The sequence below is a fragment of the Triticum dicoccoides genome, chromosome 3A (genome assembly GCF_002162155.2).
Source record: "Triticum dicoccoides isolate Atlit2015 ecotype Zavitan chromosome 3A, WEW_v2.0, whole genome shotgun sequence".
NCBI classification, from domain to species: Eukaryota; Viridiplantae; Streptophyta; class Magnoliopsida; order Poales; family Poaceae; genus Triticum; species Triticum dicoccoides.
Window position 1 is genome coordinate 370013782 of NC_041384.1, and position 72089 is coordinate 370085870.

At 49.0% G+C, this 72089-nt stretch overlaps 1 pseudogene; it reads right to left on the bottom strand.

Moving 5' to 3' along the window:
- Nucleotides 1-16180: 16180 nt before the first annotated feature.
- LOC119272308 lies at nucleotides 16181-28277 on the bottom strand (annotated as a pseudogene).
- Nucleotides 28278-72089: the final 43812 nt, after the last annotated feature.

Below are 72089 nucleotides of genomic sequence, written 5' to 3' on the forward strand. Positions count from 1 at the left end.
AAACCAGCCAACCACACCAACAGAGAATGCTGGGTATTCAAACAGGCCGGCAAGTTGAATGCCGAAAACAAGGAAAAGGGGCTGCATAGCGACAATGAGGAGGAGCCCCGGCCATCGAACACAGGAGGACAGAAGAAATTTCCTCCACAAGTGAAAACGGTGAACATGATATACACAACCCATATTCCCAAGCGGGAATGGAAGCGTGCACTAAGGGACATCTATGTGATAGAGCTAGTCGCCCCAAAGTTCAACCAATGGTCTTCTTGTCCGATCACTTTCGATCGCAAGGACCACCCTACCAGTATCCGTCATGGCGGTTCAGCCGCACTGGTCTTTGACCCCATCATCAACGGATTTCACCTCACTTGAGTCCTTATGGACGGTGGTAGCAGCCTGATCCTGCTCTATCAGGATACAGTGCGTAAAATGCATATCGACCCCTCGAGGATCAAACCCACAAAAACCACCTTTAAAGGTGTCATACCAGGTGTAGAGGCCTGTTGCACGGGCTCAATCACACTGGAAGTGGTCTTCGGATCCCCGGACAACTTCTGAAGTGAGGAGTTGATATTCGGTATCATCCCTTTCCGCAGTGGCTATCACGCACTGCTTGGACGAACCGCATTCGCCAGATTCAATGTGATACCGCATTATACATAGCTCAAGCTCAAAATGCCAGGACCTCGCGGGGTTATAACAGTTAATGGGAACACAGAACGCTCGCTCTGTACGGAGGAGCACACTGCGGCCCTCGCAGCAGAAGTACAAAGCAGCCTTTTGAGGCAAACCGCCAATTCGGCGATAAAGCCCCCGAACACCTTCAAGCGAGTCCAGAGTACCCTACTACAGGATCGCCCGACACGTTCTGAGCTTGCCTAGCAATTCAGCCTCCGTTCTAGTCCCAGTCAAGCGGTGAAATTTGTGTCGCGCATCCATAATTACACACTCAAGATACCATGGGCATAGGCGGAGGCACGGCTATGGCACGACCCACAATGCGGCTTAACCGCCTCAGGACCCATACATCTTTACCATTTTCTTCCTTCCAGGACCCTATTCTCTGAAGGCCCTCTCCGATACCCTGATTATCGGACCCATCACGGGAAGGAAACACCAAGGAAGCAAGAAGCTTTGACGTACAAGGGAATCCCCAGGTGGTCTCTGATAACGATCGCTATACCTGTTTTACATACCCACACGCATCCTGCCCTTGGATAGGACATGTCAAATAGTCCTATTTTTTCTTATTGCACTACTTGTATACATACGCTTTGACGTATCATTTAAATAACAATGCACAACGTTAGCTTATTATTGCATTTCTTCATCTTTTTTCCCTATCTGCTTATTTATGACAAATTGCACCCGTACATTCTGGTACGTCCAGTGAGCCAGGGGCTTCAGTGTACCCCATAACACGGCAAGAAAAGTCCGAACACTCTCGACAGTGCGGCACCCCGAACTTATAGCATTATATGCATTAGCTCCGAATCATGTCTTGGGTCAATAGTTGCGTTTGCCTGGCTCCCATGTTTTGGTACCTTACGTTACGCTATATCGGCTAAGGTAGCACTGGGAGAACTACTGCGATTGTGTCCCGATTATTCCGGACGAGCACCTCAGTAGAGAAAGCCGAAAACTGGCTGTCATGATGCGGCGAGAGCTGGTCACTGTTCGAGAGGTCTCAAATCCTTAAAGATTTTTTCCGCTTCGGGCGAGGAATTGGCCTTGTCCAATTTAGGCGTATATAGCGCCCCAAGTTCGGCCTTCCGAATACTAGGGGCTTCGCCAAAATTTAAAATTGTAGACTTCTATGGCTAAGTGAGAGTGATAAAGCTGTATAGTCCGTTTGCCTTGTTCGCTGCGCTAAACACCTCCTTAAAGGACCAATTTTTTTGGATAAAGAGTGTTTAAGATTTATCCCAAACACCTCAGTACTAGTTACATGGGGGCAGAAGCCGACGACTGGCCAACTCTTAGATTTTATAAACGGCCGCACAGAAGGCAATATTTTAAATCGATAAGCGTTATATAGCGCACATGAACTCGTTTTCATATTACAGGATCACATGAGTACATTCATTCAAATATTACATCTTTAGCACATTCCTCCGCCACAAGGCGAGCACCCTTCAGGATACTGTCATAATACTTTTTGGGGTGGCGATGCTCCTTGCCCTCCGGTGGCCCCTCCTTCACCAGCTTTTCGGCGTCCATCTTCGCCCAGTGCACTTTCGCACGGGCAAAGGCCCTGCACGCACCTTCAATGCAGACGAACCACTTTATGACTTCAAACCGTGGGTAGGCATTCACAAGCCTCTTTACTAGGCCGAAGTAGCTGCCAGGCAGGGGCTCGCCAGGCCACACCCGGACTATGAGACCCTTCATGGCCAGTTCAGCCGCCTTGTGAAGCTCGACCAGTTGCTTCAGCTGGTCGCTCAAGGGCATCGGATGTTCGGTCCCATTATATTGAGACCAGAACAACTTTTCCGTCGAGCTCCCTTCCTCGGCCCGGTAGAACTCCGCGGCATCCGATACGCTACTGGGTAGATCTGCAAACGCTCCTGGAGAGCTTCGAATTCGGGTAAGTAAAAGGTAAGTTTCCTTCACATGCTTGCTTTTCATAATGAATGCCTTACCCGCCGCTATCTTCTTGACCGCCTGAATCTCCTGGAGGTCCTTTTGAGCTTCGGCCTTGGCATTTTGTGCGTTCTCGAGGGCCTTCGCAAGCTCGGACCCCCGCGTCTTAGAGTCACGCTCCAAGGACTCGTATTTTTTGAGGAAATCCTAGAGCTCTTGCTGAACTTCGCCGACTTGGGCCTCTTGCTTCTCGCGCTCGATGCGCTCCTAGGCCACTCTGTCTTCGGCCTCGGACAGTGCCTTCTTTAGGGCCGCCACTTCGGTCGTGGCCCCTAGAAAAATTCATGATGATCCTATGATCTAATAACCACTTTTTTCTTTATCAATATACAGACGGGGTATCACTTACCTTTGTTCTCTTCGAGCTGCCTCGTGGTAAGGCCGAGCTCTTCCTCGGACCGCTCAAGGTCCCGCTTCAGTCCGAAGACCTCCGCAGTACGAGCGACAGCGGCCAGCAGCGAAGCCTGCTTATTCACATAGACATATTCTGATTAGCCTCCTGTGATCGTTATTTGATCCTCTGTTCGACCTTTCTTTGCGAACACCAAACAGAGCATCAGGGGCTACTGTCTATGCTGTGATATTTTCTCATAATTCGATTACTTACCTCAAAGCCTGTTAGGAGGCTGGCATAGGCTTCGGTCAATCCGCTTTTGGCGGACCGAACCTTCTCGACCACCGCACTCATGATAGTGCGGTGCTCTTCATCAATGGAAGCGCCGCGAAGCGCTTCCAACAAGTTGTCCGATGCCTCTGGATGGAAAAAGGCCATCTGCACAGACGGCTCGCCCCCCTTAGCGAGGGGTCGCCTGACAAAATTCAGAACCACTGGAGGGTCCAGCGCAGTGGCCAAACTTGCCGCGGCCCCCGTCATTAGAACCCATCGGAGTCTTACCCCCCATGCACCAGGCATCTGGGATGTCGCCTCGGTCCGATGCCCTTTGAGACAACACCTTAATGTCGTCCGTGGGCCGGGGGAGGTGGCTGTCGGGAGTGAATCGCTATTCATCACCGACTGGCCCAAAGACTCATCCGAACAAGATACGTCGATATGCGCTTTGGATGGACTGCATGATCATGTTTGACACGATAAGAAGCAATAAAACAAAACATACCAGAAATATTATAGTATACAGATACTTACGACTTTGCTAGGGGCATGTCCCTGGGCAACCACTCCTCGTCGCTGTAAGCGGCTGTTGTGGAGTGGTCCGGAAGGAGGGTCCTTCCCTTCTTGGGCCCTTCGGCCCCCCCAGATGGGGCGGCCTTCCTTTTCTTGTCCTTCCCGGTTGGGGGGGAGAGAACTTCCCTCTTCCTCCTCCTCGTTTTTGTGGGAGGAGTGCGCCTCGGTGTTCTCAGACGATGAGTCCGATACAACCTTGCACCGGAGACCTTTCCTGGTCCCCGCAGCCTTCTTCTTGGCCTTCTTCTCCAGCACCTCATAGGGCGCTGGAACCAGCATCTCTACAAAGAGAGCCCTTGCTGGATCTTCGGGCAATGGGGCCGGACAATCGATCCGCTCCGCTATCGCTACCCAGTCCTGTTAAAATGGCGTGGAGGCTCAGATCCCTCACATGATTATACTGGGGAAAGGAACATCTTATGATATAAAGAGCTTACCAGATTGGCAGGGCGCTTTGAGTTGAGTCCGTGATCCTTGGTAAGGGGAGGAGGTACCTCGGCGGCCTTGAACAGCACCTTCCAGACGTCTTTGTGCGTCATGTCGAAAAGCTCTCGCAGCGTCTGGTGCTTGGCCGGGTCGAACTCCCACATATTGAATGCCCATCTTTGACACGGAAGGATCCGGCAGAAGAGCATGACCTGGACCATGTTGACAAGCTTGATTCTCTTTCTTATCATATTTTTTACACAGTTCTGGAGTCCGGTCAGCTCCACCCATGAACCCCAGGATAGGCCCTTCTCTTTCCAGGAGGTGAGCCGCGTGGGGATGCCGGATCGAAATTCGGGGGCCGCCACCCAATTGGTGTCGCGCGGCTTGGTGATGTAGAACCACCCCGATTGCCACCCCTTCACGGTCTCCACATAGGAGCCTTCGAGCCAGGTAACGTTGGGCATTTTTCCCACCATGGCACCTCCGCACTCTGCTTGCTGGCCTACCACCACCTTCAGTTTCACGTTGAAGGTCTTCAGCCACGGGCCGAAGTGGGGCTTGATGCGGAGGAAGGCCTCGCACACGATGATAAACACCAAGATGTTGAGGATGAAATTGGGGGCCAGATCATGGAAGTCCAGCCTGTAGTAGAACATGAGCCCACGGACAAATGGGTGGAGGGGAAATCCCAGTCCACGGACAAAGTGGGTCAGGAATACAACCCTCTCATGGGGTTCTGGAGTAGGGACGATCTGCCCCGCGTCTGGGAGCCAGTGCGCGATGTCTGCGGCCAGGTATCCGGCTTCCTAGAGCTTTGTAATGTTATCCTCCATAACGGAGGAGACCATCCACTTCCCTGCTGCTCCGGACATGTTTGGAATGGCTTTGTGGAGAAGATGAGAACTTGGGCGCTGGAGCTCGAGTCCGCGAGAATGGATGGGCAGGGGAAGAAGAAGGCGTGGGTGAAAAAGAGGAATCCTTGTCCCTTTATAAAGGTGGTAGAAACTGTGCGCCTCCCTACTTGCCCCATAAAATCGCTTATTCCCCAAGCGCTGCGATTGATGGCGCGGTTGGGTTACCCATATCCGTATTGATGAGAATCCCATGATAAGGGGAACACGATCTCTGCTTCAACAAGACGTGCCAATAAAACCGCCTCGCAACACGTGCAGTGGCAGGCAAGGAAAAACAGTTTGTAATGACCGGGCCACGGGAGGATGTCACGTTATGAAAGGTTGTCAGCAGATTAGATTTATGGAATATTATACTCGCTACGGTGGTATGTGGAATTTGTTTTACAGAGCCGGGCACAATCTTTTCTTCAAAATCTTCTATGGAGTATTCGGAGAAGGAACCCGCCTTGCAATGCCGAAGACAATCTACTCGCCGGACTCATCGTTATTGAAGCCTGGTTCAGGGGCTACTGAGGGAGTCTTGGATTAGGGGGTACTCGAACAGCCGGACTGTATACTTTGGCCGGGCTGTTGGACTATGAAGATACAAGATTGAAGACTTCGTCCCGTGTCCAGGTGGGACTCTCCTTTGCGTGGAAGGCAAGCTTGGCAATTCGGATATGTAGATCTCCTTCTCTGTAACCGACTCTGTGTAACCCTAGCCCCCTCTAGTGTCTATATAAACCGGAGGGTTTAGTCCGTAGGAAAACAACAATCATAATCATAGGCTAGCTTCTAGGGTTTAGCCTCTACGATCTCGTGGTAGATCAACTCTTATAATACTCATATCATCAAGATCAATCAAGCAGGAATTAGGGTATTACCTCCATCGAGAGGGCCCGAACTTGGGTAAACATCATGTCCCCCGCCTCCTGTTACCATCAGCCTTAGGCGCACAGTTCGGGACCCCCTACCCGAGATTCGCCGGTTTTGACACCGATAGGGAGCAACATGGAGGATCCTGCCCTGAGCCTCGAGCCCAGCCCCCGGCCTGGCGGTGGGGAGCTGGTCCCCTCCACCATAGGTAAAAGAGATGAGATTCCTGTTCTCCCAACAGGAGGGAGCGGTGGGATGGCACAGGATGAGTCCCCATGGAGGGGCAGGTTCCCCCTGCTGACCCAGTCGACGAACCCCTGGCGAGGTCTTCCATGGATGAGACTGCATGGAGTGCTGCCGCAACTGCCGCGGCAGGAAGTGGAGACCATGGCCCGGCAACTGACATTGCCGAGGAAATTGAGGTCCCTGCCTGGCAGGTTTCTCCAGGTACTTATCTTCCGCTCTTATTTTTTCTTCTGTGTTCATATCTCTTGTCCTGGAAATTTGAACTTTCTGCTTTCTTTCTATCTATTTTCTTTTTTTTTGTCATTTGCTCGTCCTCTCTCCTGCAGTCCTCCAGGATGACGAGCCAGAACTATTGGAAGAGGTAGCCAGCATAGGGCGAGTGGCTGTGGATGAGGCCGCCAAGGTTGCCACTCGGAGGGGCAGAGCCCTATTGTCGAGAGCACCCAAGATTATTTGGTGGTGGTGGAGCATGGTTCGAAGAACGCCCCAGAGGTGGAACTGGTGTTGAGGGGAAAATTCCTCTCCAAACCATGGATCCTCTTCCCTCCTCAAGGACCATTATGGCGACCTCGCCACCCTCATCAAGTTAGCTGGTGCTGGCGTAGTCTAAGACTAGAGCCTCCGGCCTGTCAATGGTGATGGGCGCGGAGCTCGACGGAGAGCTTCGACGCATCCTGGCGCCGTTGCACTAAGGAATTGGAGAAGCGGACGATCCGGTTGCCGTTGCAATGGACTTGTCTTTCCTGGAGTCCATGGAAGCAGGGGTTAAGGAGATGCAAGCCCGAAATGACCAGAAGTGGCAGGTGCTCAAGGAGTGGCGCGAGACTAGTAGCAACATGGACCAGAAGCTGAAGGACAAGTGCCCGGAGTTGCGCGAATGGCATGGTAAGTAGTTCAAGGTGCTTATGAGGCAGCAAGAGGCAATCCCGATGACAAGGGAAGATGTCATGGCTCGCGAAGAATGCCTGGCGGACCATAAGGCGCTCCTAGACGCCAGAGAGCAAGAGATCTCCCTTCGGGAGGAGAAACTTGGAGCCACCCTACGCACCAAAGATGATGACCTGGAGGCCCTTGTGCAGCAACGCACCAAAGATTTGGAGGGAAAGCACAAAGCTGCCCTGGATGTCCTCACGACTGATTCTGTTGCTCAGTTGAAGAAGATCACTTACGATCTGGCTGCCGCATCTGCCGCCAGAACTGATCTTGACCAACAGGTGATCAAGCTGACCTAAGAGCTTGTCGGGATCACGAAGGAGGTGGAGGCCCTCAAGGAGGAAGCACGGAACACTAAGGCCATCCTGACCGACATGTTGTCGCAGCTCTCTTCCAGGACCCAAAGCCTTAACACCGCCAATGGTACCATCACGGATCTGAAAGCTAGGATCGGCACCTTGGAAAGCGCAGCAGAGTCCAGCGGAACCTGCCAGCACCAACTGTCCAAGGACCTGGACAATGCACATCGTCTCCGGAAGGAGGCAGAAGACCAGCGGGCAAACCAAACCGAGCAGGTCAACCTCTGGATCAGGAGCCTAATTGATATTGCCATGCGCCTTGCTGCTCAGGCTGTTGTGATGGGCATGGATGGGCCGGCTTTTTCAGTCAATAGGCATGAATTCCCTAGCGTCAAGCTGGGAATCTTCTTCAGTGAGTTGATCAACAAGTTGAAGGTGCACAAGGAAGGAATGGCCAAGCGCTTTGCGATCGAGTCCCGGAAGCTCGCCCACAACGCCCTCCTCATTGTCTTGAGCAATATCGCCTGCCGCCATCCAAATCTTGATCTTGACGATGGTTTCCGGAGGCCGCCGGCGGGCGCCGATGTCATAGCCACCCCCTTAGCCACCAAGGCCCTTTGTGTCCCCATGACTTCACACAGCCGCCAGACGAAGTGAAGGACCGTTGTTGCTCTCTTGCTACCCTGTAACAAAACATGACATATGTTTTGTGTTTAGGTACCGTACTATTTTATGTTTGCGTGGAACTAATGTCCTTTGCTTAACTTTAGATGTGTGTTTATCCCTCTGAGCTTGTATGCTTGTGTTTGTACTATTGTTCCTTATGTATGTTCTGGTTGCTTGCCAGTATAATATTGCCGCAATTGTCGTAAGGGGCTAGCCCTTAACATTCATCTTGGCGTGGATGCGTCCCGGCAAGTTTGTCCTTGGTAGCTCTCGAGGCAGCCACTCGTTCTGTGAGCAAGGCTCTAGACAGAACGGGAGTGCAGACAAAGAGCTAGCCAAGGTACCGTCACCCGAAGGATTTCATAGTATGAACACTTACTAAAGCCGAGGGATAAGCGGGTGCAAAAACTTAGAATTCATCAAGAGGAAATGATTGTGTGTACCTAGCTTTTTTCCTTGTTCCTTTCCGTCCCTTCTGGCCGTACACGCTTTGGCGTGCTTGCGATGTCCGGAAAGGTCGAGGTCATGCAAACAATGCTCCGGTTCCCGGCAGGGACCAATTCATATCATGCGTGCCTGGCGGGTGGTGAAATATGGTGTCGGGCTTTCCCGTTCCCTCTTCTTCTCCTCCACTCTTTTTGAACAGTCTGATAGCGGCTAGCACGGGAGTCACACCAGTGCGGATGGCCTTGCCGGAGCATACTTGCCGGGACACCAATCAATGGATTCATACTGGCGCGTCACTCAGGATTTCCCTAAGCAGGGTAAATGTAGAACCGAGTATCGCATGGTCCTTATCGACATTGACGATGCCATAGGAAGAGTAGCTCAATTGCCGAAGAGGGAGAGAGAAAAGAGTAACCTCGCCCCCGCGCACCTCGCCCCTTCTTTCCGACCAGCACACGAGCGGCGGTCGCGCCGCCCAGGCCACCTGGGAAAGGGCCTATCACCGCTAGCATCGATCTTTACCACGGCCGCGACCATGGTATGGTGAAATGTTTAACAAAGCAGATGCGGGATGGTCCCGCTCCCCTGCTCTGTCCCCACATTCTTCTGGATGCCACTGGCTCCAAAGGAACAACCTTGGTAGAGCCATAACGGATATGATGCGCTGCTCACGCCTTCGGGTTCGCACAAGTGATCCCCCTACCTGGCGCGCCAAAGATGTTGCGGGAAACCACGACCACCTGTGGGACCAAGAGCCCCTTTCTGGTTCGGCGGGGGGATGGCACATTGCACAAAGAGCGGAAAAACGTGAAACGGCACGACAAAGATCACAAGGGTCATTTTCCCCAGGTTTGGGCCGCCGTGAGGCGTAAAACCCTACTCCTGCTTTGGTGGATTGATGTGGAAAGAATGGTGGTGAACGCAACTCGCTTACCCGGCAGGGTTGCCTTAGGGCGAGAGCGGCTACGTACGTTTGAGGGTGTGGAGGTCTAAATCATCCAACTCCTTCTATGGTTGCCTTGGGCCTCCTTTTATAGATAGAAGGTGTTACCACAGTGGCAAATCAGTCATTATGTACTGATTAGGGATCAAACAATTCTACCATACCTAACTCTGCAGGCTAATAGAGCGCATTAAATGCGCCGCTCAACGTCACATCACAGCTTGCCCGATAGGGGCTGCCGGGCTGTTTTGCCAGCTTTGCGCTTGGTCGCTTGACACGTTGCAGGACGGGTGTCACTTGTAGGCGTTTTCCATAGGAAGTGGCTGCCAAGTGGTGGATAGCAGCCACTTAATCGCCTTGGAGGTCGACACCGCACTAATCAATGACCTGGGTCGTGATGAGGTGGTGCGGTGGGTTGGTTTTGTCTCCGTAAGTCCCGGCAGGCCTGCCGGGATGCCTCAAAAGCTTGCTTTCGGGGTAAACCCCGTCCTCGCCAGGCTCGCTTGCTCGGCAAGGGAGGCTTTTTCCTTGGCGTGTCTTGCTTCTCTGGTTCCTCTTGGTCTTCTTGATCCACATGTTGGATCCTCCAAAGGGCTAGTATTTTGTGCTTCAATCTGATCTTGGAGTTGTGGTCTTGTCCCCGTGCCCGTAAACTTATTCGTTCATGCACGAGTCAGGGGAAAATACACACTCATGTTTGTATTCCCCGACATGAGGGTTCTTTCTCATGGACAACAAGGTAACTAAGTTAAGGAGATGTTATCTCATCTCTTATCCCAATTCATCTGCCTCCTTTAATCACCCTGCCTAAATCGCCATGAATTCATTTTTATTCGAGCTCATTTGAGGGTTTTCTTTCGTTCATAGTGTGTACAGTGCGCGGACACATTAGGACCATGCGGCCTCCGCCAGACATTCCATCTCACCATACCAGATGACTTGAGGATGCGTGCGGTATGTTCAATCTGACCCTAAATCGGTTGGCATGGCCTACTTTCTTGAACATATACTAAATATTGCTACATTTGGATAAAAGGTGCCACATGCACCATATACGTCAAAGGGGATTTTCCCCCTGTTCTTTCTATATTAGGAAAATTAATGATGTATCGTTCATTCGATTACTCTCATAGTTCCATGACATCATGTTTCCCCTATCTATTTAATTATAGATTTTTGTCCTTCTATTTCAACTATTGTACAGTGCTTTCAATTTGGGCCCATATTTGCATGTTAACATGTTTTCTTTAACAATCCTACCATTTACTGCAGCGCGTCCCTTGCTATGCAACCGAATATGTAGTGCACAATCTTTCCCTTTACATAAATCAAGACTGCAAGGATGTCATACTGAACACAAACCATGGATTTACAATGGTTGCTATTGTAAGACTTGATGAACGTGGTGACTCCTATTTTGGCACTTGACTTCAGAAAGAAATTTCTATGTTTTATGTACTAAAAGTTGGCACTATAATTGCTGTAAGTGCAACTAGTTCCCCTTAGTGATTTGGGGGTATTGAAGACTTATAGGTTAAGGGACTAATGTGTTTGTGAGTGTACACGGGACTATAAGTCTATGAGGAGTTTGATATTTACAGAGAAAGTCGACCCCTAAAAATGAATGTCTTCAACTAAAGACCTTGGATTTCTGAAGACTTTCTGAAGACTTTGAAAGTGAAGAAATTGGTGTGACCGTGAAGACTTGATTTTCATGCGAGGAACATGAAGCATGAAGTTCGTTTTCGTAGTTTCAGTTTCTCTTTCTTGAGTCATAGGAAACACCATACTGTTAAAGGGGGTCGAGGTAAAACTAAGGAAAGGTTTCAAGGTGATGCTCAACTCAAAATCCTACACCTACCAATCCCTTCGAGTGAAGCCATTTGAAATCTCATACAGTTCAGTCAATTTCTTCAGTGACAGAGACGTAGTTCTTCTGGTCTCTGAGGAATTTACCTGACTAAGGAGTTAGGAAGTCGCTAGTGCGGATTGCCTACGAGTGAGGAACATGATAGCCCTGAGGAATTTGAACCTCAAATTTTTGACCGTTGCTGTGCTATGCGCTAGCTGTCCCAAAATATCTACTCACCTAACGGTCATATCATTGAAGGGAATTTATGTCTTATCATGTCGAGCTGCTCCCTAGGCTATAAATAGCCACCCCTTAAACCACTAGCTGGTTGGCTGCTCCGAGAGAAACTGACACTTGTCATTGAGAGCATCCCATCGTCCGAGGAATTTGAGCGAAAATCATCAAGAGAGGAAAAACCCGAAACCCGAAACCAAACACATACAAACCCAAAGTGATTGAGCATCACTGAAGAGATTGTTCCTGTGTGGAACCGACGCTTGTTACCTTTGAGGACTGTGCATCCTCCAGATGGTTAGGCATCATGGTCTAGAGCATCCAAGAGAAATTGTGGATCGCCAAGTGATCGAGTCTGTGAAGGTTTGGAAGTCACTTGAAGACTTACCACAAGTGATTGGACGAGGTCTGTGTGACCTTAGTTCAAGGAGAATATGGTGAGGACTGTGTGTCCGGGACTGTGTGTCCTTAGGTTTGAATACCTATCCGCTCCAACTAGATGTACGACTGTCACAGCAGTTGGAATTGTTCCACCAAATCAGTGTCTTCACCGAGCTAACTGAGTCTATTTCCTCAACCCTTTCATTTCCTCATTACTGTGTTGTGTGCTTGTTCATATCTGTTTGAAGACTTTGACTGAAGACATTCTCACTTTCCTCAGTCCAATTTCTTCAGTCTGTTTGTCTTCATTCTGTTTTATCCTGTGCTAACGCTTTTTGTACTCCGTGCTTGTTTTCTATTCATCATGATGTCCATACTTATGTTATGTCATGTCTGCATCTGAGTACTTATTCCGCTGCAAGTAGTTCTTCGCTTAGGAGTTTCCTCACCCTAAAATTCCTCAGTGAAGAATTCATAAAAATCACCTATTCACTCCCCCTCTAGTCGACTTAACACACTTTCAATTGGTATCAGAGCAATGTACTCCCTTATTCTGTGTGATTTTGGTTTAACCGCCTGGAGTTTCAGTTATGTCGACCACAGGATGAAGATAGTAACATGCCCCATCTTTGACGATCATCATTATCCCAAGTGGATGGCCATGATGAAGAATCGCCTCACGGCGATGAACAACTGTCGGTGTTTTAGGAAGGGGGGTCCCGAGGGTTGCCTCCTTGCGGCCCGCGGCGTGGCTCCTCCAATGGCCCCGTACAACCCATCTTCACAAGCAAACACCCAAGACCCTCCCGAGGAGCTAAGCGTCGCGAGGCGGACGACGCAAGACCTCCTCAGGGGCGGCCTAATGTCTACTACACAACCTTCTTCTTGTAGACATTGTTGGGCCTCCAAGTGCAGAGGTTTGTAGGACAGTAGCAAATTTACCTCAAGTGGATGACCTAAGGTTTATCAATCTGTGGGAGGCGTAGGATGAAGATGGTCTCTCTCAAGCAACCCTGTAACCAAATAACAAAGAGTCTCTTGTGTCCCCAACACACCCAATACAATGGTAAATTGCATAGGTGCACTAGTTTGGCGAAGAGATGGTGATACAAGTGCAATATGGATAGTAGATAATGGTTTTTCTAATCTGAAAATATGAAAACAGCAAGGGAGCAAGTGGTAAAAGTGAGCACAAACGGTATTGCAATGCTAGGAAACAAGGCCTAGGGTTCATACCTTCACTAGTGCAAGTTCTCTCAACAATAATAACATAATTGCATCATATAACTATCCCTCAACATGCAACAAAGAGTCACTCAAAGTCACTAATAGCGGAGAACAAACGAAGAGATTATTGTAGGGTACGAAACCACCTCAAAGTTATCCTTTCTAATCAATCTATCATAGAGTTCGTACTAGAATAACACCTTAAGACACAAATCAACCAAAACCCTAATGTCACCTAGATACTCCAATGTCACCTCAAGTATCCGTGGGTATGATTATATGATATGCATCACACAACCTCAGATTCATCTATTCAACCAACACAAAGAACTTCAAAGAGTGCCCCAAAGTTTCTACCGGAGAGTCAAGACAAAAACGTGTGCCAACCCATATGCATAAGTTCATGAGGTCACGGAACTCGCAAGTTGATCACCAAAACATACATCAAGTGGATCACGTGATATCCCATTGTCGCCACAGATAAGCACATGCAAGACATACATCAAGTGTTCTCAAAACCTTAAAGACTCAATCCGATAAGATAACTTCAAAGGGAAAACTCAATTCATCACAAGAGAGTAGAGGGGGAGAAACATCATAAGATCCAACTATAATAGCAACTTTCGTGGTACATCAAGATCGTTCCGAATCAAGAACACGAGAGAGAGAGAGATCAAACACATAGCTACCAGTACATACCCTCAGCCCCGAGGGTGAACTACCCCCTCCTCATCATGGAGAGCGCCGGGATGATGAAGATGGCCATCGGAGAGGGATTCCCCCCCCCCTCCGGTAGGGTGCCGGAACGGGTCTAGATTGGTTTTCGGTGGCTAAGGAGGCTTCTGGCGGCGGAACTCCCGATCTAGGTTATTTTCTGGAGGTTTCTGTAGGAATCTTTGGCGTCGGTCTCACGTCAAGGAGGTGCCCGAGTCGTCCACGAGGCAGGCCCACGCGCCTGGGGGGCGGCCCCATCCTCATGGACGGCCCGGGACTCTTCTGGCCCAACTCTTTCACTTTGGGGTCTTCTTTTGGTCCATAAAAAATCGTCAAAAATTGGCACGTCAATTGGACTCCGTTTGGTATTCCTTTTCTATAAAACTCAAAAACAAGGAAAAAACAGAAACTGGCACTGGGCTCTAGGTTAATAGGTTAGTCCCAAAAATCATATAAAATAGCATATAAATGCATATAAAACATCCTAGATGGATAATATAATAGCATGGAACAATCAAAAATTATAGATATGTTGGAGACGTATCAAGCATCCCCAAGCTTAATTCATGCTCGTCCTCGAGTAGGAAAATGATAAAAACAGAATTTTTTATGTGGAATGCTACCTAACATATTTATCAATGTAATTTTCTTTATTGTGGCAAGAATATTCAGATCCATAAGATTCAAGAAAAAAGTTTAATATTGACATAAAAATAATAATAATCCAAGCATACTAACCAAGCAATTATGTCTTATCAAAATAACATAGCCAAAGAAAGCTTATCCCTACAAAATCATATAGTTTGGCCATGCTTCATTTTCGTCACACAAAATGCTCCCATCATGCACAACCCCGATGACAAGCCGAGCAATTGGTTCATACTTTTTAACGCGCTTCAGCCTTTTCAACCCTTATGCAATACATGAGCGCAAGCCATGGACATAGCACTATGGGTGGAATAGAATATAATGATGGGGGTTGTGTGGAGAAGACAAAAAGGAGAAAGTCTCACATTGACGTGTCTAATCAACGGGCTATGGAGATGCCCATCAATTGATGTCAATGTGAGGAGTAGGGATTGCCATGCAACGGATGCACTAGAGCTATAAATGTATGAAAGCTCAGCAAAAGAAACTAAGTGGGTGTGCATCCAACTTGCTTGCTCACGAAGACCTAGGGCATTTGAGGAAGCCCATTGTTGGAATATACAAGCCAAGTTATATAATGAAAAATTCCCACTAGTATATGAAAGTGACAAAACAAAAGGCTCTCTACCATAAAGATCATGGTGCTACTTTGAAGCACAAATGTGGAAAAAAGGATAGTAGCATTTCCCCTTATTATTATTATTTTTGGGGCATTCCTTTTTTTATTTGGCCTTTCTCTTTTTTGGGGACAATGCTCTATTAATGATGATCATCAAACTTCTATTTATTTACAACTCAATGATTACAACTCGATACTAGAACAAAGTATGACTCTATGAATGCCTCTGGCGGTGTACCGGGCAGGGCAATGAATCAAGAGTGGCAAGTATGAAAAATTATGGATGGTGGCTTTGCCACAAATACGATGTCAACTACATGATCATGCAAGGCAATATGACAATGATGATGTGTGTCACGATAAATGGAACGGTGGAAAGTTGCATGGCAATATATCTCGGAATGACTATGGAAATGCCATTATAGGTAGGTATGGTGGATTTTTTGAGGAAGATATAAGGAGGTTTATGTGTGACAGTGTGTATCATACCACGGGGTTTGGATGCACTGGCGAAGTTTGCACCAACTCTCAAGGTGAGAAAGGGAAATGCACGGTACAGAAGAGGCTAGCAATTATGGAAGGGTGAGAGTGCGTATAATCCATGGACTCAACATTAGTCATAAAGAACTCACATACTTATTGAAAAATCTACAAGTCATCAAAAACCAAGCATTACGCGCATGCTCCTAGGGGGATAGATTGGTAGGAAAAGACCATCGCTCATCCCCGACCGCCACTCATAAGGAAGACAATCAAAAAAACACCTCATGTTTCAAATTTGTTACACAATGTTCACCATATGTGCATGCTACGGGACTTGCAAACTTTTTTTTGAACCTTGGACAGTAGGAACCTCCTATTGTTATGATTGTATTAATACGATGTTGTACAGGTTACATGGTATCTTTACATATGTCGACCCCGCATTTTGGGGGGTGGGAGAGTTGCTAGGCTACTGAGGAAAGAATGATAGGGATGAGATGTTTATGCTTTTCCTTGACCCTATAGGTAAGGAGAGAGAAATCCTTCTTACTTCTGTCCACCCAAGAATTTTTTGTTGGTACAATCCCTCTAAAATGTTTATTATTGTGTTCTTTCCATAAACTCCATGCTGCAAGTAAGAACATCTTCATAAAAAGAGGTCAATCCCAGTTTTGTTTGGCCAAGGTAACATTCTGTAGACGTGAATTTCCTTGTGGCCAGGAAAGACCAAGGCTGGTCCAGCAAGCAGTGCTGAAGTGACACTCGAAGAACAAGTGCTCCAAAGTTTCCTCAATTCGTAACCCACAAAGAATACAGTTGTGATCCTCACCAATGTTGCAATGTCGTCGTTTAAGCATATTCCTAGTGTTGAGGCGATCTGACAATAACAGCCAACCAAAAACCTTAATTTTCATGGTGGATCTTGATTTCCAAATCCATCCAAAGGCCTGATGCGTCCGAATATCCCTGAAGTAGAATGTGTAGTACTTGTGCGCCGTGAATTGTGCTGATCCCCATGCATATGACCAAACATCCTGCTCATCAGATAAGACAGTCGTGGCCAAGTCAGATTGAAGTTGACGAATTTCAGCGTGCACTTGTTCCGAGAGTGGTAGGTGGAACGCCTCGCGGAGTGTCGTAATGGATAAGAAATCATTGACAGAGATATCTTCATTGATGGTGTAAGAGAACGCTCGAGGGTATTTGTCAGCAATTATGTTGTCGGTCCACAAATCTTTCCAGAACAGAACATTCCTGCCATTTTCCACCTGGATTGTGGAGATCCACCTGTAAATGGGCATTAACTTTGCAACATCCCACCACCAAAAGGAGCCACACGTGTCCGAAGCCTGTGGTATGTGGTTCGAGTAATATGTTTCCCAAATGAGCTGAACCCAGGGCACATCCCAGCCATTATAGAATTTGTGTAGATATTTGAGTAAGAGGGCATCTCCTTGTGTTCTTAGATCAATCACACCTAGCCCTCCACAATCCTTAGGTTGGCATACCATGCTCCAGGAGGCTAGGGAATTGCATTTATCTCCCTGTTTAGTTTTTTTAGTCCACAAGCATTTCCATCTGATCTTATCCAGAAGTTCAATGATCTTGGTTGGCAATCTGAGTGTACAAAGAGCAAATATGATCAAAGAGGTAATTACCGAATTGAGTAGTGATAGCTTTTCGCCGTAGGATATCATATTAAGAGTGGATGATAATCTTCTTTCAATAGAGCAAACCAGCGGCATGAGCTCAATGACCGTTGGTCGGGTAGTGCCAAGTGGAGGGCCCAGATAGGTAAACGGTAACTTGCCTATGGTGCATCCAAATATATTGGCTATTTCCTGAGTCTTTGCCGGGTCACAGTTCATTGGGATTAGAGTTGATTTATGAAAGTTTATTTTCAACCCAATGGACGTTGCATAGACATTTAATATATCCCTAATAGTTGTAGCCTGTTGGGTGCATGCAGGCAGTACCAGGATGGTGTCGTCGGCGTATTGAATTACAGGATAATCATTTTGGCGCGAGGAGGGGAACGACAGCTGGATCAAATTGCGTGCAAAAGCATCATTTATAGCCGCTTGCAAGAGGTCAGCCGCTAGAACAAAAATGAGGGGGGGGGGAGAGGATCCCCCTGTCTCACCCCGCATTTGCAATGAAATTGACGGCCAGGAGTGCCATTAAGAAGGACCGAAGATTTGCCTGAGGAGAAGATGCACCGAATCCAGCCCACCCATTTATCATTGAATCCCATGCTTTTCATAATTTCAATCATTGCATCGTGCTCAATCGTATCAAAAGCTTTTTGCAAAATCTAATTTTAGAAGCATGATTTCTTTTTTGGATGATTGGCATTGATATATGTATTCGTAAGCCCATGCAAGACGATCTTGTATAGTCCGTCCTTTGAGAAATCCATATTGGTTCCTGTGCACGATTTTGAGGATGATTTTTTGGAGTCTATTAGCCAATACTTTTGTGACCACTTTGAGACAACAATTGAGAAGCGTGATTGGTCTATAGTCATTGATAGACTCTGGAGAGCCGAATTTGGGGATAAGCGTGATGAAACCATCATTAATACTTTGCAAATTAAGTTCCCCATTGTGGAATTGATTGCACAAGTTATAAAAGTCTTGCTTGATGATTGGCCAACAACATTTTAAGAATAAACCATTGAATCCGTCCGGACCTGGGGCTCTGTCAGCGGGCATTTCTCTAACAACTTTGTCGATCTCCTCATGCGTAAAGGGAACAGTTAGATTGTCAAGTCCCTCAAATTTCTTGATTAATACTTGAAAACTTCAACACAAGTATTTCTCAAATTCACAACTACTCAACTAGCACACTCTAATATTACCACCTTTATATCTCAAAACAATTATCAAGTATCAAACTTCTCCTAGTATTCAACGCACTTTATATGAAAGTTTTTATTATACCCCTCTTGGATGCCTATCATATTAGGACTAGCTTCATAACCAAAGAAAATTACCATGATGTTCTAAAGGACTCTCAAAATAATATAAGTGAAGCACTAGAGAAAATGACAAACTACTCCGAAAGATATAAGTGAAGATCAATGAGTAGTCGAATAATTATGCAACTATATGAAGACTATCTAACATTTAATTTCAGATCTTGGGATATTATTCAAACAGTAAGCAAAACAAAATAAAATGAAATGACGCTCCAAGCAAAACACATATCATGTGGTGAATAAAAATTTAGCTCCAAGTAAAGTTACTGATGAATGAAAACGAAAGAGGGGATGCCTTCTGGGGCACCCCCAAGCTTAGACTCTTGGTTTTCCTTGAATATTACCTTGGGGTGCGTTGGGCATCCCCAAGCTTAGGCTCTTGCCACTCCTTATTCCACAGTCCATCGAATCTTTACCCAAAACTTGAAAACTTCACAACGCAAAACTCAACAGAAAACTCGTAACCTCCGTTAGTATAAGAAAATAAATCACCACTTAGGTACTGTTGTGAACACATTATAAATTCATATTGGTGTAATATCTACTGTATTTCAACTCATCTATGGTTCATACCCTCCAATACTACTCATAGATTCATCAAAATAAGCAAACAACACATAGAAAACAGAATCTGTCAAAAACAGAACAGTCTGTAGTAATCTGTATCAAACGTATACTTCTGGAACTCAAAAAAATCGGAAATAAATTGGTGGACGTGAGGAATTTGTCTATTAATCATCTTCAAAAAGAATCAACCTAATCTCACTCTCCAGTAAAACATGTCAGCAAAACTTTTGAGTGCTAAAGTTTCTGTTTTTTACAGCAAGATTGCAAAGACTTTCCCCAAGTCTCCCCAAAGGTTCTACTTGGCACAAACACTAATTAAAACATAAAAACACATATAAATAGAGGCTAGATGAATTATTTATTACTAAACAGGAACAAAAGTCAATAACAAAAATAAAATTGGGTTGCCTCCCAACAAGCGCTATCGTTTAACGCCCCTAGCTAGGCATGATGATTTCAATGATGCTCACATAAAAGATAAGAATTGTAACATAAAGAGAGCATCATGAAGAATATTACTAGAACATTTAAGTCTAACCCACTTCCTATGCATATGGATTTTGTGAGCAAACAACTTATGAGAACAATAATCAACTACCATAGGAAGGCAAAACAAGCATAGCTTCAAGATTTTCAACATGTAGAGAGGAAACTTGATATTATTGAAATTCCTACAAGCATATATTCCTCCCTCATAATAATTTTCAGTAGCATCATGAATGAATTCAACAATATAACCATCACATAAAGCATTCTTTTCATGATCTACAAGTATGCAAAGTTGACACTCTTCCAAAATAGTGGGATTAACATTAACTAAAGTCATGACCTCTCCAAACCCAATTTCATAATTATCACAGTAAGATTCAACACCCTCCAAAATAGTGGGATCATTATTTCCTAAAGTTGACACTCTTCCAAACCCACTTTCATCAATATAATCATCATAAATAGGAGGCATGCCATCATCAAAATAAATTTGCTCATCAAAACTTGGGGGACAAAGAATATCATCTTCATCAAACATAGCATCCCCAAGCTTGTGGCTTTGCATATCATTAGCATCATGGATATTCAAAGAATTCATACTAACAACATTGCAATCATGCTCATCATCCAAAGATTTAGTGCCAAACATTTTAATACATTATTTTTCTAGCATTTTGGCACAATGATTGGAATCCTTATTTTCATGAAAGACATTAAAAAGATGAAGCATATGAGGTATCCTCAATTCCATTTTTTTAATTTCTTTTATAAACCAAACTAGTGATAAAACAACAAACTAAAAGATTCGATTGCAAGATCTAAAGATATACCTTCAAGCACTAACCTCCCCGGCAATGGCGCCAAAAAAGAGCTTGATGTCTACTACACAACCTTCTTGTTGTAGACGTTGTTGGGCCTCCAAGTGTAGAGGTTTGTAGGACAGTAGCAAATTTCCCTCAAGTGGATGACCTAAGGTTTATCAATCCGTGGGAGGCGTAGGATGAAGATGGTCTCTCTCAAGCAACCCTGCAACCAAATAACAAAGAGTCTCTTGTGTCCCCAACACACCCAATACAATGGTAAAATGTATAGGTGCACTAGTTCAGCGAAGAGATGGTGATACAAGTGCAATATGGATAGTAGATAATGGTTTTTGTAATCTCAAAATATAAAAACAGCAAGGTAGCAAGTGGTAAAAGTGAGCACAAACAGTATTGCAATGCTAGGAAACAAGGCCTAGGATTCATACTTTCACTAGTGCAAGTTCTCTCAACAATAATAACAAAATTGGATCATATAACTATCCCTCAACATGCAACAAAGAGTCACTCCAAAGTCACTAATAGCAGAGAACAAACGAAGAGATTATTGTAGGGTACGAAACCAACTCAAAGTTATCCTTTCTGATCGATCTATTATAGAGTTCGTACTAGAATAACACCTTAAGACACAAATCAACCAAAACCCTAATGTCACCTAGATACTCCAATGTCACCTCAAGTATCCGTGGGTATGATTATACGATATGCATCACACAATCTTAGATTCATCTATTCAACCAACACAAAGAACTTTAAAGAGTGCCTCAAAGTTTCTACCGAAGAGTCAAGACGAAAACGTGTGCCAACCCCTATGCATAAGTTCACGAGGTCACAGAACTCGCAAGTTGATCACCAAAACATACATCAAGTGGATCACGTGATATCCCATTGTCACCACAGATAAGTGCATGCGAGACATACATCTAGTGTTCTCAAATCCTTAAAGACTCAATCCGATAAGAGAACTTCAAAGGGAACACTCAATTCATCACAAGAGAGTACAGGGGGAGAAACATCATAAGATCCAACTATAATAGCAAAGCTCGTGATACATCAAGATCGTTCCGAATCAAGAACACGAGAGAGAGAGAGAGAGAGAGAGAGAGAGATCAAATAGATAGCTACTGGTACATACCCTCAGCCCCAAGGGTGAACTACTCCCTCCTCGTCAAGGAGAGTGCAGGAATGATGAAGATGGCCACCGGAGAGGGATTCCCCCCCTTCGGCAGGGTGTCGGAACGGTTCTAGATTGATTTTCGGTGTCTATGGAGGCTTCTGGCGGCAGAACTCCCGATCTAGGTTATTTTCTGGAGGTTTTTGTATTTATAGGAATTTTTGGCGTCGGTCTAACGTCAAGGAGGTGCCCGAGTCGTCCACGAGGCAGGCCCACGCGCCTGGGGGGTGGGCGCCACCACCCTCGTGGACGGCCTGGGACTCTTCTGGCCCCACTCTTTCACTCCGGGGTCTTCTTTTGGTCCATAAAAAATCGTCAAAAATTGGCATGTCAATTGGACTCCGTTTGGTATTCCTTTTCTGTAAAACTCAAAAACAAGGAAAAAACAGAAACTGACACTGGGCTCTAGGTTAATAGGTTAGTCCCAAAAATCATATAAAATAGCATATAAATGCATATAAAACATCCTAGATGGATAATATAATAGCATGGAACAATCCAAAATTATAGATATGTTGGAGACGTATCACGGCCTCACCAGGATGGCTCGCGAGGGGCGGAGAGATCAAGACAAGGCGAACCTCGCGAGGTTTCAATGACGTAAGGCATGACGATTGAGACCAGGCAGGCGCCAGCAGGCGCAGTGTCCTCGCTTCCTCTTTGGTGCCAAGGAGGCAAGCGCAGGCGAGGAGTTCCAAGGCATCAGGCAATGGTTTCCATATCGGTGCAACAAGACCAAGACGAGTAGAACGGCAGGACGGAGGTCACTGTGGAGCCCAAGACGGCGTCACCTCGAGAGCCTTTGGCAGGCGAAGACTACTTTTGTTAGGATAACTTGTACTAGTTGTCTCCCTTCGAATTTGGCCATTGTGGGACCCCTTCCCGCTCAATATTTGGTAAGAGGACCAATGCCACTATAAATAGTACTAGCCACCATAGCAAGATGGGAAGTGGGAGTATCTAGATCATCCTTAAACACACAAGCTCACCAAGCACAAGAACACCTCTCCTTAGGAGGCTATTCTTCCCTTGTAACTGTTCATCCACAGCCCAAGAGGCAATCCACCACACCACACTGGAGTAGGGTATTACACCACAACGGTGGCCCGAACCAGTATAAATCTTGTGTCTCGTGTTCTTTGGGTCCGCCGAAGCTAGGCCGTGAGATCATTGAGTGTGCGGTCTAGAGGGGGGGAGATCTTCGTGCGCACCCAAGTGTTCGAACCTCAAGGGTTTTGCCGGAATCTGAAATCCAACATTTGGCGCGCCAGGTAGGGGTGCGCCGAAGCCTTCTTATTCATCGATCCACGCTTCATCACTCCACCAACTTCATGGCTGACGCTCGCCGGGCTAGAGCGGAGCGCCGGGCCGCTCTCGCCGCCCGCGTCGCCCAGACAGCCCCAGTAGGCGGGCCTCCCCGCCATTCTCCCTCACCCGCCGCCAATGCCGTCATCGGTCCGGTAGCAAACGAGCAGCAAGCCTCTTTGCTGCATCCCTCCATGCGCCGAGACGGCCACACTGCCACCCCGTCGCTGACTCCGGCCGGCTCGTCATCTCATGCTCGTCGTGCACCCACGGATGCACAGGCCGCGCTGCTCATGGTGCGCGAGCTCCTGCGCTACCATCCGGTCGACGACCTCTACGAGGACTGGCTGGACCGCATTGCCGAGCTCGTCAGCGCCGCGGGAGGCTCTCCTACACCATCCCACTCGCTGCCTCGCCCGCCCCCAGCTGCGTGCGATGTGGCTCACGGAGCGCCTCCGCCTCCTCCGCAACAAGATGGCACCCTTGCGCCGAGGCGTGCGGCTCAGGGAGCACCTCAGCCTCCCCTGCGTCACAACGGCATCCTTGCTCCAAGATGCGCGGCCCAGCGGCGCGACCCATAGCACCACGTGCCCGCGCATGAAGAAAGAAGCTGCCAAGAGATTCCCCGTCCACAAGGAAACGCTCCACCACTCCCTGCTCCGCTGCGCCAGGATTGCTTGCTGCGACAGGGCCATGCGCCGCGTGCCGTGGCGGCGCAGGGGCACCACGACCAAGATTTGCCTCCACGACGGGCCTCGGTGGCCACGTCGGGCTGTCGTGCCTTCGCTCCTGAGTTGCACGACATCGTCTGGCCATGCAAGTTCAAGCCAGATCTGCCTCCTCGCTACGATGGCACCCCCGACCCTGCGGAGTTTCTGTAGCTCTACGAGCTGAGCATCGAAGTGGCCTACGGCGACAAAAAGGTTATGGCGAACTGGTTTCCCATGGCTCTCAAGGACGGTGCCCGCTCATGGCTCCTGAACCTGCCCCCAGGCTCGATTTCCTCCTGGGACGAAATGCGCGACCGCTTCATCGCCAACTTCCAGGGCACTCGCGACCGCCCCCCGGTCGCGGGTGACCTACGCCGCATCAAGGAACAACCAGGAGAAACCCTGCAGAAATACATCCAACGCTTCAATAGCGCGTGAATCAAGATCCCCAAGGTAACGGACGAGGCCATCATCTCGGCGTTCTCCCACGGTGTCTGCGACATCAAGATGAAGGAGGAGCTCGCCATCCATGAAGAGTTGTGCACGACCTTGGAGCTGTTTGACATCGCGACCAAGTGTGCAAGAGCTGAGGAGGGGTGCCTCTCCCTCCTCGAGCTCCCTACTGCGGACCCAGAGGAGAAGAAGGCCAAGGTCAAGGATATGAAGCGCAAGGGAGTGGTCGTGCTCTCGGCAGAACCAGACACCAAGCACATCCGAGATCTTCAGATCTTCCCGAGTCATCCAAGGGCAGCCGCATGTTCTGCGCCTTCCACAACATGCGCACGCACAACACTAATGACTGTCAAGAGCTCAGGGCCATTCGAGATGGACGCTTAGGTCGACGCCCCGAGCACAACGACCGGGGCTACGGCCGAGGAGGTGGACGCGGTGGAGGACGTTGGGACGACCATGGCCAACCTCGCGAGGATCGTTGGTAGGATCAGCCTCGTGAGGGCACCTGGAGGGACCAGCCTCGTGAGGACCATCCTCAGGGCAACCCTGGTCTCCCTCCACTGCCGCCGCCAAGAAGGAACGACGACCATCAACAGGACGAGGGGGCTGGGGGCTTCCAAGAGCCGCGAGCTATCGCCTGTATCCTAGGCGGAGCTCAAGCCCCAGCTTCTCAGTGAGTCTTCAAGCAGTTTGCTCGCGAGGTGAACGCAGTTCTCCCTATGCTCGAAGCCACGCGCCTGCTCAGATGGTCCAAGTATGCCCTCACCTTTAGCTCGGCAGACCAGCTCAAGTGCGCGGCAACGACCGGCATTCTCCCAATGCTCTCTTCGCCCGTCATCAGCAATGTCCAAGTCACCAAGACCCTCATCGACGGCAGCGCAGGGCTCAATGTCCTGTCCGTCGAGACTTTCGAGAGCCTTCAAGCGCCATACGATCAACTACAGCCTACCAAGCCTTTCTCAGGAGTGACTGACGGCTCTACCACCCCGATAGGGAAAGTTCGTCTCCCTGTCACCCTCGGTCAGCGCGACAACTACCACACCGATCTTATCAACTTCGACGTTGCCCACATCAGTCTGTCGTACAATGCCATCCTCGGGTACCCAGCGCTGGCCAAATTCATGGCAGTCACCCACCATGGCTACAATGTCCTCAAGATGCTCGGAAGCGGTGGAATCATCTCCATCCCCTGTGAAGAAAGAGACACGTTGTGCTCCCTCGAGCACGCCTTCCAAGCTGCATCACTCGAAGACCCCGACAGCAACGTAGCGCAATACCCTCCTGAGGCCAACCCCAAAAACAAGAAGCAGCTGCTCCACACTGGACCCCAAGGGAGCGGCACCTCCAGCGGCACCACTTTAGGATCTACACGTGCGCCTGGGGCGCCTCCCTCCCTTGCATAGGGAGGCGCGCCCGATGCTGTCCTCTGGCAGGGCTCGGGGGCTCTCTTTTGGAGGGCCTCAGACCTGGCCAGCATCACGAGGGAGGCGCTCGGACACCACGTGGAGGCGTGCTTTGCGGCACGCTTCCCTCGGGAGGGCGCCAGGCGAAGAGCACCTGGCACTCAGGACTTCATCGACGAGGCATCTCAGGAGCTTCAGGATGCAACAGCAATACATGGCGACCGCCACCCACCTGGCATTGCTCCCCACCCAGGCGAGGGTGGTGAGCTGCACGCCTGCATCGACATCCCTGGGCTCAACCGGGCCGCATCTCAGGAGCGCTTCTGGCCTTCGCGTGTTGGACGCTGCGAGGGTCCACCTCACAATTACGTTCGCATGTCGTTCGGCTTGCCGAGCGTGGCTGCTGCCTTCTAGCGCAACCTGCGGAGCATCATGGCGGGTCAGGAGGACAGGCATCACGTAGTCCTGGCAGAGATGGAGACGGTCCTTCGAAGGCCACCCGAGCCTCCAGAGCCTCCCGAGGCTTAGGGCCTCGACAGCTCATGAGGGGCGACTTCTTCGCTTTGCATCTTCAGCTACCCCAACACCCCTTCAGCAACCAAATCAGGTGACATCTTTCCAAGTTCATTTAGCTGGGAGCGCCCCTTGGGCTGCATCATTCCCAGGCCGCGTGGGTCTGCCCCTGCGGCATGTATCTACTTGCATCTTCAGTTCACTCTGCTGGGAGTGCCCCTCGGGCAGCATCATCCCCAGGCCGCTCAGGTCCAACCCAGTGGCATGTATTGTTCCTGCATTTACCTGAGCCAGTTTGCTTCTCATGCTTTATCTACCTATGGTTATCAACTGCTTGATTGTCACCCACCAAGGGAGCCGCACGCTGATTGTCTTTCTTCAGGATCCTTCGCATAAGCAGGCTAGGCACGATGTCTGTGCTCGGGCCTGTCCCTGCAGCGTCGATAAATCCAACGGCTGAGCTTTGTCTGGTGGGCCGCCCCATTCATGTCACCTCCTGGGGTCGTTGGTGCTTGGCCTTCTTGTGTGATAGCCTCAGGAAATCCACTCGGCGCGGGTTGTCTAACCATCTCGCAGGAACGCCACAGCCATCAAGAACCAAGACCAGGCGCAACCCGCCTTGAGGTAGGGCCTCGTGAGTCCTGCGCTGGCTCACGAGTGCCCAGATACACTTCCTCCAGCCCTGTCGTGCAAGCCACGTGTCAGGGCGGGGCTGTACATGCCCCGGGGGCTCCACTCAGAGGGGGGGCCCTCCCACGTACCAGTGGAAGCACCATGCTCCGCGCTGGCAGTCGACACTGCCGAGGAGCGGCTATGCCCGTGCATGTGCGGAAGCGCCATGGTCTGTCCTGGTGATAAACAACTAACGGCGGCCTCACGGCCGTACCAACCTCAGGGAGCCTCCGGGCTTGGTGTCTGGCCTCATCGCAACACCTCCCCTCGAGAGAGTCGCGCGAGGGGGCTGGGCACGGGGGCTGCGCTCGGGTCACGCCCAAGCGTATGCCACCCCGCCAGGTCCCTCGGACCTGGCCGTCACGCGCTCTCCCAAGCGGAGCTAAGGTACGAAGGTCGTTTGAACGTCAAGGGGGACTCCTGAGCATCGCGACTCAGGATCCTAACTGACCATGTAGCCCCTCACTCCTTGGTCTGTCCTGGTGATTCGGTCGGTCTAGTGGCGGCTGAGGTATGCGCGGGGTCGGGCCCTGCCGACGTAGAACACTAGACCTACCCTTGCATCTCCTTTCCACAAGTTGTTTGCACATCAAGGGGGACTCCTGAGCATCGCGACTCAGGAGCCTAACTGATCACGTAGCCCCTCACTCCTTGGTCCATCCTGGTGATCTGGTCGGCCCAATGGCGGCTGAGGTATGCGCGGGGTCGGGCTCTGCCGACATAGAAACTAAAGCAAATGGGAAGGAAATCACAAAATCTCAAAGCAAATATTACAAGACATATTGTTCTCCGAGTATCAAGCACAAGTTTAAACGCCTCCACGAGGCACGATACATGATGTAGGAGTTTAAACAGGAAAGGAGCCGCAAGCAAGTCATCCCTGGACACCGTCGGCGCCCGCAAGAGGCGCCCCCTCCTGGGTGGCGTCACCTTCACCTGTACCGCTGGTCAGAGGCGCGGGGCCGAAGGCGCAGAACCTCTGCATCAGGGCCTCCACCTGACCCTTCACAGCTGCGGCGGCAGCTGCATAGTGCTCGTCGGCCACAGGCTCCAGCAGCTCGTCAAGGCGGGCGGCAGGATCGCGAAGATGGAGGTGGCTGAAGATGCACGTCAGCACGGCTGAAGAAAGGACGCGAGCCTCTTCCTCTGCCATGGGGTCGATGCCGCTCACGACTTCCTCAAGCGCCTCGACCAAGTAGGGAAGCAACTGGGCAGGAACGTCCTCATCGGTGGCCAGCGGCTTCTCCAAGCCCTTCTCATAGAGTGTCTTCAGAGCCTTGTGAGACCTCTTCTCGAGGAGCGCGAAGGCCGCGCGGTCCACGGCCAGAACCTTTGCCTCGACATCAAGTTCGTCTTTCTCCGCCTGCACCTTTCGCTCCAGCTCCTCCAGCCGGCCGCGCTCAGCGGCATGCGCCTGCGCCAGCTGCTCTAGCTCGGCATCGCGACCCTTGATGGCGTCCTCCCTGGCCTTCATCCTCTCTTCCTCCGCCTTACAGCCACGAGCATCTCCAGCATGCTCTTCACGCAGGATCTTCAGCTCGGCCTCCAGCACCTGGCAGCGACCTTGGGCGGTCTCGACATCCTTCAGCCCCGCCTCGCGAGTAGCTGTTGCCTGAGCGGTGGCTCACTTCTACCCCTCGGAGGTCGCCGCGGCCTGTCTCAGTGCCGCCCGAATGGACATGTCAGAATGAAGCCGGCTAGAGACCAGCTCCAGGCGACCAGCCGCCAGGAGGGGTTCGGCGCCCTGAAGATCTTCTCGCAGTCGGGCCATCTCAGAAAGGGCCCGCTCCAGGACGTCAGCAAAAGCGGAGGAACCTGGGGTCAGCAGCACGGCAGAAGGAGGAGGAAGAGGCGTCGTCATCACCATGGCCTGGGAGGTAGGAGGCTCCTGAGCCCCTGGGACCCCAGCACCTGAGCCGGACGTCGGCACCTCCGGGACCAGCGGGGCCTCGGGGGCTGACTTCTCCCGAGGATGCTCCACCCAACCTCGCGAGAATGATCAGGCTGAAGAAGCACGAGCGCCGTCTCCACCTTCACTCATGGAGAAGGGTGTGGACGCAGGAGGCGACCTTGGCTCAAGCGGTACCACCTCGCCATCCCCTCCCCTCTTTGCCGCATGCCTAGTTGCATAACGAAGAAGAAGAGTCAGAAGCAAGCATCAGAAGAAAGAACAAGGCGGGATGAGAACGCTTACTGGTCCACCGCAGCATAGTCCCTCCGCTTCGGGAGCTTGAAGCCAGAGAGCTTCGCGACCCGAGGCACGGGCGCACCAGCTCCGAGAGCAGAAGCAGGGGCAGCAGCTGGGTCGGAGGCAGCTCCAGGCGACAGTGAGGCAGGAGCGTCGTCTCGAGAAAGCAGCGCTGACCTGCTCTTCGTCAGAACCACGGGCGGCTCCCCCTTCTCTAGGAGGATATCGTCCTCTCCATCGTCCTCGGGCAGGAAGCGGAGGATGTCAGCCTTGCGCAAGGGGGAGGTCTCCCCCATCTCCTCGGGGGCTACCTCTGGGTCGCGCTCCTCGTCGTCATCCTCCTCCTCCTCTCCTTCCTTGCGGGACTCACCAGAAGATACGTCCACCGTCGCCGCAGGAACCTCAGAAGGCGCTGGCGGCACTAGGCCGCGCCCGTCAAAGGTGGGCATGGCGCCCACGACCTGCGCCCCGTCCTTCCGGTGGAACAAGGGAGCGTGGGGATTCGGCGGATACTCTTGGTCATCTCCGACCAAGAGATGGAGGGCCGCGGCTAGCTCCTCGTCGGACAAGGCCTTCGGGCTCAAGCGGAGCTTGTCTTCCCCATCCACAAGCATCCACATGGGGCGCGTGCGTGCCTGGAGAGGAGCCACCCGCTGCGCCAAGAATTCCTTCAGGAGCATGGCCCCCGTCAGTTTCCCCGCCTTCGTGTTGCCCAGCCTCAGGTCGGTGTTCATCTTCTCTAGCACCAGCTTAGCCCCCTCGTCGGTAAGCTTGGTGCAGGACCACCCCTCATCAGGTCGGGGCATCCCCGACGGCAGCTTCAATAGTGGGTGGACACACTTGGCATACATCATAACCCACTTGCTCCTGAAGCCATCGGCCTTCTTCCCGGTCTTCGAAATCGCGTTGGCGTTGCCGGCTGCGATGAAGTTGGCGCACCCCGTGGTGTGGCCTTCATTGATCCGGAGGTAGAAGAAGTAGCACAGCAATGCCATGGACGACATCACCCTGATGTACGCCTCAAAGTAGAAGGCAAAGATGGACAAGAGAAGAATGGAGTTGGGATGGAGATGAAGAGCCTGTAACCCGTAGCACTGGAGGACCGCGTAGAAGAAGTCGGGGAAGGGGGGAACTAGGCCGGCGGCGATGCTGCCCATGAAGAAGGGGTAGAAGAAGCTCTTCGGGGCTTCGGGCACGGTAGAGCCTGCCCGGAGCACGGTCTCCCCCTTCTCGTTGTTCTCCCCTGCCGTCAGCAGCTGCGTGATGGAAAGGTTCTTCGCCACGTTGGGCGCCTCCAGGCCCGGCTCGTACTAGGCGGGCGATGAGTCAACCTTGGTCTTTTGGGGCGCCATTGGACGGAAGCTTGGAATGAGGTCAGAGCAGATCTGGAGGTTTTGGAAGCAGGGGCGAGAAAGGGGATCTGGAGCAAGGCGGAGGAAAGCAATGAAGACGAGAGTAGCCCTAGCCAGTCTTTTGTCAAGTCGGGCAGTTGCCGAGGCTGCATGGGGAAGTGGAGACACCCACATCCAATCAGTCACCACGCGTCAACCAAGGCCGCAGGCTGTTGGGGCCTGTGGCGCTCCGTACTTGCCCTTTGGCTTTGCCTCGAAGCCAAGCCCGAGCGCGCGTTGGGCCCGGGGGCTATTGTCAGCGTTCTGAGAATGGGGGTCCCCTGACTTGCCTGCTTGCGGCCCGCAATGTGGCTCCTCCAGCGGCCCCGTACGGCCCATCTTCACCAGCAAACACCCAAGACCCTCGTGAGGAGCTAAGCCTCGCGAGGCGGATGACGCAAGACCTCCTCAGGGGTGGCCTCACCAGGCTGGCTCGCGAGGGGCAGAGAGATCAAGGCAAGGCGAACCTTGCAACGTTCCAATGACGTAAGCCATGACGATCGAGACCAGGCGGGCGCCAGGTGGGCGCCAGCAGGTGCAGTGTCCTCGCTTCCTCTTTGGTGCTAAGGAGGCAAGCGCATGCAAGGAGTTCCAAGGCATCAGGCAAAGGTTTCCATATCGGTGCAACAAGACCAAGACTAGCAGAACGGTAGGATGGAGGTCATCGTGGAACCCAAGACGGCGTCACCACCAGAGCCTTTGGCAGGCGATGACTAATTTTGTCAGGATAACTTGTACTTGTTGTCTCCCTTCGAATTTGGCCGTTGTGGGATCCCTTCCCGCTCAATATTTGGGAAGAGGACCATGGCCAATATAAATAGGACTAGCCACCATAGGAAGACGGGAAGAGGGAGGATCCAGATCATCCTCAAACACACAAGCTCACCAAGCACAAGAACACCTCTCCTCATGAGGCTGTTCTTCCCTTGTAACTGTTCATCCATAGTCCAAGAGGCAATCCACCACACCACACTGGAGTAGGGTATTACACCCCAACGGTGGCCGGAACGAGTATAAATCTTTTGTCCTGTGTTCTTTGGGTCCGTCGAAGCTAGGCCGTGAGATCGTTGAGTGTGTGGTCTAGAGGCGGGGAGATCTTCGTGCGCGTCCCAGTGTTCAAACCTCAAGGGTTTTCCCGGAACCCGAAATTCGACAACAGCGAACTTTGGACCGTCACTGAGATTGGTCTTACTGACCTATGCAAGATGGCGGAGGCTGATGATATTCACAAGTACACTCTACTTAACCTCACGATGAAAGACATCATCCGCTCCGTCTTGTCGCAAAATCAGTTCAGGAACGTTATGCATCTCTGCCATGTGAAGCTCATCTGGGACCGTCTATCTGAGGTCTATGAAGGTCATCGAACTCATCATGATCCCTAGTCCGGGGAATTCATGGAATCGCGAAAGGCTATGACCTTCAATCCGGAATCATCATCCTCTTCACCATGTGTCGGTGTACTAAAGTAGGGGTACCTTAGTATCCCGAACTTGTGCACGGGCAGTCGCAGCATCCCGCGGCAAGGCTTGCCGGGTGACCGCCAAGGTCCTCCGTGGTTCCTTTGGAGCCATTCAAGGACAAAGTATCCAAGCCAAGGAGACAAAACCCCGGCAAGAGGAGCTTGCCGGGAAGGCCAACCAAGGCATCTCAAGGAACTTGCCGCGACGCGCCACGCGTCCCGGCAAGGCCCGGTGAGCGACAAGCTCCCGGACGCGACAAGACAACGACCGCGGCAAGGCGCTTGCCGCGGCAAGCCACCACTCTGTGCCCGCGCTCCAGCACATCCACCAACGTGTCGCTCTGGGACCCTTCCAGGCGTACGTGGCGGGAGGCTGTGCAGCCAGCGGTGCGCGGTGGCAAGCGGCACTGACAAGATTGCCATCGTGGCGAGCGGTGGCGTCCCTGGCGGTCCCTTTTGCACTATTTAGGCGACGCAGACGGGTATTTAATGCCCTGGTCCCCTGCCGTCAGGGTTAGGTATGATACACTGTAGCAAGTAGCTGTACCAACCGCAACACTTTTCCATTTTTGCCCTTGTCTACGTTGCCACCTGTCGGTGACCCCTTGAGCATATAAAAGGAGGCCCATGTGCAACGAAGGGGGAGGGGAGGAAGAGAACACTCACGCTCGGTCTCGTTAGCTGCTAGGGTGTACTGTAGCACTCGGCGCTCCCGAGCAAGAACTCAATAAAAACCACAAAGCAGGAGTAGGGTTTGACGCATCCGTGCGGCCCGAACCTGGATAAACTGCTCGTGTGCTTCGCCTCGATCCGCTCTTCGTGCGACGCTCGCCCCCGCCGAACCGAAAGGGACTCGGTCCGCCGGTCCCATAGGTGCTCGTGGATCAGTCCCCCAGCACCATGCCTTATGGCAAAAGGTGCCAAGGTAACTGAATGTTATCTATCTGAGTCTAGTGATGATGAATCTGGTGATGAATTTGGACCCAGCTATACCAAACTTGCTTCCCTTGCCACTAAACAACAAAGGATTTTGGAAAAATTTCAAAACATGCTGGATGAGAGCGATGATATGTTGGCTGAAGAAATGAATCAGTCGAAATCTTTCGCTGAAAGTCTTCAGAGACTTTAGACTAAGTTTGATAATCTTCAGAGTCATCATAACACTCTCTTATCTGATCATGAGAAGCTTTCTTATGAATTTCTTCAAAGAAAGAAATATCTTGAGAAGCTAAGGGGGAGTTATGAAGATCTTCAGAAGGAGCTGATTCATAACTTGCTCAACAAATCAGCGCTACTCAGGAAGAATTCAATCCTCCATGTTTCAAGTGCATTGAACATGAATCTGCTAATTCTTCACCTGAAAGTTCAAATGCTTATATTGCTGCAAATTCTTCAACTGTCTCTGCAATCATTAATTCCTCATCTGAGGATGCTGCTAGTATCACTGATCATGCAGGGCTGAAGGAATTGTATGTGACGGGCATGTACAAAAGCCTCAAAGGGCATCAGGCTCTTTGTGATGTTCTTAAGAAGCAGATCCTCAACAGGAACCCTAGAAAAGAGGGTATTGCCTTTGAGAGGAAACTCAATGCTGATGGGACCTACTCGAAGCCTGAGCAGTATCCCAAAACCTCATGGGTTGCTGCAAAGGGACCTTCAGTGGATCCATCTGCTTTATCTGGTTTTACATGTGAATCTTCATATTCTTCTGATGAGTCATTTGACTCCAATTATAAACTGTTTAGAAATCAGAATGGTGAAGTATTTGCTAGATATGTTGGCACTAACTAGGAACGGTTCTCATATGAAGAAAATCTGGGTTCCCAGAAGGTGCCTTGAAAATCTTCATGTGAATGTCATCATGACACCACCTGTGAAGAATAGGAACCCCAGATCAAATTCTTCATATGGACCAAAGTCCTCATATGGACCACATTCCTCATATGAATCAAAGTCCTCATATGAACATCATTGTGATAACACCTCTGGTTCTCAGGGAAAGGCTAAGGGTTATGGATATGTGCATTATTCTTCAAATCATTATGTTCATAAATCCTCGAAGAATTTCTCTCCTTACTCATTTGCTTACCCTAACCCCTATTATGTGAAATGAAGTGGATTGGCATCTATGTCACCTTTGTCTTATGGAACTCGCAGAATGATGAACTCTTTGCGACCCCTCCAGATGTAGGTGGTGAAGAAAAAGAACTAAATTCTTATGCAAGGTCAGGTCTCCAGACGAACCTAAACGTCTGAAGAATTTGCTGGAGACCTAAATATGCTTGAAAGTATGCAAGCTAAGCATGAAGAAATGAATTTTCATTTCTCATGTCCTCATACTACTTTACCTATTCTATCGCTTGATGAAATTGATCCGATAAAACTGATGTCATATTCTTCACTGATGAAGTATATGAGATCGTAAGATGCACCAATTCATCTGCAGGATGATCAACCCAAAGCCTTTGTGTGGGTCCTTGATAGTGGATGTACAAATAACATGACTGGTGACAGGAGCTTATTGATGGAAACTGCTTTATCTCCATCGTATCTGAAGCATATCACCTATGCTAACAAAGGCAAAAGCAAGGTATTGGGTCTAGGTAAGGTTGCAATCTCAAAGGATCGACACATGGACAAAGTCATGCTTGTCGAGTCCTTAGGGTTTAACCTCATGTCTGTCTCAATGCTTTGTGATCTTGATATGGTTGTTGTCTTTGGCAAGTATCGCTGTGTTGTGATCATGGAAGTTGATAGTTCCAAAGTCTTTGAAGGCTTTAGGAGAGGAGATTTGTAAATTGTTGATTTATCTACAGGAATACAACCTGCTACATGTCTACTTGCAAAAGCTTCAGAAGGCCGGCTATGGCATCGATGACTTGGTCATGCTGGCATGAGGAACTTGCACATGCTCGCAAAGAAGAAGCATGTGATCGACATCAAGGGTGTCAAATTCCTCAAGGACCATTTGTGTGGAGCTTGTGAAGCCAGAAAGATGACCAAGGTCAAGCATCCCTCAAAGACCATCATGCCTACCACCCGTCCATTTGAATTTCTTCACATGGATCTCTTTGGCCCTACTCATTATGCCACATTTACCAATGCTGCATCTCTGTATGGCTTTGTCATTGTTGATGATTATTCTCATTATACATGGGTGCATATCATCACTTACAAAACTGAAGTGCAGGAAGTCTTCAAACGATTTTCCTCGAGGGCTTCAACCAACTTTGGTGTGAAGATCAAGCACATCAGAAGAGACAATGGAACTGAGTTCAAGAACACTGGTCTTGATGACTATCTTGATGAACTTGGTATTACTCATGAGTTATCTTCTACCTATACTCCTCAGCAGAATGGCGTCGTGGAGTGCAAGAACAAGACTCTTGTTGAGATGGCTCGCACTATGCTTGATGAGTACAAGACGCCTTATCGCTTATGGCCCGAGGCAATTGATACTGCGTTCCACATCATCAATAGGGTATATCTTCACAAATTCTTCAGAAAGACCTCATATGAACTCCTCACGGACAAGAAACCCAATGTGAGTAATTTCAAAGTCTTCGGTGTTAAATGTTGGATTAGAGACCCGCATCACAATTCTAAATTTGCACCGAAAGCACATGAAGATTTCATGCTTGGTTATGGTAAGGACTCGCACACCTACAGAGTCTTGAACACCTATCACCACATGGTTGCTAAAACTATAGATGTGCGGTTCGATGAGACTAATGGCTTGCAAAGAGAGCACCTACCTCCTGTCATAGATTAAATACCACCTGAGGAATCCATTAAGCTCAAGGCTACTGAGGATGTCATTCCTACCGAAGAATCAGCTAAAGAAGTCATTCCAGAACATGAAGAACATCATGCTGGTGCACCTGAAGAAAATAGCTCTGAAGAAAAAGCTGAGCAAATTCCTCGTCGTCAACCAGCTCATCCTCGCGTTGCTAATGAAGTGCAGATTGAGAGAATCATCAACGACATCAAAGCACCAGGTCATCTCACAAGCTCAAAAGCTTCACATTTGTCTAACTTTTGTGGGCACTTTGCTTTTGTCTCTATCACAGAGCCCACTAAGGTAGATGAAGCATTTCTGGAGCCTGAGTGGATTCAAGCGATGCAAGAGGGATTACATCAGTTCGAGCTCAACAATGTGTGGGAACTTGTCAAGCGACCAGACCCTCGCAAGCACAATATCATCGGCACCAAATGGATCTACCGCAACAAGCAAGATGAAAATGGCCTTCTGGTGAGGAATAATGCACGGTTTGTAGCTCGAGGCTACACACAGGTTGAAGGAATTGATTTCGATGAAACTTTTGCACCTGTTGCTAGACTTGAAGCTATTCTCATATTACTTCCTTATGCTAACCATCATACTATCATCTTATATCAAATGGATGTGAAAAGTGCATTCCTCAATGGTAAGCTTGAGGAAGAAGTATATGTTGCTCAACCCCCCGGTTTTGAGGATCCAAAGCATCCTGACAAAGTCTTCAGACTCAATAAGGCCCTCTATGGCCTCAAGCAGGCCCCTCGGGTGTGGTATGACACTTTGAAGGAATTCCTCATGAAGAAAGGCTTCAAACCCGGTTCACTTAACCCAACTCTTTTCACTAAAGCTTATGACAATGAATTATTCGTGTGTCAAATATATGTTGATGATATCATTTTTGGCTGTACTGACCAACATTACAGTGATGAATTTTCCTATATGATGAGTGAATAATATCAAAAGTCTATGATGGGAGAACTGAAATTCTTCTTAGGTCTTAAGATTCGTCAACAACGAAATGGCATCTTCATATCTCAGGAGAAATACCTCAAGGATGTGTTGAGGAAATTCGGCATGCAAGATTGCAAAGGCGTCAAAATGCCTATGCCCACAAATGGCCATCTATGCAGTGATGGAAATGGTATTGACTTTGATCAAAAGGTATACCGCTCCATGATTGGCTCCTTATTGTATTTATGTGCATCTAGGCCAGATATTATGCTTAGTGTTTGCATGTGTGCCCGTTCTCAAGCTACACCGAAGGAATCACACCATAAGGCTGTGAAGCATATTCTTCGATATCTAGCTCACACTCCAACACTTGGATTATGGTATCCCAAGGGCTCGGCTTTTGATCTCATTGGATATTCAGATTCTGAATATGTTGGTGATCGTGTGGACCACAAGTCAACATCAGGCACATGCCATTTCGTCGGACGATCCTTGGTGTGTTGGTCTTCGAAGAAACATAACTATGTATCACTTTCTACTGCTGAAGCTGAGTACATTGATGTTGGTTCGTGCTGTGCTCAATTGCTATGGATGAAGCGAACTCTCAAGGACTACGACATCAACGTGAAGAATGTGCCACTCTATTGTGACAATGAGGGTGCCATCAAGATTGCTCATAACCCAGTTCAGCACTCGAAGACAAAGCACATTCAGATTCGTCATCATTTTCTTCGTGATCATGTGTTGAAGGGCGACATCTCCATTGAGCACGTGAAGACTGAAGAACAGATAGCCGATATCTTCACAAAGCCCTTAGATGAGAAGAGATTTAGCAAGTTATGGTGTGAGCTAAATATCTTAGAATCTTCGAATGTCCATTAAAAAGGACACACATGCTAACACTTATGCAAATTGATGACATAGATGTGCAACACACGAAGTAATGTTTTTATTCAATCAATGAAGGCTAGCCCTCTAAGTGTGAAGAAATTAATGAAGAATTTTATTCTCAGAGCCCTACGACAATTGTACGCGGTGTCTGAAATCAGCATTCTTATACGGTGGGTCACGCCACCAACAAAAGAATATCTTCAATTTGAGTTTTTCTTCAGTCTTGAAATACCTTAGCTGATTTCTTCAACTTTGCAATGTCTTCACTCTCTCTGTCGTTTTTCTTCATTGACTATACATATTATATATGAGTTTATGTCCTCTACAACCTTCACTTATAGCTATTTCTTCAAGTTGATCTTTCTTCTAAGTGAATGTGATCGGACCCTTCCCCCTCTATGGTATACTCAACCCAGTCTGTTCACAAATTCTTCATGAGTGTTCTATTTGAAACCCATTCAAAATCTTCACTGTGTCCTTGTCAGCTGAAGAATTTGCGAATGAAACTTTAAAATATTCTGATCTAATTTTTGGCTGTTGCCGCCTAAACCCTTCCACATCCCACAATAGTACTTATCTATTCACCCACGATCTCCACCTCTCTGTACATGGGTGACACATGTCACAAGGATGAGAAAGGTCAGGGGGCACGTTCGTCCATTTTCCTCGGGCGAGCAATTGTTCACTGTGGCTATAAATACCCCCTTCCCTTCCTCAGTCTGTTTTTACTCGGCTCAACCTCACTCCCTCGCTCGAGCTCTCAAACCCTAGCGCCGCCGCTACTTCCATCGTCGCCGGTGAGGAAGAGCTTTGCTGCCTCGACCTCGTCATCGTCGTACTCGCGCCGGCCGCGGATTTCTTCACTCCACCACCATCGTAGTTTTCTTCCTCTGCCAAGTTAGGGCGTGGAAGATCTGGACTGACGAACTTCCCATCTACATTCCTAGTTTGTCGTGTTCTTCATCAAGGGTAATTAAAAGCTACTTTTACTGCCCTTATTGATTCTAGTGATTTCTTCAAAATCTTCAAAAGGTGTTTATTCTTCAATCTTCACTCTAAACACCTCACACAAACATTTGTTCTTGATCTGTCTCCCTAAGCCATGTTTTTCTTCAAGATTCCTCAATTGTGTGGATTTTCAATCTATACAACTCTGGAACCTAAGACAAAGAACGCTTAGTGAAATTCCTCAAGACTCATCTGGTCAAATTCCTCAAACTTGTTCTTATTTGCAAAAACTTCTGAGAACGCATATGACCTCTCCAAATTCTTCGCACCTATACTCTGTTCACAGGTACTCATGTCCGCTTCTGAATCACTAGGTTCTCATCAACTTAACTCATTTGCGGCGTTCCTCGAAGAAAAACTGCATACCTCTTCAGAGAACTCAATAGTTCAAAATCCTCAGCTGAAGAAAATGGCAGATGGCAAGAAACCTCAGAAGGGAGGCAAGAAATTGGAAGTCAACACTACCTTTGAAATCCCTGATGACATCTATGCAGGGTATTGCACTCTAGATGAGGTAATTCATGGAAAGGAAACGAAGAATGAGCGCAAGGTGCGCATTCAAAAGATTGAAAGAAGATGTGCCAGAGAATGGAGGGAATATCGCTATGTCACTCCCATGTACATGAAGAAATTCAATGTACACCCTCCATGACCAAGACCCCCATTGGCACCAGGCCAAGTTGCTGATCCCTCTAGCATCAGACGAGGTGAGGAATTTCCCGCTGAATGGGCCAAGCGTCAAGCTAAACTGGCCAAAATGGCAAAAGAGGCATTGAAGAAATTAAATGAAGATACTGTTGCTGCCTCTACTGAGGCCTCTGCTAGCAAGCCCAAGAAGGCTATGCCTAAGAAGCCCGCACATAAGCCCAGTGCTTCTTCTTCAATGCCCTCATGGCCAAGCTCCTTAGCTATGCCCTCACGACCCAGTTCTGCAAAGCCCTCACGGCCAATTCCTCAAGCTGCCCCAGTTCCTCAAGCTTCAAAAGCCTCAGCTCCTCCGACAAAGTCCTCAGCACCTGTGCATATCGCCTCATGTCAAAGGACCACAGGAAAATCAATTGCCTCAGGAACCCCTGCAAGTTCTTCAATAGGCCCCACATTGCTGAAGACCAAGGCCACTGCTGGACGAGGAACTAGAACAAGTCCTCAAAAGAAGCAGGTCGTCTTCCAAGTACCGTCCATTGATGATGAAGCTGATGATGATGAACTCACCGAAATCACCAGAGACAAACAACAAAGGGACGCTAGAGCCAAATGCACAGATGTGCCTCTGCTTTTGCATCCAAAGTTGATCCTCGATTCATTGACCTCTGGCACAAGGATCCCAACACTCCTATGCCTGACGTCAACCTCACTCCTGGCCAAAGTCACATGCTGACCGCCTTCATAGGCGAGGAAAAATGGAAATTTGAAAAGGTAAGGAAATTGAAGAAAGCGCAGTACAAGAAGGAGCGCTTTCTGAAGAAGAACGTTGTCAAAATGACAACTGATGAACTTGTGGTTGTTCAATCTGAAATCAAAAACCTTAGTGATGAATTTGATGCCTACCATGCAGATTGGAAGGGAGCCAAAGTCAGATTTGTGAAATTAGCAAAGACATTGACCTCCAATGTTGCTACTCAAACGCACATTTAAATTCCTCAGGCTGATTCTTCTGCTCAGCTGACTGAAGAACATGCCAGCATCGCTAATGAAAATCAGGCTGCTGATGAAACTGCTAGTACCAGGGCTGATGACTCCATTCCAGCCTCTGACGAAACTGCCAGGGCAACCACTAGTGTTGCGCCTGAAGAACAAGCCAGGCCAGCTAAAGCTTCAACCGCTGTGCCTAGAGAAACTGAAAATGCTAGGGCAACTGCATCAGTTGCACCTAAGGTTACTGAACCAATTTCCTCTACTCCTCCTACACCAACGCCAAGTCCATTTCTTCCTTCTACATCAGAAGTGCAGAAAACCAAGGCTATGGAGTGAGCAGCAGTGAAGAAAAGGAAAGCATTTGCTCCATCAGATTCTTTAGCACCAAAGAATATGAAGAAATTGACAAGCTCTTTTGAGAATCCAATTGATGCTATTCCAGTTTGAAGCATGCCATCAAAGGAACTCGTTCCCTTTGGTGAGGATTATGAGATCCCAAGCGGATTTGATGAAGATGTTCCTTCTGCTACTTCTTCAGAGCAGTTGGACAAAGAAATTGAAGCGGATAATATCCCTTCAACCCTAGTCATCTCATCGCCTATGCCTTGGTTCACAGCTGAAGAGGCAGGCATTGAAGAATTGAATGAAGAATATGAAGACGTGGACATTGGGTGCTCCACTACAATGTTGAATGATGATTATTGGGATAGTCAGCACCCCAACTCTCTGCTCTTCACGCCACTGCATCAAATCCCTCAGTCCCCAGTGCACACTGAAGTTCAAATGGGTTCTACAAATCATCACTCCACTCCTTCCATTCGTGCAGAAATTCCAGCCACTAGTGCTGATGTTAATGTTGATGAAGAATTGAAGACCCATGCTGCTACTGAAGCAGAAACTGAAATTCCTCAGCCTGTGGTTCCAAAGAATGTGATTCCTGAGGCTGTGATGACCTTGACTGGCACTCCTCAGCCCAAGCCGAAGAATCCCTTATCCAAGAAGCAAAAATTCAAGGCTGATGACTTCTTTCGTGAGCATGTATTCTTCACAGATTAAAATCCATATGACAGTGCTCATCTGCGAAGGAAGCGTTTCCAGACTGCAAGCCAAGCTAACTTTTATTCTTCACTTCTTTTTGATAAGGACAAAGTATTTGATCATGCATATATTCCTCATGTGGATATGGAATCACTGCCTTGCTTCACACCAGTCCTTAGTGTTCTTCATCAATCTGGGCTGTGCATCGACATCGTAGAATGGAATGAAGAACTAATTCTTCAGTTCTACGCGATGCTGCACATCACAGGAAATGTTGAAGATGTGACTTCTTGGGAGTTGGACTGGATGACAGATAACACTCACTTCAAAGCACCAGCCTCTGAATTGCTTCATGCCTTGCCTGTCAGTCCTCCCCTTGAAGGTGCGCTGCTGATCTATCATGAACATGAGCTTTCAGATCACTACATGCAAGTGCTGATGAAACCGCTAAAGCCCGGTCAAGCCCCAAGGACCAAATTCCTCGTGAAGGAATTGTTGTATGTACCACGGACTATCTATCGCATTCTGACCAAGACGTTGAGTCCAGTCAAAGGCCATGACTCAATTGAAGAAGAGGTCGTTGGCATCATGAAGAATCTGCTTTTCAATATCATCCATGGAGTTCCAATCAACTACCATGATTTCTTCATGAGGACTCTGGCAAATGTTGCATTATTGGCTTTTGAGTTGAAGCCTTATGCTCCTTGGATTATGAGATTCCTCATATCAAGGTCTTCAATCAATTACAAGGTTGATTTGCAGAATCACATCAGCTATTTGCCCCCAATTGAAGTCTTCAAGCGACCTATTTGCTCAGCTGATGAGAAGGGCAAGGCACCTGCTGTTATTGATGAAGGCATTCGTCCATTGGATGGTCAGTTCCGCAAAGCTGCATCTTACTCCACCAATGATGACTCTGCCACTCATGAATTTGTCGCCAATGCTTCAAAGCAACATCCTCAAGCCACAGCTCCAAGGGTATTGACTGATCATGAGCTTCTCCTCAGTCTTCACCAGAAGGTCGATTGCAACCACAAATGGGTCAAGCGTCAGTTTGGTTCAATTCTTCAGAACATGACTGTCACTCAGAATTCTATGAAGAAGAACCATTACTACCTCCATGAAGTATTTGATCGCACTTGGGCTGTTTTGTCTCATCTCTATGGTGAAGATGATCTCAATAAGATGGGCTTCAAGCAGGACTTTGACTAGTCTCAGCCACCTTCTAAGAAATTCAAGAAGGTCAAAGTTCCTCACTTGGTGGCCAGCTCTTATTCTTCATCGCGCGAGACGGATGAGCATGAAGATTTGGACGAGATTGCGGCAGGCCCTACTTCAACAACCGACCCCAACAATGTTGGCGCTCCTCCATCGACTCAGTGATGATATTCTTTAGGGGCGTTAGTCCTCACTTTTCATCCCCTTTGGACATTCCATGACAAAGGGGGAGAAATTTTGAGTTAGTCTTCAAGCGGGTCTATTTATATGGGTGTTTTTTTTGCTAAGTTAAAACTCTCGTTCTTCTGAAGATTTATTGGATCGAGTTGAAAACTTAAGTCCGATGGTGGTCTGATACTATTACTATGTTCTTCTGCATGCTATTTCCTCATGTATGATAATGCACACATGCTGAATTATATCAGCCACCATATTTCATCATGCATTTCAAATTCTTCATATCATATGTTAAATGCGTGTATGAATTACAAGATATAGGGGGAGATCTCCATGATTCTACTCTTCAAATGTGCATTGCTTCAAAAGCAAAATCCTCACTATGCACATCTTCAGGGGGAGTTCTTCTATATCTTGCAATCAAATTCCTCAATATCAGTATTTACACTTCATGTGTTTATCCCCATTGAAAACTTAACCTATATTGTCATCAATCACCAAAAAGGGGGAGATTGTAAGTGCATCTAGTGCCCCTTAGTGATTTTGGTGTATTGAAGACTTATAGGTTAAGGGACTAATGTGCTTGTCAGTGTCCACAGGACAATAAGTCTATGAGCAGTTTGATATTTACAGAGAAAGTCGACCCCTAAAAATGAATGTCTTCAACTAAAGACCTTGGATTTCTGAAGACTTTCTGAAGACTTCGAAAGTGAAGAAATTGGTGTGACCGTGAAGACTTGATTTTCACGCGAGGAACATGAAGCATGAAGTTTGTTTTCGTAGTTTCATTTTCTCTTTCTTGAGTCATAGGAAACACCGTACTATTAAAGGGGGTCGAGGTAAAACTAAGGAAAGGTTTCCAGGTGATGCTGAACTCAAAATCCTACACCTACCAATCCCTTCGAGTGAAGCCATTGGAAATATCATACAGTTCAGTCAATTTCTTCAGTGACAAAGACATAGTTCTTCTGGTCTCTAAGGAATTTGTCCTGACTTAGGAGTTAGGAATTCACCAATGTGGATTTCCTACGAGTGAGGAACATGATAGCCCTGGGGAATTTGAACCTCAAATTTCCGACCGTTGCTGTGTTATGCGCCAACTGTCCCAAAATATCTACTCACCTAACAGTCATATCATTGAAGGGCATTTATGTCTTATCATGTCGGGCTGCTCCCTAGGCTATAAATAGCCTCCCCCTACAACCACTAGCTGGTTGGCTGCTCCGTGAGAAACTGAAACTTTTCATTGAGAGCATCCCGTCCTCCGAGGACTTTGAGCGACAATCATCAAGAGAGGGAAAACCCCAAACCCCAAACCAAACACCTACAAACCCAAAGTGATTGAGCATCACTGAAGAGATTGTTCCTGTGTGGAACCGACGCTTGTTACCTTTGAGGACTGTGCATCCTCTAGACGGCTAGGCGTCATGGTCTAGAGCATCCAAGAGGAAATTGTGGATTGCCGAGTGACCAAGTCTGTGAAGGTTTGGAAGTCACCTGAAGACTTACCACGAGTGATTGGACGAGGTCCATGTGACCTTAGTTCAAGGAGAATACGGTGAGGACTGTGTGCCCTCAGGTTTGAATACCTAGCTGCTCCAACCAGATGTATGACTGTCACATCAATTGGAACTGGTCTACCAAATCATTGTCTTCACCGAGCTAACTGATTCTATTTCCTCAACCCTTTCATTTCCTCATTACTGTGTTGTGTGCTAGTTCATATCAGTTTGAAGACTTTGACTGAAGACATTCTCACTTTCCTCAGTCCAATTTCTTCAGTCTGTTTGTCTTCATTCTGTTTTATCCTGTGCTAACGCTTTTTGTACTCTGTCCTTGTTTTCTATTCATCATGATGTCCATACTGATGTTATGTCATGTCTGCATCTGAGTACTTATTCTGCTGCAAGTAGTTCTTCACTTAGGAGTTTCCTCACCCTGAAATTCCTTAGTGAAGAATTCATAAAAATCGCCTCTTCACCCCCCTCTAGTCGACTTAACGCACTTTCAATTGCACTGCACATAAAAGAGCCTGGTCATGAGATATATGCTAACTTCCCCGACGATATCATCCATCTAGACTTTGTTCAAAGTAAGTTTTTTTTCCAAATATCTGCATGTTGAGTCACCCAACAATACCAAATGAATTGGGGAGTATTTAACCAACCAATTGTTATTCCATTTTCTTACTATATTCCTACCTAATAACTTCTAGTTACCAATACACTTTTCTATTGCCCTGTTTTTAACTAAATATTCCCTGTGCTCACACTTCTATCAGAAAGTGCCACTGACAAGGAGACTCCGAAGGTGGAGAACGGGGCTGCCAACAAGCCGAGGCGAGGCGAGCAAGAACCGCGGGCGACTCCAGCAGGCCTAGACTTCATCAGTAGCCTCCCCGATGATATGTTGACAGTCATCATCTCCCTCCTCCCAATCGATTATGGGGCGTGGGCAACCATCCTTTCCCGGCGGTGGCACCCCCTATGGAACTCCACCCCTCTCGACCTCATCGACACCCACGAGATCTGCCATGGCTATCGCAAAAGCTTGGATGTGTTCTCCAAGATCCTCAGCGGTCACCTTGGTCCAACTAGAGGCCTTAGAATGGGCAAGTTCCGTTCCAACGGCAAGGACCAAGCCAAGCTTGACGACTAGTTCCAATCCCCCGCCCTAGATCATCTCGAGGAGCTCACTTTTGATGATGGGCATATGTGCTCGCTGCCAACGTTCGCGCTCCGCCTCTGTAGCGACCCGACCCGAATGGATCGAAGTCTCTGTGATTAAGTGTCATCCCTGGGTCGGTATGCTGACACACACAGTACACGAGGATTTATAACAGAGGTAAATCACATGTATAAAGTAACGTAAACACTATTACCTCAATCCATATAGCGGAAGAAACAACAAAGCTATGGAGTCCCAACAACACCAACGACAAAGTTGAGTGTAGACATCGTAACCCTAACGTATCACTTACTCGTCGTAAGAATCCTGTAACATGAGACGTTGCAGCCATGTAGGTCAGTACATTGAATGTACTGGCAATCTCTATATGCATATTTGGCTGGTGGAGGCTCTAAGTTTAAATTTTCCATAAAACTAATTTTTCCCTACAACAAAGGAACACATTTTATTTACTACTAAGTTAAATTACCCATATTGAGAAGGTAACCCCAACTCAATCCCATATTCACCAAATCATTAATAACCCAACAATTTCATTAAATAGAGTGATGAGATCAATCAATAATTCAAATACCAGATACTCAAAATGTCCATAACCGGGGACACAGGAAATCATGATTTGTTTGTACACTCTGCAGAGGTTTGCGCACTTTTCCACACAAGACTCGATCTCCTCTGTTGAATTTCTCGCACTGCCTGATGTTTGAGAACCGGATGATCGAAACATAGTCTTTCCAAAGACGTCCCTTAACTGATAGATAGGCCGGTACACCTACACTCCCCTACATCTGCTAGCCCATCATGTAAAGGTTTCCCGCAACTTACTTAACTATGTTAGAGCCCATAATGGCTTGTGGCTACACAGGGAAGTTTCTAGCATGAATAGTCTTATGATCCCTTTGAGCCTAGGTGGCATTCCATAGGATGATCACACGGATACCCCGGGATCTCCTAGGACAACACTGGATTCCCCAGGTGCCCGCTACCAATCCACCCAGATGTGTATTAAAGTAGCCACCTTAAGTTTACCTTAGTTATTATCTCTCACAACTTGCATGATTCTCACATACCAATCCCCGTCTACAAGCATGGCTAAGCAATATGAGCATAACGTATATTCCCGGGATGTTTCAAGGATCATAGGTTCCTACCTCATGAACTACATAATAACACCACATGTTCCCAATCCTACTCATGCAATCTTTGAGGGTAAAACTAATGCATAAAAAATTGGCTATAGAAAAGTATGATCAAGGTGTGAACTAGCCTTGTATCGTTGATGAAGATTCTTCGCACTCATAATTCCTGATAGTTCTACTCGTCATACTCTGATCAATCTATCATAAGCAAGCAATTTTATCCACACATAAGCAATCACTCAAAGACCCAAAATAAAATGCAAATGAAGATTGCCAAAACTCCAAAAGAACCAAATCAAATTATTTTGCAAGATCAGATCCTAATTTTGTTGATAAAGTGTGGTGATGGCTCAAGATGATAGATTATGTCTAGGGATTCAATTGCAATAAGGAATCAATTGAAAATGTGCTACTGTTTACAAGATATGGTCAAATGAAGGTTCAAATAGTTTGAAAGGTTCCAAAGTTAAAACGAATGATCCTACTGGATGCAGGAAGTCAATAGGAACATGTATGAAAAAGAATTACTAGATTGAAAATAACGGATCAAAATATACAAGTAATTCAAAATAGCATTGAATCTGTTGTAATCTGACTATGATAAAAATTATATGTTGGAAAGATGACACTAATCGTGCGAACGGAAAGATTACTTCAATATGAATATGATGCAGTTGGGTTCATCGAAAACGGAGCTACGGATAAAAAGATATGATCAAAAGAAGTTTGAATATGAATCTGAACAAATTTTGAAATTTGAAAGTTGCAAAAAGTTTATTTGATAGATTCACTGATAGGAATCAAGACGAAAATGTAGGCGTTGGTTTTATCTAATTTGGATGAACGAGTAAAAAGTTATGGCTATTTGAAATATCAGGGCCAAATTGTTTTACGGAAGAAAAGAGCTATTGCTAAAAGATTTCTACGCCTAAAGTGTAAATACAGAGACTAATTGACAATCTAATTATTCCATCGTACTAGTCTAATAAGCTACGGGAGTATATAGAAAAATAGGAAGAAAGATACCTTTATAAGGTAGAGAGAAGATGACTTCGGAGAGAGGAGACAACTTCCAAAAGTCCCGTCAGAGAGGAGAAATATATTTTTCTTTAGTGAATCTAGTCAGACCAAAATACTGATTTAATCCGAATCGGATGATTTTTGAAGGCTCTATAGGTCTATATTTATGGGTGAAAAGAGGTTTAGGGTCAAAGGCTAGGCAATGTGGGACTAAACATATACGTATGCAGATGAAATTGAAAAAAATCATGCGCATGGGCTAAAAGTTCGGCCCGGCTGCGCGCGTTGTAGCTTTTTTTAAAACAAAATTCGGTCAAAGTGAAAAAAAGAAAAAAATGGCTGGCTAAGCCTGGCCCATGTAGGAGAGAAGAAAAATAAAATGATGGGGCGTCCGATACCACTATGCTACGCACATGGGCGACTGTTAGTTCCAGGCGGACATGCAGTTTTTTTAATAAAACACAAGAAGAAAACTGAATAACATAAATAAAAATAAAATTTTATATAGGCATATTATATATCAAATTTTTCAGAAAAATATTACCCAAATGATGAACGTATTTTCAGAGGCAAATAAATTCCACAAAAAGTTAAATAAAGCAAACAGTGCTACTGGTTCAAATAAAAACCAAATAAAAATGATTTAAAATACCAAAATAACTTCAAATTTATTTCTTTCCATTTTTCTATTGTCAGGAATCATTTTACCCTATTTTCCATATATTTTATTTTTGGATAAAAATAACTTGAATAAAACCAAATAACTCCAAATTGAAAGTAGAACACAACTTTAATGGCTCTATCCTCTCCTCTCCCACCTGCTCTCCACCACCAACAATGGATTTCTCTAGTCGTTCTCAACATGGAAGGATTATTACATTGGGTTTTTGCTCCTGGCCTTGCTTTGGCCGATCAAGTGAGAAGAAAGTTTGGCTCAACAGTTCATTTTTCTCCCTCTCAAGACGCCAAAGAGTTATTTTTGGTTGTGTCATTCTCTTCGGCCTATTTTCCTCTCTCGGTGGATTCTGTTTGAGTTGCACTGCAATGTTGCATTGGAGGCATTTGTTCTGGATTTAGAGTGGTTCCCATTTCCACACGATCTTTTCGCTTTTCTGTGGCAATAACAAGGTGGGACATTTCATCTATGGACTCAAGGATCGTATTTGGCCAGACTTTGTTTGCCATTTCCACCTGTTTAATGGCCGTTTTACCAAAGCTCTTCATGTTGATTATCACTGGCATGCGGATAAGAAAATTGGGGAAATCTTAGATCGGCAAGCTATGGCGATCAAAGCTCCATTGGACCTATCAAGTAAGGGACAACCTTTGGATCATTCCTCTGCCACTAAGCTTGCCAAATTTGGTTTGGTTAAATTGGATGCTTGGAATTTTTCCAACAAACATGCTCATGAAGCATCATCGTCTGCTTTCGTTCATTCCGCTGCTCAGAAGCAAAAAATTCAAATTCAATTTGGTTCGTTGGAGCCAGAATCACAGCCAGGCTTGATCAACGCTTAGCATATTGATCATATTTCATTAATGAATTACTTTATTGCTCAGGAGGAGTCAGAGGACAATCATTCTCGTCAATGCCTGCCTTTAGGGAGCTTCAATTGCCCTATTAATTTGCCATATCCTCCATTACCGCTCTGCTTCCTCAATTCAGCGCTCAAATATGCACCGCCACATGATTCTTGGCCACCTTTCCTCTCGGCTAAGCATAAAGAAAATTTGGCTCAGGCTGATTACCCATTAATAGAAATCAATAATCTGGCTACTAATTGGGCTGCTCTTTGCAGTAGATGCCTTCAATGGGGGCATCACAGGATTAACTGCCAAGCTCGTCTAATTTGTATTAACTGCTGCGGCCCAGACCATAAGGCATTGGATTGCACCAAACGCGCCATGCCTGCATCTTTATCTGCAGCTGAATCAATTAGCACAGAGCGTATCAATCTCCCAAATTTTGTGCTTCCCAACAAGGCAGTTGCCCCGGTCAATCGTCAACACCGCACCATCGTCCGATGTGCAACTTGCGGTTCCTATGGACACGTGGATGCATCCTGCTGGAGACGTCACTTCTACACGAAATGGCAAATGGGTACCTAAGGCAACTCGTCCCCACCGCCCCCATTCATGCTTCGTCTTCCTCCTCAAAAACCCAAAAGCCCCAGCTCTGTTTCGTCCCATCACCAGACCCTGCTCTCTCCCCTTGCCTTAGAGCTCCACTTTAATGGCGAACTACCCCCTTAACCCAGTCCCCTTCCTCCCGCCCGGGTTTGCCGTCGAGCCCGGTCCGGTGGACCGACTGGTGCGCATCGGCATGGTGGTTGGCCCCATTGCCCCTCTCAGCCATGAATTCCTGGCTATCGCGGAGACGAGCCATAGTGTCCCTCTGCATCATCGTGCTCTGGTCCGCAACCAGATAGTGGTCCTCCTCCATGAAGCGCATCTCTTCACTACTGAGGTAAGTGATCATCCGTTTGGGATTGGAGTTTTTGGCTTTACCGACTTGTTCATGAGAGATACTACAGTGGCCACCTCTTTTGAGCTTGAAGATGAAGACCTGCTAGTCACTTTTGTTCCCCACGATGAAGCTCTTACCGTCATACCACCTCGTTTGGCTGATGTTTTTTGGATTTCCTTACGACTATCAGACTGATTATTACATCGCTAAAGCTTTGGGTGGTTATGGCTCCCTCGTCTCGTGGTACAATCCAAGGCAAGATTGCAGATTTATGTTGCTCAAAGTTCGAGTGCTCCACATGCGTTAATCCCGAAGAGTTTTGTTGTGTGGCAACTTGGGGGTGCCAGGGACTGTTGGACCGTACAGGTTATGATCCTTAGAAGAAATGATGGCCATGGCCTGCTACCTGAAGTTCCTCCGGCTGAAGAGGAAATTCCACCTCTTGATGGCGACCCTCACTCTCTGTTTGGCCCTGACCTGACTGCAGAACAATTGTATCAGCAGCAAGTGCACAACTGGCTTGTGCAGAATGGAGCTCCTCCTCCCGGCAATGGCGGTGGCCAGGACCATGCTCCGGGAGCCCACGGTAATGTCAATGCTGGTTGGGGTGCATGGCCTGCTCCTTCTAAAGACCATGGCCACCTTGTCAACTAACAAGCATGGCTTAATGCTCAGGGCCTAACATTCCAAGATGGCCTAGTTCCTGAAAACAATCTTACTGACAATGCATATCAAGCTTGGATTGAGTCCATCACCATGACGGATAGCTGAAGCTCCATGTCCTCTGATCTGGGTGTCATGCAACACACAATGGCCATGGTGACAGCTCCACCTCTGCCCTCTACAGCCCTGTCCATTTTTGTGTCTTTGCATAACCAAGGGATTTCTTTTGGCCTGTCTGCTCAAGGAGATGAGCTTCTTGATGTTATGTTGAATGACCCAATCCCGCGCCAAAATCTGAACACCTTCATTTTCCATGCTCTACGTCCGACGATTGCCAAATTTTGTCCTTGGAGTTCCGGATATGGCCTGCGTTCACATGGATCTGAACTTACTGTCCTTGTCACTTCTGACTATTCAGGCATCAGTTTCATGCAACAGCCAACGGTTGCTCTGCCTGCACCTTCAATTGTGCACACTGAAGAGATCCCCTCTGCTCAAGAGACTAATAGAGGTTTTGGGGTGACATCTGTTGAAGAGAATACCCTCCTTCTGGAACCTATTGTTGAAGACAGCCTCTCAACCCTGCCAGTTTCTAAGAGTGATAGTCTCACCTTACAGTCTGCTGAGAGTATCAACCCCTCTGTACAACCAGTTTCTGATGCCAGTTTCTTTGGGCCACTTGCTACGCTTGATCGTGACCAGGGCATTTCAATTGTTCCACCATCTCAGCCACGTGCACGCCCCAGACGCTCAAGACCTGTTGCTCCTCTCTCCATGATGGATGTTCGGCGTAGTTCGTGCTCGAACAAGTATAATTGTTTCAAGGTCCCAGCGCCGACTGACATTCGTTTGCACACCACCAAGGTCAAGCCCATGTTGGTTCCTTCTATTGGATCCTCTAGTTCTGCCCCCCGTGCGGCTGACGACATTCCTCCTCCAACCCCTGTCTCAACTCTACAAGACATCAGGATCAACAGGTGTGCCATCCCAGAAGCAGAGCTTATTACTGAAGCACTTCCTACCATTCCGTCTGCTACTGCACCAACGCCACCAGGTACTCCTTCCGTGTCGGACCAAGAGGAGGGCCACACTGCCCCTCTGGAGTAATTTCACCTTTGCGCTGTGCCATCTTTGCGTTGCTGGAATGTTCTTTTGTGGAATATCAGAGGTTTAAATTTTGAGAAGAAACACTTAGCTCTTAATAATGCGATTATCTCTGGTGGCTGCCTGGTAGTTTGTCTTTAGGAGACTAAGTTGTCTGATGTTACCTCTGCTTTTGTTAAAACTTGTTGTCCTTGTTAGTTCGATCAGTTTGCTTTTGTTCCCTCTTGTGGTGCTTCAGGTGGGATTCTCACCATTTGGAAAAGCTCTATTTTCTTAGGCACCATAGTTTCAAATGACACACATGCGCTAGTTACCACTTTTGTCAGCACACAATCATCTCAATCCTGGACACTAGCGAATATTTATGGTCCTTGTGCTGGAGAAGACCACGACAACTTTACTAATTGGTTCTATAATGTGCACATTCCTAATGGGCAAGACTGGTTATTCCTCGGCGATTTTAACTATATGCGTGCACCTAGTAATCGTAACAAGCCTGGCGGAAACATGCAGGATATGCTTACCTTTAATGACATCATTCATAAACAGCAGCTCATTGAACTTCCAGTGCAGGGTCATGCTTACACATGGAGTAACATGCAAATTGATCCCCTCCTCGAGCAAATTGACTAGTTTTTCACATCCCTCCATTGGACCACGGTATACCCTAAAACTTTGGTAAAACCCCTTGGCAAACCTATATCCGATCATATACCCTGTGTGGTCAGTATTGAAACTAAAATTCCTCACAGCAAGATTTTCCGCTTTGAGCCTTATTGGATCCTTCACCCAGGGTTTATGGATGCGGTGCAAGAGGTTTGGGAAAAGCCTGTTAGTCCAGAGAATGCTGCAACCAAGTTATGCCACAAGTTCAAAGCCCTGAGGCACGCACTGAAACGCTAGAGTAAGAATATTTCCTGCCTCTCTATTGCTATTTCTAACTGCAACTATATCCTTGCTGATCTTGACGAGCTCGAAAAAAAACGAACACTCACTATACCAGAGGCCAACTTCAAGACAATTCTAAAAACACACTTGCTTAGACTCCTCCAATACCAGAAGCTTTATTGGAAAAACGCTGCACTATTCAGTGGATCAAATTTGGGGACGAAAATACTAAGTTCTTCCAGGCCATTGCCACTGAAAGGTACCACCAAAATAACATTGCAAGCTTTTGTGATGATAGTGGCACACTGATTGAAGATCACCTAGTAAAGAAGCTCTCCTGTTCCACACTTACAAAAACCGGCTTGGCTCCACATCAAACTCAGATATGAAATTCTCTCTACCAGACCTCATCAAACGACCCGATAACCTTGATCGCCTGACAGAGCCGTTCATACAAAAAGAAATTGACCAAGTTATTAATGGAATGCCCCCAGACCGCGCCCTTGGCCCTGATGGCTTCAGTGGAGCTTTCCTCAAGGCTTGTTGGCCCATCATCAAACACGATTTTTATGATCTATGTGCACAATTTTATGATGGCACTCTGGACATCAATAGCATCATTGATGGGCTCATCACACTAGTTCCAAAAATCAACTCCCCAGAAACAGTGAATGACTATAGACCAATTACGCTTCTGAACTACTGCCTCAAGTTGATCACAAAACTTCTAGCCAATAGATTGCAAACCTCCATCTTGGATTTAGTTCACCGCAATCAGTACGGCTTATTAAAGGGAGGACTATACAGGATTGCCTTGCTTGGGCATATCAATATATACACCAGTGTCAAAACTCGGGCAAACAGATCATGTTGCTCAAACTTGACTTCGCTAAGGCCTTTGACACAATTGCACATGATCCGATGCTCCAGATTATGCATCACATGGGCTTCAATGACAAGTGGATCTCTTGGATTAAATGCTTATTCTCCTCAGGGCGGTCTTCTGTTCTTCTCAATGGGGTGCCGGGCTGCCAATTCCAATGTCATTGCGGAGTCAGACAGGGCGATCCCATGTCCCCTCTTATTTTTGTCCTAGATGCGGATTTGCTTCAATCTGCCATAAATTATGCATTCCGACAAGGTAAAATTAAGCTCCCCTTCCCTTGCAATGGACAAACGGACTACCCCGTTATTCAATACGCAGATGACACTTTGATAGTACTACCTGCATGCATCCGTCAAGATAGTTTGATCAAGGAGATCTTATCGGATTACGCCACCTCTATTGGCCTCAAGCTCAACTTTCACAAATCCACCTTGATTCCGATCAACCTTGACCCCTCCTCAAAGAACGCACTAGCCAGGGTCTTTGGTTGCACTATTGGCACGATGCCGTTCACATACCTCGGCCTGCCTCTGGGAACAACTCGACCTACAGTCCAAGACCTCATGCCTCTGGTTTGCAGATTGGAAAGGCGATTGACGTCAACTATTTCTATGATGTCCTATGGTGGCAGATTATCATGGCTAGATGCCTCAGTCTTGTCACTTCTTATCTTTGCCATGTGTACACTCAAATTTCCACCCAAGCTACTTTAGATCTTAGACAAAATAAGAAGACGTTGCCTCTGGACTAAGAAAACTGAGCAAGGTGACAAATGCTCTTCTCTTGCTGCGTGGGACGTGGTCTGTCCACCCAAACATAAAGGTGGGCTCGGAGTGATCAATCTCAAATCCATAACGAAGCCCTGCTCCACAAATTCCTCCACAAATTCTATAACAAAATGGATGTTCCCTGGGTACATCTGCTGTGGGACAACCTTTACATCGACAAAATACCACATGCAGCGGATCCTGCCGGCCCATTTTGGTGGCACGATATACTAAAATTGACACCAATCTTCAGGGGCATCTCTCACGTCCAGTTGGTGAACGGTATGACCACCTTGCTTTTGAAAGATTTGTGGGCGCGTGATGTGCTTCACGACTCTCTCCCCCGTGCCTTCTCATTTGCCCTGCATGAAGACATCTTAATTGCTGACTTCTGGGCCTCCAACGATCTGCATGAAACCTTCCACCTCCCCGTGTCACCACTCGCATTAGATGAGATACGCGACGTGCAACTAACCTTGACCAAGATCTGCCCTTCCACGTCGAATACTAATGTTTGGCACTACTTGTGGGGCGCGGCCACTTTCAAACCTAAGGATTACTATTCTTATTTCTTTAGAGATGCTCAAATCGGCCCCATGTTCAAGCACATGTGGAAATCAAAATGCACAATGAAGTTGAAGGTGTTTGGCTGGCTACTTTTCCACGACGGACTCAACACGCATAATATGTTGAAGCGGAGGCACTATAACATCAGAGATGACTTTGACTGCCTCCTCTGCGGGCTACCAATTGAAGAAACGGTGGACCATATGATCTTCACCTGCGACTTTAGCAAGACATGCTGGGCCAAACTTCATGTTCAATGGCCTCCCTTCGATAACAAGCTCACTGCCCTCAAATTGAACAGAGACTCCTGGCGTGATCCATTCTTCATGGAAATTTTTCTCACTGCTGGGTGGAGGCTATGGAAAGAAAGGAATAACAAACACTTCCTTGGAGTTGACCCTACTATTGGATCCTGGTTTTCACGCTTCAAAAAAGACCTGGGTCAACTCCAACATAGAGTCAAGGAAGCCCATAGAGGCTTATTTGTTAACCTTTGTACTGCTCTAGGTTAATCTTTTCTTCTAACTCTTTGTTACTTGACTCCTCCTATGGAGAGCTGGTAGTCTACCTCCCCCTGGTCTGTGGAGGGGATAGATGGATAGATGAGTTGTACACCATGTATGTCTATGTAAACACCCCATTTATATAGATATATAAAAATCACGGTGGGAGTTCTCTCCCACTGTCAATTCCCTAAAAAACTCCAAATTGAAAGTGGGTTTCGGGACTTTTAATTTGATTCTTTGAAACTTCGAACTCTCTTTCTTAGCATTTGAAGAAGTCATTTTATCTTCTCTTGTGAAACTCTTTGAGTTGCATAAAGTTTCTGAATTTGAAATAGTTCCAAATGGAATTCAAATCTTTTCAAACCCTTTTCATTTATTTAAATGCAAGAAGTCATATCATCTTCAATCTAGGGTTTTGTGATGAAATGAAGAGATCATAAATGCAAGATGAAAGTTTGGGAAAGTCATTTCATTCCCTCTCATTCAACTTTCAAAAAGATTCAAATTTTACTCAATTTCACACAAGCAACCATGCCACAATCAAATAATCAATCAAAACTATTTATTAAATATAACATTCCAAAATTTAGAATTTTGGGATGTTACAAACCCACCACCCTTAAAATGAATCTCGTCCTCAAGATTCAGAGAGGCTAGCAAGAAGTAGGTGAGCATTGGGGGTCTCCTCAAAATCCATCGATTGTCACGAAGGTCTGGGGTGCTACCACCCTTAGAAACATGGTTACGGCTCCATCAAAACTCATGTACTCCATCCTTATTGTTGACAAGGTCAGTCTTCTCAGATCTTCAGGATAATTCCTTCTCTGGGCTCTTCCGATAGTGGCATAACCTTTTTTCTCAATTCTTGTGTCCTTTCATCTTGGTAAGGTTCTTTCAAGACTGGGTCTTCTTAGCTGACAGGTCTGGCGCCAATACTAAACAACTATCGATATCTCATGGCGGTCATCAAACAATTTGACTGGGTCCCTGCAGAAAACGGGTCTAGGCTTCATTCTCACCGTATGACCTACGGTTGGCAACAGCTGCCCTGTACAAGGAAAAATTGTAATATCATTCTAAGGTTCAAACAAGGTTTGATCATCGTCACTCTACTATGGGTAAGTCACTCAGATTTACCATCCCATATAGCAAGGCGAATAATAAGAGTAAGTCGGCATGGTGATCAACCATTCCGCACCCAAATCATTACCTTGTATATGGTTTAGTAAATCTCGCATTATAACACTCTATCATCCTCACAAGCATTGCAGAATTTCTCTTGTCGATGAACTAAGTTTGAATATATCCATTACTCTGCAAGCTGAACAAAACATCTATCGTTCTTCACAACTCTCAGGTTTTGCGTAACTCATATAAGATCGTCTGTTGATAAAGTCATATCCTCTTCTAGGTTTTTTACCTTCAGCAAGAGTGTGCTTGCTTCTTGGCAGGTCCTGGAGCCTGTGGGTTATGGCCCATCTCATCACTTGTAAACACTGAACTCATCCTGGGGTTCTAATTGCTCCATATTACCAACATTATACCTCCTTTATATCCAATGGTACTTCATCCCTTCATATTCTTGGGGTATCCCACATATCGAGATAAAACTCTGTCGGTGGAAACGACACCATGGGGTCACTGGGATCCCTTCTACGGTTGGCGAGTGCAAGGTTGTGCAAAGTGCGGGTCTGATAGGAAGCAACGGATCATTTACCCAGGTTTGGGCCGCGAAGATGCGTAATACCCTAGTCATGCTTTGGTGGATGTATTTGAGTGTTCTTGTGTTCTTGAGCTAGCTACGGGGTGCAACTTGCTCAAAAGAACCGAATCCCCCTCCCGGACGCTGCAGGCCTCCTTTTATAGGAAAAAGGGGTTGACACAGTGGCACACGGGAGGTGGAAAGGTCTACAGTTGACGAGTATATCCTCTGGGACCACCGGACAAACGCATTTAATGCGCTGCCGACGTGCCCCTCTTGCTTTATCGGGGACGCCAGGGAAGCACGTCCCAGCCATCGCCGCCTCTCCTAGCCTCGACACGCATCCGAGCTAATGAGGCACCACGGCGCCACCTTGGCTTGCTGCTGGGCTGGTGCGGTGGTGGAGCCTTCATGAAGGGTCGCATGCCACCACACAGGTGCTTGTTGAGTCGGTGTAGAGGCCGCCCATCGCCACGCAGGTGCCTGCCTAGCTGGTTGAGCTAGCAGCTACTTGGGGACGATGGTGGAGTCTTGGCTGGCACGGGCCTGGCAGTGGCCCTGTTGATGCCCTCGGCAAGGGTATTGCTGTGACGTTGTAGTCTTCCTCGACAAGGGTCTTGCTGGGGGTCTTGTGGATTTCCTCGGCTAGGATCCCGCCGAGGGTCGCCGTCTTCTGGTCCTCATCTGATCTCACATGTTTATGATCTTGACGAAGATTTGCATGCCACCATAGAGGCGCCTCCCGAGCCCTGGTTCCAATGTAGTTGGTTGGGTTGGAGCCTGTGGGCTCAAGGGTGGCTTGCTCCGTTGGCATCGAGCAAGTTGCCTCGGAAGGCTCTTGCCGGGGCTGCGGAGGATCTTGCCGATGGAGTCCACCTTGCCCTCTTTCTCTTCTATGATTCTGGTCTTGGCGTTGCCTTGGTTGTCTCGTGCTTCGGCTTCTCTCCGCCTTCCCTCCTCTGCCCTACTAAGTGCGGTCGTGGCATGTGGCTCTGTCTACCCATGCACAAGTAAAGGGGTCAAAAGAAGAGCCCCTACTTTTGTACACCGACAGGAGCCCCCGGGCCTGGGCTACACATAAGCGCGCCGCGTTGTTGGGCTAGGCCCAGAATGGTGCGTGGGCAGGTGGGGCAGATTTTATCACAATAACTTATCATCTGTTGCGCTTCCCCATGACCTGCGTTGAACGCGCGACGTGGTGGGTCTTGCATGACGCGGGGGTCATGCGTGGGGCGGTTTCCGCACGCATGCATCACATCGTGGTAAAGAGGCGGCTCGCGCCTTCCCCATAAAAAGAGGGAGGCGCAGAGGCGCGGCTCATTTACTTGGGCGGACTCAGGCCATGGTCTTCAAGGCGTCAGTCACCCACGATCATGGGGTGGGGAACGGTTGCCTCACTCGTCCCCTCAATTCTGTTTGCTCGCCACGTATCCCCCATGCATGTGACAGGCGGTGGAGGTAGGAAACTGGGCCGTCGCTGATTGGCGCAGCGGGTCGGTCCTGATTCCCTGTGCCTCCGGTGGCTGGATTGGTTGAGTGGGCGGCTGAGCCTCGACCTCGCCCCTTAATAAGGAGGGGGAGGGGATGTCATCCCACATTCTCTCAGCATCCATCCTCTTCCACCTCCGCTCCTTTCTTCCACCCGCCATGGCGATAGGGCGTGCTGGCCCTTCGACGGTGGCAGCGAGGGTAGCTGCTCGACAGCGCGTCCCCCCTTCCCTAGAGCGCGTGGCAGCGGAGCCGGCCACGAGAGGTAGGGGAGGCGAGGCCGAGGTCGCCGTGGCACTCGGGGGAGAGGGGGACGGGGTGGCGCATCGTCCTCGCCTCCGCCTATGATGCCTCCCCTGATGGAGGGCCACGTCGGGGACCAGCCCCACGAGTTCTTCATCAGGCTGCGCCGGCCACCGCGTCGCCGCCTCCGTCTTCCTACCCCATTTGCTCGGGATATGGAGCTCGATCCACCCCAGACCCTCAGGTTGCACATGAGGGGCTGCGGGAATGGCGGCACGCGGGTCTACATCGACTTCCTCGCTCCTCACGTCATGTACCTTTGTCGCGGATGGAAGACGTTCACTCGCATCCACAGCCTAACGGCGGGGCTTGTCCTTTACTTCAAGTTAATGGGGGGCGGCCTGCTCTCCGTCAAGGTCTTTGGAGATCTTGGAACTCACCTAAAGTGTTGCGTGGAGAGCTCCTCCGATGACGAAGATTCCTCTTCAAGCGGGAGTGATGAGGAGGGTAGCGACAGCGACGACGAGAGCATCGAGCGGGGTCACGTCGACCTCGTCTCCGACTAACTGCGTCGCCCCGCCCTACGTCGTGCGGCCTGCCGAGGGCCTTCCTCGTCAAGTTCTCCATCGAGGCGCTCCCCGTCGTCTCCTTGGGCGGCTAGCGTAGGAGGGCCAGAGAAGGCGAAGAAGGCGGGTGGCGGCCGTCAAGTTGGAGTACGCGGGCACCGACGCCTTCGTCGCATATTGCCGGCCCGCTGCCTCATCTTCCAACTCCCCTCCCGGCACCGGGATGTTCTCTTGGTGCCTTCTGCTCCTCGCACCTCGCCTAGGCGCTCTTTCTGCCCTCTTGCTATCTTGTTCCACCTCCCGAGGAGAGGGACAAGAAAGGGATTACTGGTATCTTATCTCTTTTTAGTTTGTAAACCTGCGGGCACTTGTTAATTTTAAGACATGTAATCCCCTTACTCATGTTTTTAATTTCGTATGAACTGTACCTGTATCGGATGTTTTTAATGAAAAAGGGTGCTTGCCGAGTTCTCTGTGCGAGAGCGAGGCCCATGCCAAGGAACGAATCCTTGTTATTTTTAAAATAAACATTGTTACCCGGCAACAGGCCTTGTCGTCCCCTGACTTCAGTCGACCATTCTCACGCTTTTGGCGGAGGCAGTGGCGAAGTAGAGTTGGGCCCTTCGTTTATTTCCTTGCCACCACGTCTACGACCCGGTTCTGTCCCAGGGACTTGGGTACAAGAAAAGGGGGGAGCACGGTGGTCTTGGAGCAAAACGAGGTTTCATTTGTCCCAGTTCTATACAGAAATGCACAACAGGGGATGAAGGACTTACCTAAATCCGCAGCCCCTGGAAACTTTGGCTTGCCATGGTTAGATCCTCGTGTCTTCAGCCCCCAACAATCTTGGCTTGCCGGGGCTGGAGCACCGGTTCGTTTTCTTTCTCCCAAGCGGCTCAGCAGAAGTGTCCACGTGCCATGCGAACCAAACAAGACAAAAAGACGCATACTCGACCTCTAGGCTAGGGGTTAGTCGCCGCTATGCACTATCAACCCTAACCGAGGGAGAGACTTAACCTAGCATGCATGCTAAAACTTAGGGCGCCAGCGCTTCATTTATTTATGCTCAGGGTCTGTGCCTGGCTTTGTACAGAGGGTTACATGCCTTGCCGGAAAGGCTTGTAGAAAAGGTGGGTTGCCGGGGGGCCCGGCAACCGCGCCTTATGGGTAAAACTTGCGAAGATGCTCAATGTTACAAGAGTTTCTCACTGGAATAGCATCTTCGGTCTCCAGGCGGACTGCGCCATGCCTGGTGAATCGTATAACCCGATAAGGGCCTTCCCACTTCATCGTCAACTTGTTGGAATTCTTGGCCGACTGAACGCGCCGAAGAATAAGGGCGCCTTCCTCAAAGCTTCGGGCATGAACCTTGCGGCTATGGTAGCGGCGCAAGGCTTGCTGGTAGCATGCTGCTCTCACAACCGCTCGAAGACGATCTTCCTCAAGGATCATTGCGTCATCTTGCCGCAATTGCTCTTGCTCAAGCTCGTCGTAAGCGAGCACTCGAGGTGACCCGTATATGAGTTCCGTGGGGAGAACTGCTTCTGCCCCGTATACTAGGGCAAAGGGTGTTTGGCCGGTGGCTTGATTTGGCGTCATTCTGATCGACCAAAGAACCGCCGGCAACTCATAAATCTAGTGCTTTCCGCTCTTGTGCAGCCTGTCAAAAGTCTTTGTCCTCGGGCCTCGCAACACTTCAGCATTTGCCCTCTCCGCCTGGCCGTTTCTCCGTGGGTGTGCCATGGAAGCGAAACAGACCCTGCTGCCGAGGTCTTGGGTGTATTGCATGAAGGTGTGGCTTGTGAACTGCGTGCCATTGTCGGTGATGACTCTGTTTGGCACACCAAAACGGCACACTAGCCCCTTGAAGAACTTGATGGCTAACTGTGTTGTCACCTTCCTCACTGTTTCCACCTCTGGCCACTTTGTGAACTTGTCAATCGCAACATACAAGTACTCAAAGCCCCCAAAAGCGCGGGGGAAAGGGCCCAGGATGTCGATTCCCCAGACCGAGAATGGCTAGGAAAGAGGAATTGTTTGAAGGGCTTGGGCTGGTTGATGAAGCTTCTTTGAATGGAACTGACACGCTTCACACTTGGTTACTAATGCCGTTGCATCCTGGAGGGCAGTGGGCCAGAAGAAACCCTGCCAGAATGCCTTGCCGGCAAGGGCCCTCGACCCTATGTGGGAGCCACATATGCCTCTGTGTATCTCCGCCAACAGCTCCAGTCCTTCCTCCCGGGGAATGCACTTCAATTTCACACCATTCGATCTCTTCCTGTACAGGACATCATTGACGGACTGATACATGGCAGACCGACAGGCTACTTTCTCCGCTTCTTCTTGATCCTCAGGAAGCTCCCCTGTTTGGAGGAATCGGACGGTATGCTATGCCCATGCCGGAGCCAGGGGATCGACAGCAAGGACCAAAGGCATTTCTTCTGCCATGGGAGCGGCCGTCTCTATGGCCAGGGCTTGACGGCCCGTCAGAATCAGTCGCTCCTCGGCAGGCTCAGAATTCGCGGCAACACCCTTGCCGGCGGCCCCTGGGGGCTCAGTGGGAAAGTACTTGCCAGGGCCTGATTTCCTCCGTTTGTTCTGCTCCGTTGATGGTTCGACGGATGGTTGAGTTAACCGAAGCAAAAAGGTACCTGTCTCCACAGGTAGCTTGAATGCACCGCGCTTTGACAGGTAAACGGCGATGTAGTTCTCCACTCGGGGAACGTGCTCTGCTTGTATACCGTTAAAGCGCTCATCCAGCTTCCTCACCTCATCTACGTAGGCCTTCATCAACGGGCTCTGATAATATTTGTTAACTTGTCTGACGACAAGCTGTGACTCACCCCTGATGATGAGCTTCTTGACACTGAGGTCCGCCGCAATCCTGAGGCCGGCAAGCAACCCCTCGTACTCAGCAGTGTTGTTGGTGGACATCTCCCTAGGAAAGTGCATCTAGATTACATACTTGAGGTGCTCTCCGGTGGGTGCGACGAGCAGCACACCAGCACCGGCGCCTTGCATGGAGAAAGCCCCATCAAAGTACATGATCTAGTTGTGATTTGCTTCCTTGCCGGGGAGGGTGGTCTCCTGGATTTCCTCATCAGGCGTTGAGGTCCATTCTACAATGAACTCTGCCAAGACTCTGCTCTGGATTGTCAAAGTACTTTCAAACTTCAAACCAAAGCTCGAAAGCTCCAAGGCCCACTCCACAATCCTTCCGGTTGCATCTGGGTTGTGCAGTATCCGTTGTAACGGGAGGCGGGTGACGACGGTGATTTTGTGTGCTTGGAAGTAGTGACGCGGCTTCCTCGAGGCCATAAGGAGGCCAAAGAGCAATTTCTGCACACCAGAGTACCTTGACCCGGCCCCCTGCAGGAGTGAGATGACAAAGTAAACTAGGTGCTGCATCATCTTCTTCTTCTGCACCACCTCATTTGATTGCATGGGGCCTGTCCTGATGGCATCAGACTCCGCCGGGGGCCTTGCCTTGCTGGCATCGGGCCCTGCTGGGGGAACTTCTGGCTTGCCATCCTCCAGTCCCGCTGTCGCCACTGCCTCTTTACTGACCTCCCTCTGCACCACTAGCGCGGCACATACCACTTGATTTGTTGCCGCCAGATACAGCAGCAACGGGTCTTGTGGTTTAGGCGTAACCAGTATTGGTGTAGAGGAAAGGTATTTCTTCAGATCCTGCAACGTTGCCTTGGCCTCTGGGGTCCACTCCATTGGGCCCGCCTTCTTCAAGATCTTGAAAAAGGAAAGGGCACACTCAGCAGACTTGGAGATGAATCTGCTCATGGCGGCAATGCAACCAGTGAGCCGACGCACATCCTTGATCCGCTTGGGTGCCTCAATCTGCTCAATAGCCTTGATCTTGTCTGGGTTTGCCTCGATCCCACCCTGCAACACAAAGAACCCGAGAAGGTCACTGGATGAAACGCCAAAGACATGCTTCTCAGGTTCAACTTGAGGTTGATCTTGCGTAGGTTGGCAAACGTCTCTTCTAAGTATTGTACAAGGGTTGCCTTGTCCTTGGTTTTGACCACTATGTCATCCATATAAGCTTCCATATTTCTATGTAGCTGGGGCTCAAAACCAATTTGGACCGCCCTTGCGAATGTCGAGCTAGCACTCTTCAACCCGAAAGGCATTCGTAAAAAGCAATAGGTACCACATGGGGTGATGAATGTTGTCTTCTCTTCGTCTTCCTTTTCCATGAAGATCTGGTGGTAGCCCAAGTAGGCGTTGAGGAATGATAACAGATCACACCCGGCCGTGGAGTCAACAATCTGGTCAATGCGCGGCAATGGGAAGGGGTCCTTAGGACAAGCCTTATTGATATCTGTGTAATTGATACACAGCCTCCACTTCTCGTTCGCCTTGCGCACCACCACCAGATTGGCCAACCACGTTGGATGGAGCACTCCTCTCACCAAGCCTGCCGCTTCCAATTTCCTGATCTCCTCTGTGATGAATTCCTGCCGTTCCAAAGTTTGCTTCCTGACCTTCTGCCTGACGGGTCGCGCATGGGGACAAACATTGAGATGGTGCTCAATCACTTCCCTGGGAACGCCGGGGATGTCAGATGCTTGCCATGCAAACACATCGACATTCTCCCACAGGAAAGTGATGAGCGCGCTTTCCTATTTGGTATCGAGGGTGGAGCTTATGGTGAAAGCCCCTCCCGTGCCATCCTCCTTGACGGACACCCTCTTGGTCTCTGGTGGTGCAACTCTGGATTTCTTGCTCTTGTCGGTGAAGCTCTCTGGCATGTCCTCGACGGTAGCACAACACTCCGAAGAGGTGCACTTGCCGAAGTGGGTGCGAGAGGTCTTATCGGTCTTCTTCTCCCCTCCCTCGGTTTTAGTGGCAGGAGCAAGTGCCTTGGCGGCAGCTGCTGCAACTGCTTCTTGGTAGAGTTGGTCAGCGCAGATCAACGCTTCCTTCATATCGGAGGGGACAGTGATGATGGTCATCGGCCCAGGCATCTTCAGCATGTTGTAGGTGTAGTGCGACACCGCCATGAACTTGGCTAGTGCCGGGCAGCCGAGGATCCCGTTGTAGGGCAAGGGGATCTCGGCTACATCAAAGACAATCCGCTCCGCTCTGTAGTTCAATTCGCCTCCAAACATCACAGGCAATGTGACCTTCCCCTTCGGCTGGCTCCTTCCCGGGTTTACCCCTTGAAATGTGCCTGTTTCCTCGAGGTCACCATCAGGAATTTGCAGCCTTTTGATCACAATGGGTGAGATTATGTTCAGACCGGCCCCGCCATCAACCAGCATCTTTTTCACCTTGAGGTTGCGTATCGTTGGTGAGACCAACAACGGCAAACACCCGACCGCAGTTGTGCGGTCAGGGTGGTCCTCGGCGTCAAAGATGAGGGGCGTGCTGGACCACTTTAGTGGCTTCTGAGCGTCGAACAAGGGCTCCGCTGCTGTGACCTCACACGCCCACTGTTTGAGCTGGCGGTGAGAAGTATGCAGCAAGGCACCACCATCGACGTACATGGCCTCCGTAGCCTTCTGGAACTCATGCTCGCCAGACTCATCGTCCTCGTCATGATCATCGTCTTCCCGCTTCTTGTCATGGCCCCGAGCGGTCCTCTCTTGCTGGTTATCCTTGCCGCGGCGACCTCCTTGGCTGCCACCCTTCTTGCCGGATCCTCCAGCACCATCTTGTCCCTTCTCCTTGTCCCACCTCTCATACTCGGCCTTTTGCTTTTCAGCAAGTAGCTGGACTTGTCGGCAGTTCTGGAGGTTGTGGCCTTTGGTGCGATGGATCTTATAGTATTGCTTGTCGGAGCCCCCTGGCTTGTCGGCAGCCGCCAAGGCCCGGCAAGTGGCGCACCTGGCAATCTCCTTGCTGGGGTCATCTGCCTTGGCCTTCTTGGCGGCGTCGGATCCCTCTACAACAAGCACGGTCTTGCCCTTGCGCTTCTTGTTGCGACGCTGACCCTTCTTCGTCGGGGCAGCAGTGTCTTCGCTATTACAGTCGGCTTCCGCGCCGGCGTCTTTGTCGGGGTACTTCCTCCCCTCTTCTACCTGAGCGCATCTATCAGCTAGAATGTAAAGTTCGGCCACATCCTTGACCTTGTTCATTGCCAGCTCTTCACGCACCTTGCGGGTGCGCACATTCTGATGGAATGCGCTGATCACGGCGGCAGGGTGAACATCTGGGATGTTGTATTGCACTCGGGTGAACCTCTGTATATACTTGCGCAGGATTTCACCTTCCATCTAGGGAATGATATGCAAATCACTCGCCTGTCCATGAGCTTGGTGGCCTCTAGTGAAGGCACCAATGAACTCATGACACAGGTCCGACCAAGAAGAAATGGAATCCGTCGGCAAGTGCATCAACCAAGACATGACATTGGGTTTCAGGGCCAACGAGAAGTAATTGGCAAGCACCTTATCATCGTGATCCCCAGCGGCTTGCATTGCGATGGTGTAGATGCTGAGAAACTCCGACGGGTGAGTCTTGCCATTGTACTTCTCATCGACATCGGGTTTGAACGTGCGGTGAGACGGCCACTGGAACTACCACAGCTCACGGGTAAAGGCAGGGCAACCCACCTCGTAAGGTAGGCCGCCGAAGCCTCCCGGCGCTTGGGCGGTCCATGGCGGGCCCCGCCTGCCTATCTGACTGGTGGCGTGTATCGCGCCAGCGCTCGATGGTGGTTCGGGCGTCTTCATGGGCTCGCTCCCGAAGAACCTGGCATTGGTCGCGGTGGGTCTGTGGGTCAGATGGCGCTATGGAAATGTTATCACAAGTGTCATCACGACGGACCGACATCCACGGTGGCTGGTGTGGAGGAGGAGAGTGCACCATGGCTGCGGCACCTCCAGCCCCTCCACCGCTGGCGTGTAGTGGCTCGATGGAGCGCCGTCCTGAGGGCCCCACCGGCCGTGGCTCGTCTTTGTTGGTGACGCCGAAGAGGCTCCGGATAGTGGCTCTTCACTCGTCGAGCTTCTCCGCGGCAGGAGGGAAGTCGAGGAGCAGTTGCGCGTGCACCAAATCTTCTGCTGGCGTGGGTGGCAGCGAAAGCTGCATGGACCGTGGCGCGCTTCGACTTCTAACCACGTTAGAAGGAGCTCTATCATGGCCCGGCGGCTGTGTGCCATTTTCGCCAGCACTTCGGCGGACATGCTGGCCTCCTTCGTCCCGCAAATTACGCACATGACTTCCCACGATGGTGTCCAGGGTCACCGGTGTGGTGATGCTGCTCGTCACGCACAACTTGGGAAGAGCGCATTGTGGGCGTCGGGGTGGGCATTTTGGAGGTCGCCGTGCCGCTCGTGGGTGGTACGGCGACGCCCCTGGAGGGTCCCGCGCCGCCTGCGGGGGCCCTAGCTTCGTTTTTGGATTTCGCGGCGTGCGGCCCTTGTGCACGAATGACGCCGCTCGCCGGGCTCTGACTGCCAGAGCGATGTTGGTGCTCGTGGACCGCGCCTTGGGTCCTGTCGGCGACCGGCCCGCTGCTCGCCCGCACCAGTACGGGCCGTCCGACTCCCGGCGAACCGACCGCTGTGGCCTTCTTCTTCTTGGGAGCCATGACGATGAAGAACCGCTAGGCTGACTGCCAGACCGGATTCTCACAGCTACCCCCCCTACCTGGCGCGCCAAAGATGTCGGTGGAAACGACACCTATGGGGTCACTGGGATCCCTTCTACGGTTGGCGAGCACGAGGTTATGCAAAGAGCGGGTCTGACAAGAAGCACACGAATCGTTTACCCAGGTTCGGGCCACGAAGATGTGTAATACCGTAGTCTTGCTTTGGTGGATGTATTTGAGTGTTCTTGTGTTCTTGAGCTAGCTATGGGGTGCAACTTGCCCAAAAGAGCCGAATCCCCCTCCCGGACGCCTTAGGCCTCCTTTTATAGGAAAAAGGGGTTGACAAAGTGGCACATAGGAGGTGGAAAGGTCTACAGTCGACGAGTCTATCCTCTGGGACCGCCGGACAAACGCATTTAATGCGCTGTCGACATGCCCCTCTTGCTTTATCGGGGACGCCAGGGAAGCACATCCCAGCCGTCGCCGCCTCTCCTGGCCTCGACACGCATCCGAGCAGATGAGGCATCACGGTCCACCTTGGCTCGCTGCTGGGCTGGCGCGGTGGTGGAGCCTTCTTGAAGGGTTGCATGCCACCACACAGGTGCTTGCTGAGTCGGTGTAGAGGCCGCCCGTCACCACGCAGGCGCCTGCCCAGCTGGTTGAGCTAGCAGCTGCTTGGGGGCGGTGGTGGAGTCTTGGCTAGCGCGGGCCTGGCAGTGGCCCTGTTGATGCCCTCGGCAAGGGTCATGCTGGGGGCCCGGCAAGGGTGTTGCTGTGACGTTGTAGTCATCCCCGGCAAGGGTCTTGCCGGGGGTCTTGTGGATTTCCTCAGCTAGGATCCCGCCGAGGGTCGCCGTCTTCTGGTCCTCATCTGATCACACATGTTTATGATCTTGACGAAGATTTGCATGCCACCACAGAGGCGCCTCCCGAGCCCTGGTTCCAATGTAGTTGGTTGGGTTGGAGCCTATGGGCTCAAGGGTGGCTTGCTCCGCTGGCATTGGGCAAGTTGCCCCGGCAAGGCTCTTGTCGGGATTGCGGAGGCTGTCTCGGCAAGGATCTTGCTGATGGAGTCCACCTCACCTTCTTTCTCTTCTGCGCTTCTGGTTTTGGCGTTGCCTTGGTTGTCTCATGCTTCGGCTTCTCTCCGGCTTCCCTCCTCTGCCCTACTAAGTGCGGCCGTGGCTCTGACTGCCCGTGCACAAGTAAAGGGGTCAAAAGAAGAGCCCCTACTTTTGTACACCGATAAACTCATACTTATTTTGTCCGAAGTCCACTCCGTGGAATACCATTATCTTTTCCAGGGGTCAAATGTCCTCACAGGGTACTACCACCCTTGAAATGCACAAATTCTTCCATATTACATATTTCTCGTATCCTCGAAAATGGTCAAAATCTTTCTTCATCGAGTAACAACTCATAAAATTCAAAATCAGTACCGACGATGCTAACTTTATTGATTCTCAAATTATTACAATCTCCAGCATTTCCATTACATGCGTCAACTCAACACCTCAATAATAAAAAGAAATGTTCCCACTACTACTACTATTTAGCACAAGCCACCTTCTCTTTGGGACAATGTGACGCCCACGATTCAATCGTACACTAATCATACACACAAACATGTACGATCAAGATCAGGGACTCACGGGAAGATATCACAACACAACTCTACAAATAAAATAAGTCATACAAGCATCATATTACAAGCCAGGGGCCTCGAAGGCTCGAATACAACAGCTCAATCATAGACGAGTCAGCGGAAGCAACAATATCTGAGTACAGACATAAGTTAAACAAGTTTGCCTTAAGAAGGCTAGCACAAACTGGGATACAGATCGAAAGAGGTGCATGCCTCCTGCCTGGGATTCTCCTAAACTACTCCTCATCATCGTCAGCGGACTGCACGTAGTAGTAGGCACCTCCAGTGTAGTTGGAGTCGTCATCGGCGGTGGAGTCTAGCTCTTGGGCTCCATCATCTGGTCACAACAATCGGCTATAGGAAGGAGGAAAAGGGGGAGCAAAGCAACCGTGAGTACTCATCCAAGTACTCGCAAGCAAGGAGCTACACTACATATGTATGCATCGGTATCAAATGGAATAAGGGTATCATATGTGGACTGAACTTCAGAATGCCGGAATAAGGGGGGATAGATAGTCCTATCAAAGTCTACGCTTCTGGCCACCTCCATCTTGCAGCATGTAGAAGAGAGTAGAAGGTAAGTTCACCAAGTAGCACCGTGTAGCATAATCCTAACCGATGATCCTCCCCTCGTCGCCCTATGAGAGAGCGATCACCGGTTGTATCTGGCACTTGGAAGGGTCTGTTTTATTAAGTATCCGGTTCTAGTTGTCATAAGGTCAAGGTACAACTCCAAGTCGTCCTGTTACCGAAGATCACGGCTATTCGAATAGATTAACTTCCCTGCAGGGGTGCACCACATTTCCCAACACGCTTGATCCCCTTTGTCCGGACACACTTTCCTGGGTCATGCCCGGCCTCGAAAGATCAACACATCACAACCCTACCTAGGCACAACAGAGAGGTCAGCACGTCGGTCTAAATCCTATGCCGCAGGGGTCTGGGCCCTTCGCCCATTGCACACCTGCACATTGCGAACGCGGCCGGTGAGCAGACCTAGCAACCTCCATTACAAAGGAAGTTGCGTTACGCGGTCCAACCCGGCGCGCGCCGCTCAGTCGCAGACGTCACGAAGGCTTTGGCTGATACCACGACGTCGAGTGCCCATAATTGTTCCCGCGTAGTTGGTTAGTGCGTATAGGCCAGTAGCCAGACTCAGATCAAATACCCAGATCTCGTTAAGCGTGTTACCTTGAAGTAACCGCGAATGCCGACCAGGTCCAGGCCCACCTCTCTCCTAGGTGGTCTCAACCTGCCCTGTCGCTCCGCCACAAAGTAACAGTTGGGGGCCGTCGGGAACTCAGGCCCACCACTACCTAGATGGAGCCACCTGCCCCTTCAGCCCCCACATCAGTATCACTTGAGGGTACTCAACGAGCCGACCCGACTTTAGTCACCACCTGTATAGTATGTATATATGTATGTATATATCCGTGATCACCTCCCGAGTGATCACGGCCCGATAGTATAGCATGGCAGACGGACAAGAATGTAGGGCCACTGATGAAGTACTAGCAACCTATACTAGGCATGTAGGATTGCAGGTAAGGTATCAACAAGTGTAGTAACAATGACAGGCTATGCATCAGGATAGGATTAATGGAAAGCAGTAACATGCTACACTACTCTAATGCAAGCAGTATAGAGAAGAGTAGGCGATATCTGGTGATCAAGGGGGGGGGGGCTTGCCTGGTTGCTGTGGCAAGAAGGGTCGTCGACAACAGGGGTACCGGCAGCGGTCTCGGGGTCTACCGGAAAGAAGTAACGGAGGGGAACACAATAAATAACAATGCAATCAAAGCATCACAAGGCATAACATGACAATGCGTGGTGCTAGGGGTTCCCTAACGCGGTATGAGGTGGTACCGGCGAAGGGGGAAACATCCGGGAAAATATCCTTGGGGTTTCGCGTTTTTGGATAGATGAATTGGAGGGGGAAAGTTGTGTGTTTGCTATGCTAGGGATGCGTGGCGGACGAACATGCTACGTATCCGGATTCGCCTCGTCGTTCTGAGCGACTTTCATGTACAAAGCTTTTCCATTCGAGTTACAGATTAAAAGATATGATTTTCAAAAGAATTTATTAATTTCTGGAATTTAATTAATTGTTTAATTTAATTCGAAATTGGATTTATGACATCAGCATGATGTCATGCTGATGTCAGTAGTCAACAGGGGTTGACTGGTCAACCTGACCAGTGGGTCCCGTTTGTCATTGACTGAGACTAACTAAAACAAATTAATTAGTTTAATTAGTAATTAGGTTAATCTAACCAGGATTAGTTAAGTTAATTAATTAATTAATTAAGTAATTAATTAATACTTTTATTATTTTCTTTTAATCTTTCTTTCTCTTTTTTTTATAAACGATCTGGGGCGGGGCCCCCTCGTCATTGGCACAGGGGGCGATAGCGGGTGCGGTGCGTGGGCTAACGGGCGAGGCCGTGGGTGCCCGATAGGCGCAAGCGCCGGGTGTGCTGGCGAGCATAGCGGCGGCAGCCGTGGCCGGTGCGGCGATGCAGGCCGTGGCGAGCGGCCTGCGTGGGGAGGCGGAGCGCGGCAAGGGAAGCCGGAGCAGGGCGGCGGTGTGTGCAGGGCCGCCTGTGGCAAAGTGGGAGCAGGGGCGACGGACCGTGCAGAGGAGGGCAAGGCCGTGGCGAGGCGGGTGGTCGCCGGTGGGGGACGCCGGGGCCCTAGCCGTGGAGGGCGTGCCGGCGAGGAATGCGTTCGCCGCGGGCGAGCGGCGCGCGGGCCGCAGCTAGCAGCGGTGCGCGATTGCGGGTGCGAGCAGACGCGAGGGAAGGAGAGGGCAGGGCGCAGGGTGTCATCACGTGAGGGTGCGCGTGCACGGGGAATGCGGGTGGCGGACCACACAATGGGGAGATGACGAGAGGGGGGAGGCCCTGGGCCGCACCGTGGTTGTAGGGCATGGGCAATGGGGGGCGAGGAGGAGGACGGAGACGACGACGAGCGGCGACGGCGCGACGTCTATGCTTGGGGCGTCGCAGGGTCAAGACGCCGATCCAGTACGAGTCGAGGGGGCAGGCACCATGCGGGAGGAGATGGGAGGTGGCCGGCGTGGTCCATGACGGCAGGGGCGGTCCGGGCGGCGAGGTGGTGCAGAGCACGGCAAGGAGGAGTCGAAGACAAATCGGTCCGGCGTAGACGGGTCTGAGCGGCGCCGCGGGGAGACGGTGACGGCGTCGAGCGCCCCCGATCCCGATTTGGATCGAGGAGGGGGCGGAGGGGAGTGGGACGAGTGGGGTGGGCGTAGTGGGGTAGTGCGGTTAGGGTTTTGGGTGGAGTGGGGGATAAGGAGGAGTGGGGTGGGACTCCTGGTTGGCCTAGAGGCCAACTGGGCCGGGGTCCAGCGGGGGAGGGGGGTTTTCTCTTTTATTTTTGTTTTCTTTCCTTTTATATTTTGTTTATTGTCTATTCTTTTCTGTTTTAATTTATATTTTAAATACATTAGTTTTATAAAATACATTAGTTGTACCTAAATTAGTATTAATAAATATGCTACTTCTTCAATTAACTTTGCACCTAAAACTAATTAGTTTGTAATTGATTATTATTTTAAAAGCAATTAAATATTTGTTCTTGCCATGTTTTATGCATTTTAGAACATTTAAACATTTTATAAAAGTTTGGT